We start from the raw sequence: 72089 nt of genomic DNA on the forward strand, positions 1-72089 counted from the left end.
TTTTAAAGCCTTGAAATGATATTTACCTATTTTATTATTTGATTTATATGTTTGAAGCTAAACATGTAAAAATGACTTCTTAAGGTGTATGAAGCACACATGCACCTTAAGAAATATGCAAAATTTCATAATTGTGACAGCCCAAACTAAGGAAAAATGACAGAGATGACATATGCCTTCTATAATGCATGTACAATCACTTAATTAAAAAAATTGAGAGTGTGAAAAAAATTTAATCAAAGTTTACTTTCTAGAAATCCACAGTGCTAAAAGTGCCCAAAGATGAAGAATCACCCACATACAGTATAGCCTATACATAAAATAAAGAAATGAATAATACAAAAATTGCTAAAGAAATTTCAATTATCCTTCCTTAGGTTACACATGTCTTCCAAATGAGAGTGACTACAGCACGCCTGACAACAAAAGCACTCCTCCTCCCAGGCCCCCCAAGAAACACCCCCACGATAGCGAGAACATATACAACTCTACCTCCGAGGTAAGAGGAAATTGGTGCGCTTTTGTCATCACATAATGACATGTATTTCCACGTAATGCAGATATCGAGGGTTAATCATTTATATTCTAAAAAAAAAAATAAGAGAAAAATGTGGTAAACCAAACAAAATATTTTATACTTTTCCTCCTTTATTTCACCCATAGTTCACACCTCCATTACCAATGAAAATTGAAAACACGCCTCCGCCTCCCCCACCCAAAACACGCAAGTCAATGTTTCCCACCTATGAGAGCAATCCACAATAAAGTCACTCCGGTTCTCCAACGGTCCAGAAGAAGATTCCAGTGGTTCCAATGTCTCAAATCTTTGTTTCGAGGGTTTGGTTTACTGAGAAACGGTTCTTGTTCCTCCTCCAGAGCTGAGAGTGTATTGTTCTCATCATGTATATCTGGGTTTAATGATTAAATATGATAATTTTTGTAGCAAAACTGCTTTTTCACCATGATATGACAATTTCTCTTCATAAGTGGAATTAAACCTCAAGTGTGTATTCTAACTACTGCACAGAAATGTGACCAAAATGTTTGTTTGTTGAATGTTAACATTGGCCTTACTTCCATTGGACAGCATGGGTTTATCCAAATCTGTATCTGTGCCTTATAAATAGAGATATTTAAAATAATTTTGGCTACCGAAGCAAGGACTTTAATGCTTTTACTTCCATGCACATATTCACTTTGCACACCACTCATTGTACTTTCACACATTCAAAACTTTTATAGTTGCACCCACAACATCCATCGCTTTTTAGAAAAGCCAGAAAAGGCTTTTGGTGTGAAGATTATTTACTGCTTTTATATTTGTCACTGTAGAGAGCCAAATGCAAAAACCCTAAAATGTATGACCAGCCAGTCAATGTTTGGTTCTAGAGGCTTGAAATCAAGAATTTGTTTGTAATGTTTGCAAAAAGCAGATCAAATATCTGGGAATTATTCTACCCATCATTTAACACTCAGGCACCTTAAATATTACCTTGGCACAGCATGATTGAGTTTTCTGGATGGGTACATTTCAGTTTGGAACTACACATGCTTTAAAAAAGTTCAGAGGATCTTAGTTCCAATTAGTCTTACATAAAGTTTGATTTTTTTCAATGACCTCAAGTCTAAATATCACATTTCATAGTGCGTGCACTGTATGGAAAGCATATACTGTATTTTTTTTTCTCTTTATTTGAAGTTTTTTTCTTGTGTGATTCAACATTTGTCTTTATTGTTTGTGCTAGAGCAATAACTGCACATTCAGATATCTTAACTCTTTGTATTGTTTTTTTTTAATGAAACACTTCAGTTATGAATTTGTTGGTTTCTACATATAAAAAAAACTGTATCATAACAGGGTCTTTCTTATCTACACAGCTACAGTCCACATGTTAATAACTGCTGTACATTGGGTTTGTCAGCATTAGTGTTTTTATAATAGGTTCTGATAGTAATGTCAATTTGCAAAAAGATTCCATAGTTTTGTACGGTAGGAGTGTTGAGCGTAAGAGTTGCAAATATGGTCATATTTAATAGATATGCACCTGGCACATTATCTTTCTGTATGAAAGTCTTATACATAGTTATGTGTTAAATCATGAAATTATCAGAACAAATGATATGTAGAAGGTTCACAAATTCCAGGAAAAAACAGAACAATGTCTTTTAAAAGGGATTGTAGGTGTAAATATTACATTTTTCTTTACTTATTTAAACTTGAAATTGTAATATACTATAATATTTTTTTTTTATTATTGTTTTGTTTCATTTTGAACAAAAACAGAATCTCTAGGCCTACATCAATCACTTTAATATCTGATTTTTTTTTTTTTTTTTTTTTTTTTTTTTTCCAGTAAAGCAATTAAATGTGTTTTTAAGATCATTGTCATTTATAGTTTTCCAGAGTGGGCTGTTTTAGGCAGGGATAAACCAGAGAATACCAATGAAAAAACTTGTTATTTACTTGAGAATTCTTGCACGTCAATTTGAATAAAAGTGCCCCAAAACATGGATCAAAACTGTTTAATGTTTCAACAATAGTGACTAATGATTTCATAGTTAATTTGTCAGTAGTCTAAATTAACCTTTGTTTAAAAAAAAAAAAAAAAAAAAAAAGTTACATTTAATGGAAAACTGGAAAATAAGCTGGATCTGGAAATACTTTCTATGCTAAAAATATAGTATACTAAACCAGATCTGGTGCTTAGATTTTTCTGTTAAAATTCTAGCATTTGCTGACCGAATCAATTAATCAAATTATTTGAAAATAGAAAATACAAATGTTTACATAGTTTTCAGATCATGTAATCACTTTGGTAATACCTAAATTAGTTTTCTTAACCTTAATAGAAAAAAATAATAATTAATTATTAGTAAAAACTTAGTTGCCCTAATCTGAACTATTTGGACTGTTTAAAAATACTGGGAATTTATATATTTTTAAGTGTGGCTCAAATAGTTCAAATACTTTTTTAGGGGTCATTGTGTATTTGGTTTTTCCCTGTATTTGAGAGACTGAATTGTCAGACTGATGTATTTTGTTTCACTTAGTGATAAAAATATGCTCTTATATTCCAGTTTTATATGTAGAAACATCTGTACGAAAGCCATTTGTAGATTGATTTTCCAGAAAATCAGTTTCTATATTGCACTATAAACACATTGTTCTGTTTGTCTGGATATCCCCACCAGCCTGCCGTGTCAAATTATAATTGAGTGTATTTGGGCGGGTCTGCTTGTTTGTTCAAAAAAATAGCAGACGAGTATTCGGGATACCTGTTTGAAAACAGTCATTATTTTTGCAGTTCCATTTAATGACACTAGTGGCACAAAAATTACACACTTCTCCTTTAAATTGTTATATCCTCCTTGAGTGTCTCTGGCCACTGGCTGTTAAGTAATAACTGGTCATCTTCGTGAGTTTACTGTGCCTAAGGATAACATTGTACTCTTGACATCTGTTCTCTCTTATAGGACAAAAATAGAGGTTATGTGTGTGAGTTGACACGGCAGCAGATCAAAGCTTGTTTCCGATCCCTCCGGCTAGAACCTAGAGATTAAAAAGAGAATAATCTCTACTGCGGATGCGTCTCTCTGTTTGAAATGGACGTTTCTCTGTTATGATGCGTGATATGAGCTGTACAATCAATGTCAAGGATCTTTGAGATCAGCATGTGACCATGGCTCGGAAGTGTTATAAACATGATTTCTAAATTAATTTATATGGCCTACATAGTGAGGTCCAAAAGTCTGAGACCACACTGAAAATCTGGGATTTAAAATACTGTACTATTTAAACCCTTATAAGGAGAAAGTTTTCAAATATAAAACAAATAAATGTTTAATGTAAATTGTAGAACAACAACAAAAAACTTGTTACTTGAAGCATGAAAGTCATGTAACCCTGAAAAATGATAGGCTGCTAAATAACCCTTAATATATGCCACGGATGGATATCTCCATGGTAACACCATTAAAAACTTGAAGCATAATACTTCAGAACAGATCTTGTACATAGAATATGAAAAAAAGGAGATTAATCCAATAATTCTATATTAATATGTCATTTAGCTTGATTAAACTCGAGGTCAACTACAGGAGCCTACATTCTTCAATCAAAAGAGCTTTTTATACAGAAATAGTTTGAGATAAATGAAAATTCTGTCATCATTTGCTCACTCTCACGTTGTTCCAAACGTCTTCGGAAGGCAGATGATAGATTTGCATGAGGAACAAACTGAAATTTAGCTAGTTATTCTCTGAAAATTGGCAGGCCTTAAGCAGCTTTCTCGCAATAAACATCTTTCTGGTGTCCATGTAAACATAGTCAATAATAGGGCTTTTCATACTGCGCTTAACCCTGGGTCATCTTCATTCTAAACCCTGCTTTTAACCCCGAGTAAAGCAACGTTTCATACTTGTCATTTTGAAAGGGGTTTAGAACCACTTTTTACCCTGGGTTATGAAACCCCTCTCCAGAGCAGGGTTAGCACCGCATTTGCAGTGTGAAACGATGCGGTGTTAGAATGTTTCACAAAGTTGATTAGCAACAGACAACCAATGGAATAAAGCCTCTGTACTTATCTCATTAAATATTCATGCACTTTGTACCATCACTGAAACTTTCACACGCTGTTTATGTTCTCCGTCTAAGGGAAACCGGTGTGGTGGCAAACGCGATAACTGCCGTGATGAAGAGATTGTATTCATGGCATATTTCCGAAGACGAAAGACAAACAGACTATTTGCTTGGTGACATTTCACAGAAGAGCGCAGCTCCATTGACAGGCTGTGGCGAGCTGCATTCGTCCAATCATTGTTATCCACACCGCAAATATGCAAATAAGAACGTTAACCAGGGTTTACGAATGCACAGTGTGAAACATCGGAACATGAATACCCAGGATTAATTAATAATCCAGGGTAAAGTATGAACAGTGTGAAACATGAAACTGGACAACCCAGGAGTCGATTTACCCGGGGTTTAGTATAACCCGGGGTTAATGATTTCGAGTGTGAAAAGCCCCACCCCCCACAAGACAGTAAGGATTTACAAAGGTAAGCTTTTCTGATGACCCAGAATTTTTAAACTTTACATCTATATCAGTTGAGTAACTCATTCAAAGTCATAGTGTGAATATATAACCTAATATTTGTAAATAGCAGGATTTTTTAAAAATACAGCCATGTCATAATTATTCAACCCCTATTGCATGTAGCTGTTTCTTAAATATGTAAGGCTACACAAGTAATTGTTTTAAAACAAAATAAGTCATCAATCTACAATGGCACTTACACTATATGGCCAAAAGTTTGTGGACACCATGTGCTTGATGAACATTTGATTTCAAAACCTTAGGCATCCTTTGGTGTAATAACAACTTCCAATCTTTTGGGAAGGCTTTCTACTATACTGTATGTAGTAACATGGCTGCAGGGATTTGCTCTCATTCAGACACAAGGCTATCAGTGAGGTCAGGAACTGATGTTGGTCGATGGGGCCTGACTTACAGTTGCTATTCCAGTTCACCCCAAAAGTGATCAGTGGGGTTCAGGTCTGGGCTTTGTGCAGGCCAGTCAATTTCTGACATGCCAGACACAGTAAACCATTTCTTTATGGACCTCACTTTGTTCACAGGGGCATTGTCATGCTGGAACAGAAAAGGGCTATCCCCAAACAGTTGCCACAAATTTGGAAGCACACAAAGCCCAAGCCATTACATAAAGAAACATTAAGATTTTTCTTTACTGGATTTAATGGAGTAACCAAATTCGTTAATTAGAAGGGGGTGTCCACAAACGTTTGGCCATATAGTGTATTTAAGTTTTAATATGTAAGTTTAGCGTTGTAAGCAAAAATGTATTTCTATGCAAAAAATGCAATTAAAAATAAACTGTCTCAAAAGCTAATAGAGGAGATTATTTCATTACACAAGAAATGTCATGGCTAAAAGTACATTTTCAAGGCACTTCGATTTCCAATAGACAAAGTTGGCAGCACCATTCATACATCTTTTAAATATGATACAACAGCAACCTTCTTGGGGTGTGGAAGAAAGCAAAAATTCACCAAGGGAAATGTTGACTTGAATATTCAAGAAGTAATTAGGAAAGACCTGTGGAGTCCTGGAAGAAGGTTTTATAGACGTATGACACGAAACTGAAAATGAGTTTTAGACCCATGAGTCAGCAGTACGTCTGGAGTAAGATGACAAGGTGATGACAAGAATGACACAATCCCACAGTCAAGCATGTTCTGGGGTGTTTTGTGGCTGCAGGAAACAGCTATCCAGACTATGTGACTGACACCATGGATTCTTTCAGGTATCAGGCCATTTTGGCATGAAAAATGTGATGCCTTCAGTGTGTAAATTGAAGCTCGGTGATCACTGGACTTTCCAACAAGACAATAACACCAAGGATACATCCAAGTTGTCCAAAATCTGGTTCAGGGATAGGTCGTGGAATGTCCTTAAATGGCCCTTTCAGTCCATCATTAAAATCCCATTGCAAACCTTTGTTGGGATTTCAAGGAAGCAGTGGCAGCACAGAAACCAAAGAATGTCAATGAGCTGAAAGATTTTGCTCATGAGAAATGTGTAAAAATTCAAATATAGAGGTGTCCGAAGCCTGAGAACACTTACCTGAAACATTTATTTGATGTTATTAAGGATAAAGGATGCTCCATAAATGACCGACTTTGGGGGTTGAATATTTTTGACATGACATTTGTGGAGAGAATTAGTTATTTTTTATTTTAAAATTTGGGTAAACTGAGTGTGGTAAATCACTCAAATGTGTATTACAAACTTACTTTGACTGTTTACTGAGGTTTTAGTTGATGTGTTTTAATTCACATCACCAGAATGTATTGCTGGTCAGGGGGGTTGAATAATTTCGATTGCAACTGTAAATAAGTTCCATTGACTTGTACTGGGCATGCTAACCATTGTGCCGCGTCTCGCACAGAAGCGCCGCGTTTTTTAGACGACAGTCAACATTTAAAATGCGTCAAGCTTACTCTATTATTATTTACTTGAGAATTCTTGCACGTCAATTTGAATAAATGTGCCCCAAAACATGGATCAAAGCTGTTTAATGTTTCAACAATAGTGACTAATGATTTCATAGTTAATTTGTCAGTAGTCTAAATTAACCTTTGTTTAAAAAAAAAAAAAAAAAAAAAGTTACATTTAATGGAAAACTGGAAAATAACCAAGACTCACAGCTGTACATCATTGCCCCATTAGTTAGGTAACTCCTAGCCAATCATGTGTCAGCCATCGCTTAAAAAGTATGCTCACAATCTATCACATTGCTGTTTCAGTGTTCTAACACAGCAACCTCCACCACCCCACCACCGCCAGTTGAGTCCCGTTCTGCACGGGGGCAGACTCCTCGCTCCTGCCTCCTATCTCCGGCAGGACCTGACGTTTCCGAGTACAATCTCTTCGGACCGCCGGGTGGGGCTTACGCCAAAGAGAGACATTATATTCCTGTTTTTCGTCAAATGAATGTCATCTTAAACTTTACTCAAGTCTGCAAGTCTTTCTGATAGAATTGATATGATAGGTGTGGGTGAGAAACAGATACATTTTTAAGTCATTTATTCTGTCAATCTCTACTTTCACTTTTTTTTTTCTTTTTTTTTCACATTCTTCATGCATATTGCCACCTGCTGGACAGGGAGAATTTATAGTAAAAAATTACTTAAAAATGGATCTGTGGATAACATGGAGTAAAACACTGAAGTGGTATGGATTACTTTTATGCTGCCTTTGTGCTTTTTTGAGCTTCAAAGTTTTGGTCACCATTCACTTGCATTGTATGGACCTTCAGAGCTGAAATATTATTCTAAAAATCTTTGTTTGTGTTCAGCAGATGAAAGAAAATCATACACATCTGGGATGTCATGAGGGTAAATGATGAGAGAATTTTCATTTTTGGGTGAACTATTCCTTTCACAAGTAAACTCATTCCCATTCATCCCAACATAGCAATATTTAAAATATAGCTTTAATACAAAACAAACTTTATCACCATCAAACTGCATTAGGAAAAAACCCTCAAAACTCCTCAAAAACCTGTAAGAACACCGCTTAAGCATTTACATGACAAAAATAAGCCGCGTTTTCCCAAAGAAACCTACAAGTGTTAAACCGTTTTCTCTTAATTCCTTAAACAGCATATGGAAATCAGTGTTCTTGTTTACTGAACGCTGCTTTCAACAAAAAGCCTGGAATAAACCATTTCCTTAAGTGCATGTGAACATCACTTAATTAACTCTAAATGCACCCTGTGTTGGTTGCATTTTTTGTTGTATAATGCAGTGACATTTAAACATTTTAGTTGAGTTGTGTTCAAATACTTTTTTGGGTGGGCCACTGACTACATGACAATGTTTAAAATTAGAAAAAGTATATTTTTGACAAAATACATTGTTATGGCCGAACAAATCTGAGAATTTTATTTATTTGTACTTTTATGCCTTTTGGTTCAAAAGAATCAGCAGAAACATAAGTGGATTTTTTAACTCTTGGTGGTCCTAGAGGGTTTGATTGACTCAACCCAAAATTGGCATCAAGAACATTAAACCCTCCCTAATCAGTGTGCCAAATTTCACAACGTTTTAACATATGGTTCTAGCAACACACTCTCACGGCGAAATCGTCAGGATCAGGTTGGGTTCTATGGACTGCCTTAGTCTCCCATTGGTGCGACAGACAGAATAATAGCAAGAAAACTAACAATAGGTGCCCACGCACCTTCAGTGCTTTTCAGTCCCAATAACCACTGCAGTGTTTTATGCAAACATTTTTTGAAAGGTTTTCTAACTTTAAAATGAATAAAAACATGATTGATGCACAGCATTTATACAGTTGCACTGTTAAAAGAAGTTACAGCACATGCAAACCGACAATGGATTTTCTTGACAAAAGACGAAGGAACAAACGCCTTTTACTCTTGTTTATTCATCAACTATTGACAAGTTCATATAAATACAAGTAATGTAAAAATTCAAGGACATCCAGTGACTAAAATGATGCATTTTTATAACATAACATAACATAACATAACATAACATAAAATGCTCAAAACGTTTTACATTTGATTATCTGTATGCTTGATTAAACGCACTTGTTTATAATAAGTGCAGCTGAAATACCCTAAACCTGTTAATAAAAAGGGGTTGTCCAATGTCCACATTCTTTAGGCCTTGCAGTGTATTAAAACCACTATCTTAAAATGACTACACAACTACAATTACACAAATACACCAATCAGACACAACATTAAAACCACCTAATATTGTGTAGGTCCCCCTCGTGCTGCCAAAACAGCGCCAACCTACATCACAGAATAGCATTCTGAGATGATATTCTTCTCACCACAATTGTACAGAGCGGTTATCTGAGTTACCGTAGACTTTGTCAGTTCGAACCAGTCTGGCCATTCTCTGTTGACCTCTCTCATCAACAAGGCATTTTCGTCCACAGAACTGCCGCTCACTGGATGTTTTTTGTTTTTGGCACCATTCAGAGTAAATTCTAGAGACTGCTGTGCATGAAAATCCCAGGAGATCAGCATTTACAGAAATATTTAAACCAGCCCATCTGGCACAATCTATCTAATCAGCCAATCGTGTGGCAGCAGTGCAGTGCATAAAATCAGGCAGATACGGGTCTGGAGCTTCAGTTAATGTTCACATCAACCATCAGAATGGGGAAAAAATTTGATCTCAGTGATTTGGACCGTGGCATGATTGTTGGTGCCAGATGGACTGGTTTGAGTATTTCTGTAACTGCTGATCTCCTGGGATTTTCACACACAACAGTCTCTAGAATTTACTCTGAATGGTGCCAAAAACAAAAAACTTCCAGTAGGCAGTTCTGTGGACAGAAATGCCTTGTTGATGAGAGAGGTCAACAGAGAATGGCCAGATTGGTTCAAACTGACAAAGTCTACGGTAACTCAGATAACCGCTCTGTACAATTGTAGTGAGAAGAATATCATCTCAGAATGTTATTCTGAGATGCGGGTTGGCTCTGTTTTGGCAGCACGAGACAATATTAGGTAGATGGTTTTAATGTTGTGGCTGATTGGTGTATTTCTATCAAGTACATGTAAAAACGATCTTGCTGCACTTGCAGGGTCAATGCTCTTGACTGTTTTCATGTGGTTCTGTTTTGACCTCTATAACTTTCATACCATTCAAAATGGGGTACTCATCTAGAAAGAGGTTATAGGACGCAATCAGCTCTTTCCAGTAGCTTTTCTTCCCGTAAGCCAGCACAAATGCGCTGACCATAGTGTAGATGCTAGAGAAGAGAATGGTCAAAGTGATGGTGTTCTCTCGCCTTAGCACCACCGTAAACTGCGTGAAGAGATCCACGGCCATAAAACAAAGGAACACGGCCTCCAGGGTCATAGTCATTTTGATCACCCGCATTTGAGTGCCCAGCTTAGGCCCATGGCTGCCATTGCTGCTGGCCTTCATGTCATGAAGATGTTTGGCCAGGTGGTATGATATCGAAATGCAGCATTTGAGCATCACGATGCCGGGAACGATGTCCGAGATGACAACGTAGTAGAAGATGTAGGCAAGGCCACTGTTATTGTCAGGCATGAGGGAACCACAGTCGTTTAAGTCAGAGGTGCCATTGTTGTAGGTCAAAACAGTCAGCAAAGGAACACAATTGGCAAAGCCACTTACAACAATAACTGTTGAGACGATGTGAACATGCTTGATGATGGCTTCCTGGATGCGTGTGTAGCAGTGAACGGGTTGCACCACCAGTTTAGTGCTGTAGTAGAAGGTCAGGAATGCCATGGTCCAAATTACGACGAGCTTCAAGCTGAAGACAATCACCAGCAGGACAGCCGCTACCATGTTAAGTTTGCACACAAGGTCTATCACATCCATGGACTGCCATAAGTAGCTGATGATCTGCTGGATGATGCTGGCTGTGGCGAAGGCGGTGATAATGAAGTCGGCGGGGTTCAGCTTGTGATTCTTCCTGTAAATTCTGTGGTTCACCAGCAGCAGGTACATGTTGAAAAAGATGCTGGGGATCGCCAGCAAGCCGGTAAACAGCCAGGAGATGAGTTTGTCCTCAGCCGACAGCATGATTGCTCTTACGTCTTAATGAGGTTCTTGAGTTTCTAAGAAAGAAACAGTGAGTCTATAATGCACACAATAAAACAAAATTCCTAACTAACAAAACCCATCTTCAGTCTGACCCATTATTAGATATATTAAAACTTAACTGATGTCAATGTCTGTAAATGATAAGCACAGCAATAACGATTACATCATTTTTGTGGAGACTCCACCACATTTTTACAGAGTGCAGACAGTCACAGCAATAGTTTTAATTTTATAAATATTTGGAGAAGAACAAACTTTATATCAAAGATGTTTATCAAAAAGGTGATACAAAGGCAAAGATGCCGCAATATTTATTATTTTAGAGATATAAGAGAACACGTAAAATTAAATGCAAAGACAAAAATGCAGCAATAGGGATACAATATGTTACTAATTAAACATGATGAAATTTAAATGCTCCAAGAATCTATTAATGCAAGCAATAAATAAAACACATATCTCACCTCAACAAAAGCCATCTTCAGCCATTATTGGTACTTTACCAATGACAGCTGTAAACGACTATTTACAATAGTACACCGATAACGATTTTGTGGAAACACCACCATGTTTTTTGTGTAAAGAGGCATTTTTTTACACTGCAAGTCACAGCAATAGTATTGGCAAATAAAAACACTTAGGTCCTTAAAGGTCCTTAAAGTTGTTTATGAAATAAAGTTGATACAAAGGCAAAGATTCTGCAATATATAGTAGAGATAAAAGAGAACTCTCGTAAGATTAAATGCGAAGGCAAAAAAATGCAGCAATATGGAATCAGTTATAAAGACAATGCACATAAGATCAGCTAGTTTTTAAAGGGGATGCAAGGCAGTGATGCAGCAATTTGATGCAAATAAAATACACATCCTCCCTGCTGGTTCAGTTTTTCTTCCTCGAGTTCAGTCAGCTTTTAATATCGGTGGTCAAAACAGCTTTCTGTGCTTAAGCACTACCTGTTGTGCTGGTTTTGGTAACTGCAACAGCTACTGAGAGCCTGATGACGGAAAAAATTGATACACTCGCCGATTCTTGAAATTCCTAGAACAATCTTTTATTTTTACTTGAAATTTTAGTAGTTTTAGTTGTTTTGACTGTTATATCTTTAAGATATAAAAATAAATATATATCAATAGGCTATAAAAGTATAAATATGCAATTAAACAGCAAAGTTGTATCAAGTTAGAAGGTTCCCTGTATAATTTACAGCATTAGTTGAGAGAGAATTTCTTTCATACTGTATGTTACCAAAATGGACATTATAACTGAAATATACCCAAATCAAATCTCATCAAAATCAGAATTGAATAAAACCTGAATTGAGAGCTTGTAAATCAGAATCAAATCAATTCAGGAAATCTGTGATGAAACCCAGCCATACTAAAAAAAAAATAAAAAAAAAGCAACATATAAATAATTACAATTTAAGTTGTTATTCACTTATCTTGTCCCTGTCCTTGTGTGGCAAAAATGTCCTTGCGAAAGGATTCCTCAAAATTTTCCTTTTTTGTTCCATGAAAAAATAGCAGTATATTGGTTTAGAAAGACATGAGGATGAGTAAATATCTGAGCTGTCCACTTTCATTTTATAGCTCTCTTAAAGGAATTCAAAGGAATTTTAAGAGAAATATCCAAGACAAAGTTTTTTTCTATAAACAGTATATGCAATGTGTGTGTGTGTGTGTGTGTGTGTGTGTATGTATATATATATATATATATATATATATATATATATATATATATATATATATATATATATACATACATACATACACACACACACACACACTGGATTTATTTATAGGTACACTGGCAGCCAAAGGTTTGGAATAATGTACATATTTTGCTATTATTGTTAGAAATTGGTACTTTTATTCACCAAAGTGGCATTCAGCTGATCACAATGTATAGTCAGGACATTAATAACATGTAAAATTACTATTACAATTTGAAAAAAATGTTCAGAACTTCTTAAACTTCTTCAAAGAGTTCTCATCAAAAAATCCTCCACATGCAGCAATGACAGCTTTGCAGATCTTTGGCATTCAGGCTGTCAGTTTGTCCAGATACTCAGGTGACATTTCACCCCACACTTCCTGTAGCACTTGCCATAGATGTGGCTGTCTTGTCGGGCGCTTCTCACGCACCTTACAGTCTAGCTGATCCCACAAAAGCTCAATGGGGTTAAGATCCATAACACTCTTTTCCAATTATCTGTTGTCCAATGTCTGTTTCTTTGCCCACTGTAACCTTTTCTTTTTGTTTTTCTGTTTCAAAAGTGGCTTTTTCTTTGCAATTCTTCCCATAAGGCCTGCACCCCTGAGTCTTCTCTTTACTGTTGTACATGAAACTGGTGTTGAGCGGGTAGAATTCAATGAAGCTGTCAGCTGCGGACATGTGAGGTGTCTATTTCTCAAACTAGAGACTCTGATGTACTTATCCTCTTGTTTAGTTGTACATCTGATCTTCCACATCTCTTTCTGTCCTTGTTAGAGCCAGTTGTTCTTTGTCTTTGAAGACTGTAGTGTACACCTTTGTATGAAATCTTCAGTTTTTTGGCAATTTCAAGCATTGTATAGCCTTCATTCCTCAAAACAATGATGACTGATGAGTTTCTAGAGAAAGCTTTTTTGCCATTTGTGACCTAATATTGACCTTAAGACATGCCAGTATATTGCATACTGTGGCAACTCAAAAACAAACACAAAGACAATGTTAAGCTTCATTTAACGAACCAAATAGCTTTCAACTGTGTTTGATATAATGACAAGTGATTTTCTAGTACCAAATGATCAATTTAGCATGATTACTCAAGGATAAGGTGTTGGAGTGATGGCTGCTGTCTATATTTGATCTAAAATTGACTTTTTTCAAATAGTGATGGTGCTGTTTTGTACATCAGTAATGTCCTGACTATACTATGTGATCAGCTGAATGCCACTTTGGTGAATTAAAGTAACAATTTCCTTCCGAAACAGCAAAAACTGTACATTATTCCAAACTTTTGGCCGCCAGTGTATATGTGTTTGAGTAAAATGAACATTTTTGTTTTATTCTATAAAGTACTGACAACATTTCTCCCAAATTCCAAATAAAAATATTGTTATTTAGAGCATTTATTTGCAGAAAATGACAACTGGTCAAAATAACAAAAAAGATGCAGTGTTTTCAGACCTCAAATAATGCAAAGAAAACAAGTTGATATTCATTTTTAAACAACACAATACTAATGTTTTAACTTAGGAAGAGTTCAGAAATCAATATTTGGTGGAATAACTCTGATTTACATTCACAGCTTTCATATGTGTTTGCACACTTGCCACCAACCTTTCACATTGCTGTTGGGTGATTTTATGCCACTCCTGGGTTAAAAAATATATATACAATGTTCAGATTGTAACATTTCTAAATAAAACTTTACAATAAGAGTTATAGTTCTTTCACATAAGATTGCAGTACCTTGTTTTGGAGTTATTCAGTATTTTTCCTCATGTTCACTGTGCCCCAGCTCCTCTTGCATTTAAAAGATACAAATAACAGAAAATGGTCTTCTGTTGCTATTGCTGAATATTTCTAAATATATATATATTTTTAAAAGGTGACAGGAGAGGAAATTGAAGCGGGATTGCAATGGTTAGTTCTGAATGGTGCTGACAACAAATTACTGACTTTATACATCGATTATGAAGTCAAATTTGAAGGATGATTTTCATACACTGACCGTAACCATATTTAAAGCATTTTTAGGGTATAGACGCATGGTTAGTCACTCTAACCACGATCCAGACATTGTGGTAATGAAGCATAGGTACAATTCATATGGCTTCAATATGGGTTTTGAGTTTCACATACAGATGCACACACATCCGTGCACAAATATATAAATAAAAGTGTGACTTCAAGGACTGGTGAGTTGATTGTTCTCAGAGGTGAGAAAATGTCAATGTTCCCTCAACCAGTCTCATTTTCTTTTTTTTATAAAAAGCTTGATGTGGTCAGCTGCAATGTTCCGTTTGGCAAAGTAACAAATTGTGTGTTTATTTTGAAGAAATTGAGGATTTGTACAATTCCGTTAATGTGAGATAATGAGAGTAACAACCAGGATTTACTACCAATCTAAAAGAGGAAAAAATTCAAATCTGCCTTTCTCGCATAAAAACATTAAAAGGTAACAGTGATTATGGCAAACACTTTCCACTGGGAGAATGCAGATGGACAAAGATGAGAGGAAGTTAATTGTAAGTTTTATTTCTTTATATATGGGTAGTTGACATGCCATTGACAGGCCAATCATCTTTTTTTTTTTTACTTCAGTTTTGCCTATACTGAAAGGCACTTTGACAAACCTGCCATTGTCATTATGGAATCCCATTATGGAATTCAGATGTGCCCAATGTAAATTCAAGCCAAATTTTGTGGCACTTTCCCTACCTTTGTCCTTCCTTTGTTCATGTACCCCGGATCTATAGAGGTTTTATTTGACTAGAACACACACCACACTGAGACACATAATGAGAAAATCTACTAGACCTGAGAAACACTCTTACCTCATTCACAAGACAAATATAGCTCATCTGGCATTCACATGAACCAAAGCAAAACCTTTTTTTTAATTTTATTTATTTATTTATTTTATTTGTTTATAAATATAAGGCAGTGGTGGCTCAGTGGTTAAGACTCTGGGTTACTGATCAGAATGTTGGGGGTTCAAGCCCCAGCACTGCCAAGATGCCACTGTTGGGCCCTTGACCCTATCTGCTCCAGGGGTGCCATATCACGGCTGACTGTGCACTCTGACCCCAGCTTAGCTGGGATATGTGAAAAAAAGAACTTCACTGTATATGTGTGATAAATAAATACAATTATTAAATTAATTATTATTAAAACCTTAATTGTAATATTGCTATTTAACGTGCACTTGAACATTGTCACATAACCCTGTTATTCTTGAAGAACCTTCTGTTCGATCTGTTAATTTTGCTCAAGTCATTATGTCATTCAAAGTCAAACACCTCCAGCAGTCTTTGCCTGGAGCCAAACATCTTAGTAACGCAGCAGTCGGTTTTCTCCACTTCTCATCTGATTGTGAGAATACTTGCATGACCCTGACATTTTACCCATAGATCTGACAGATTAAAGCCTTGAATAATCAACAGAATCTACAGTATTCTGTCATCAAAATGTTTCACAAAAAAAAAAAAAGAAAAAAAAAAAATATATATATATATATATATTTTTTTTATTTTTATTTTAAATAACAAATCACAATAAATTTGACCTCATAAAGAATGATATGAAGTGACTTATACTTGAGTAAACATACAACCTATAGTTTCGTTTCAAGATAAACCAATGCAAGAGTAAATTGCTCTGCACCTACTGAAATTCAAACCCCTGCCCTGGGTGGCTGTAGACATGAAATGTCCACAGGGTGGAGCCAAAAGCGAGTTGTATTATTAGTTGTACATGATATAATAGTCAACAGGAATACATATTTGATCAATCTTACTGGCCCTAACCCAAACTCTAACTTAAAACTAACCGTCAGTGGAGTAACAATTTAACTTTAGAACGAAAATGCAACCTCCAAAATCGTGCTCACTATTGTTTATGTGAATGTAGTGATTACTCGCACATTGCGCTAACTGTAGCGCCAGAAGGACAGGTGAACACATTCTAATTGATGCACAAATGTCGGATGGGGATGACGCTTAAGTAATTTCAGTCTAGAAATTGTCACAGTGACTCATTGTACAGTCATACAATAGTGTTTTTGTTCAACAAATAACATTCAAATCACCAAAGCCACCATTTTCTTTTTTTTCCTCCCCTTTTTCTCCCAAATTTGGAATGCCCAATACCCAATGTGCTCTAGGTCCTTGTGGTGGCGTAGTGACTCAATCCGGGTGATGGAGGACGAATCTCAGTTGCTTCCATGTCTGAGACCGTCAATCTGCGCATCTTATCACGTGGCTTGATGAGCGCGTTGCTACGGAGACATAGCGCGTGAGGAGGCTTCACGCTGTTCTCCGCGGCATCCACGCACAACTCACCACGCGCCCCACCGAGAGCGAACCACATTATAGCGACCATGAGGAGGTTACCCCCTGTGACACTACCCTCCCTAGCAACCGGGCCAATTTGGTTGCTTAGGAGACCTGGCTGGAGTCACTCAGCACGCCCTGGATTCCAACTCACTACTCCAGGGGTGGTAGTCAGCGTCTTTACTCGCTGAGCTACCCTGGCCCCCCAAAGCCACTTTTTCTTAGTTGACTTACACAAACAGGTTTAAAGCTTCTATGTACAACAATCTGTGATCCAGAATGATCTTTGATTTGTATCGGTTTTGATAAAAACATCAGATGCATATGCTATAAGACTAGTATATAATAAATTATATTATTAACGGTGCCCACTAAAGCAAATATCACTATTATGTTTGCTCATACCTAAGATACAGACATTAATGATACCTCAAATCTTGCAGCTTCTTTACGAGATGTGTGCTATTACTTTTACCTAGTCATTTCTAGAGACTTGGGGGTATCATTTTACATACTTAGGATAGTGGTTTTCCTGCTACAAATGACATATAAGGACAATTATGCTGATTATAAGTTTGTGAAACAGTGTAAATGGGTCCTTTTTCTCTCACGCACTCTTCTCATTTTCCTTTCATTGGTCAAGACCCATTTTCCCCATAATCAGAGGTTGTAAGGCAAAAAATTCTGAGAAAAATGGTAAAGAGAAAATTGATTGGAGACAAACAATTTTTTTCTCATTTCATTTCAAACCTGTATGCTGTTATATTTTCTGTGTGTATAATGGCAGTACTTAGTGACCAGTCTGTCAAACTTAAAAATGTCATCAAAAGCACCATAAAAGTAGTCCACACAACTCATGAGCAACTATATATTCCAAGTTTTGACATTTGGTCTTTAGACATGTCAGAACCAACTTTTATGGTGCAGTAATGTTCTTTTGTGGATCTTTACAGATTGGTCACTATAAACTGTCATAATATTTACATTTATGCATTTGGCAGACACTTTTATCCAAAGTGACTTACAGTGCCCTTATTACAGGGACAATCCCCCTGGAGCAACCTGGAGTTAAGTGCCTTGCTCAAGGACACAATGGTGGTGGTTGTGGGTATTGAACCAACAACCTTTTACTTACCAGTTCAGTGCTTTACTCCACTACACCACCACCACTCAAAATTGTTTCAATGAGGAAATAGCATATGGGTTTGGAGTGACATGAGGGTGTGAAAATAATGACAGAATTGTCATTTTTGGGTGAACTATTCAATGTAGAAGGTTGGGTCATGGGAGATTCTACTGACACTGCAGCCAGGGGGCGCTCTTGTACAGGATGCCCACAGCAGTGCAATGATTTACCTGTTAGTTGGCAGATGCAAATCAGACATGGCAAACAATTTATTTTCCCATCATCTCCAAATCAGTGCTCATTTGAAATGAATGCTTGTCAGTGCAGGTGAATTCACAGGGGCAAAGCACTTATCCAGCAACCAAAAATGATTTACAGATATTTTGTAAGGAATGCAGATTTTTTTCTTTCTTTTTAGAACTTAAAAAGAATAGTTCACCCAAAAATGAAAATGATGTCATTATTTACTCATCCTCATGACTTTCCAAGCTCTTGGCCACTATAGTCTTTCATTGAAAACAAATGAGCAGAATGAACATTGGTTTTTGTGTTCCATTTAATGAAGATTTTTAGAAGAATATTTCAGCTCTGTAGGTCCTCACAATGCAAGTGAATGGTGGTCAGAACTTTGAATCTCCAAAAAGCACATAAAGGCAGCATTAAGGTAATCCATAAAACTCCAGTGGTTTAATCATTGACTTCAGAAGCAATCCACTTGGTTTTGGGCCATCTAGAGCTCTGCATGCATCATGTGTTAGGAAGTGTAATCGAGCTTGAAATCATGATCGTGCTTAGAGACTGCAATTAGAGGTCTGCGCGGGACTGTTTTTTTCATCCCGCTCCCGCAAGATTCTATCCCACACCTGAACGCTCCAGCTGGATTTTACTTCATGTTTACCTGCTCTCTGCCCGTAGTGATTTTCTTCCCAACCGTTCCCGCAATCCTGCATCATTTTCCACATAGGGCAAAAGCCATACAAATAGACAACAAGTGTACACAAATAACGCTTTATTTTTCTGTTATTGCTATTATCAGCTGACACATGACTTGATCCCCATCTGACTTGCCTGAGGTTGGTTTCTAAACACTTAAACTGACCATTTTCCAGTCCCAGTTTCACATCCTTTGACGAAACTGGGTGTCCATGCTTAGCTCTGCCATTCTTGTAAAAATAGATATCCACATTGGATTTTTCGGGCTCTTATCTGACCGCCCACTCCATCACACTACTTATGGATTTACCATCTTTTACCGCCTTCAACTCGGAAATTTAATCCAGCGCTGCAAGTAATCTGATCGGGTCCCGCGGGTCCTGCTGGACTCAGGTGGGAATGCAGACCTCTAACTGCAATGTCAAGATATACAGTGAAAAATGAGTTATATTTTGGTCTATTCTCACCCAAAATCAATTAGATCTCTTCAGAAGACTTGGATTAAACCACTGGAGTCATATGGATTACCTTAAAGATGCCTTTAAATGCTTTTTGGAGCTTTACATTTCTTGGTCTACATTCAATTTGGGGGGTCCATAAATTCACAGTATGCCCACCTCTTCAGACACTACTACTACACCACTGATTTAAACCACATTTTATCAAAATGTCCAGCTACAGTAGCCCCAAAAGTATTGGGACATTTTTGGACACTTAAAATGTCTGAATGTCATTGCATTAGATGACAAAACATTAAACCAAGTGATATCTGCAAACAGATTATGCCAGACTTTTACTCAGAAGTAGCTGAACTTTTATGAGCATTTTTGCAATAACGTCAAATCAATTGGAGTCAAAGTTATTTTTTGTGGATGTATAAAGTCGTTTCAGTGCAAAAACTTGCATACATTAAGTGTGTTTTACATGCTTATAGTATGTGTCCAAATATTTATTTGGATTCACTGTAAATAACTATGTAACATAGCAACCACTCACATCACACTTTTAAAATCTTTTACTTTCAAACTTAAATGACTGAATTTGTTACAAAGAAGTTAAAAAGGTTTGTTAGTTAAATTCCTCTTAAAATTACCACCATAATCTGCTAACATTCTTTCATTTTAACCACATTTTACCAAAACGTCCATGCAAATGCTAATAAAATTATACAAAAATACATAAACACAACTATACACATATTAGTAGATCAATATTATGCAGTTCACAAATGAATATTCTTCTGTGCAGTTCTATGGCTGCAAATCTTGCCACCGTTTTGCAGTTTTTTTGAGTCCCACTGGCAGGTCGTCAGTTATACAGGATATCCATATTTGCTGTCATATCGTAGTGGAGGCCTGTGATCACTAGCAAGCATGCTGGCTTCCCTTTGGACTCTAATCTTTTCGGTGTAAGTGCTGCTGTGACCTGATCCAGACCGCATGACCTCTGCGTTCTGAACCGAGATGTAGTTAATGCCTGGATGGGTGTGGTAGTTCATAATAGAACGGAAGCTGGTGTTACGACTTCCTGGGCGACTCTCCGGTGCTGCCACATCCTCCCTAAGTAAATATAGGGTGTAAGAAATGGTTTTAGCCAAATTCATTGTAACTATTCACAACATAAAACATCAGAAGAAAGGACCCCGTTTTAAAAAAAATATGCTTAAACCAGTCTGCTTTGCTGGTCTTGATGGTTTAAGTTGGACTAGATGGTCTTCTAGCCTGATCAAGCTTGTGTTTAGCTGTCATATGAAGGCCACATCATTATTGTTGTTCAACAAAAAATTTAAAAATCCCTAAACTATGGCCGAAACTCCTTTTAGAGCTTTCAAGCGACGTCCACCAAAACTGCAACATGATCACATGGGAAATCCTCATGTTGTATCCAAGAACATTTTATAAAATATCCATTCCTCTTCACTGTATTACAACACTCACAACACTCTTCACAACTTGCTTCTGGCGCCCCTCCGTGGACATTTCACCTGCAAAATGACACGTGCCCATACGCCCAACGAAACACACCACTTTGGCCACTGGAGGCAGAGTTTTGTATTTCGGTAAGCCTAGACCAATTTTAGTTAAAAAAAATAAATAAGTCAACCTACCTTTTTTCCGATTTTTTTGTGAGATCAGTTTGAAACCTGGTACAGATTTTCAGACTGTTCTGCAATAGTGTGCTATGTCTTTTCTAACTGATTGGACTGACGTATTTCATACTGTGGACGATCAAAAAAAAAAAAAGAAGAAAAAAAAAAAGATCCCTTTGACTTACATCAGAGACTATTTTGCTGAGATGGGCCACTTCAATTCAAATGAATGGAAGAAATTGGAATGCCCAAAGAGCTCTAGTGCCCAATGGTCCATGGATGTGGAAAGGAAGTCCCGACTTACAGGTAAAAGATCCAATCACCTTTTACATACAGGCATTGCCTGTCGATCAACTCAAGAACGTGCACGTGCATTAGCTATACAAGCTAGGAAAATTTAGTTTTTTAACGTAATATGAGGCGAAGAAGCACAATTTATGATACCGGTTTTGTCAGATTTTACTGCTGATTTAAAATATGCTCTTTGATTGATATATTGACAAACTGTTTTTGAGATTTCGATGTTCCCCCATTCTGGTAGATGGAAGCTACACGTTCATGACAGGAAATAGCCTCCTGAGAGCATTCCAAAGATGGCAGACAGTAGACTGACTTGCTAGAAAGACTATTGCTGTGTCTGAAACAGCCCCCTATCTACTATATAGTGCACTGTGATGAGGAGGAGGGTGGGGCCGGGCCGTGAGTGCACACGCTTGGCCCCCAATCGGGCTAATCAGCCATGGAAAGGGATAAAGATGAGCCGGCTACGGCACCAATGTAACAGTTAAAGGACGGGCAAGGAGGCGGCAGGAACTGGATGAACCATCAAATTAATATTTAATGAAAACTTAAAAAGACACAAACATAAAAACACACATGGCAGCTGCATGTGGCTCTCTCTCTCCCGCATCCGGCTCATCTTTATCCCTCTCCTCGGGCTGATTAGCCCGATTAAAGGCCGGGCGTGCGCACTCACAGCCCGGTCCCACCCTCCTCCTTGACACATGCACTATTTCGGGTGTCCGCAATTTTGTTGGAGTGTCTGAATTATGAATGAGCCACTCGTTCCACTTTTGTTCACTCATTCTTACCAACAATGCACTCTAATTTCGAGTGTTAATTGCCCATAATCCACCGCGGGGAAGACGTATGAGCTGAGAGAGGGAGCGTGTGCTGGAGGAGAGAGCGCGCGCGAGAGAGAGAGAGAGACGCCAGTTTACTGCTTCCTTCACTCCTGCAATGTTTCATTTCATGCTGAATGTATTAGATTACTTTTTGACAAATCATTACTAGATTAAAATAAAATAATAAAATATAGAGAGGCAAAACCTACAGATACATTTTAAATTGTACTCTTTATTTGTATTTTATACTGAATTTTGCCATTGCTGAAGAATGAAGAATTCTTTATTTACTAAATAATTCACTGAGGTGATATTATTTTAACTCAGGAGATGACACACAAATATTCGGTTATAACATATAGGTTATGAAAACTTTGGTGCTGTTTATGATCGGATGAGGGTGCTATGTGCCCAGAAACGCTACCCAGCTTGTATTGGAGTTTAAAGATATTAAAGTATAACAAATAAATACAATAATATACATTTGATAAAATGTGTTTACTCTTTATATTAACATATATATTAAAAATGTCAAAAAGAACGAAGATTTATTGTATTAATATGTTATTTAATAAGAATAACAAGTAAGGCCCAAGTATTTTAAAAGTGCATATGTGACGTTGTTTCTGCGACAGCCCCAGAGCTCCGATGCTCGGTTTATACGTCAGCGTCCGAATTCACTCACTCATTTCGTTCACTCACTGCTGAGATATCATGCACTCACTGCCATTCACTGTATAGGAAATAGTTAATGAGTGAATGATTTCTGACACAGCTTTTGTCTGTCTCACCGTGACCTAACCAGACGCGACGCGACACCGTGAAACGCAATTAAAGGTATCTTTTCCATGTCAAACAGAATTTTTGTCCTAACCAGCCTTGACAGCAACATGCGACGAGTGACAGGGCATTCTATTTTCTAAATGGTTTCTATATCTGCAACGTCGCGCCCGGCAGCCCACTCAACAAATGGGTCCAAAATGGGTGAAGACGAAGACAAATTAAGGTAAATATAATTTGTATACAGAATGTTTTTGAATAATTCCAATCAAGATATTCCAATCGAATATCAAGTCATATCAAGACAACGAGTCTTGCATATTTTGAGATGTTGTGAAGGTGACAGACACAAGGCTACAGTTGAAGAGACACCATACAGCCTTTGGGAACTAATCCAGTTGAGATGATTCGTGTTGGTTGTGGTTGTGAGCTCTAAACAAGAAGGCATTGTTGACTAGTCAACCAGGAATTCACTAATGAGATTCACTGTGGATCAGTGGCTGTCAATTCACTTTCGTCTACTATGCACTAAAAGTAAATAGCCTTCTTTGCTGGTGATGGGAAAGAGCATGTAGTAAGACATTCCACTAATGTTGTGACATACTACCACGTCTTACAACTGCATCTTGATACCACAGACCCCATTATCATATACTGTTGGAATGTTACCATTCAAACAGTATGTGATAAAATGATAAAATTCATTCTGAATACATTTTTAGGTAAGGCTCATATTTTTTAAATATATGCATGTTAAACTTACAATGACTTCTAAATAAAATGTCACAGAAGCACCACAAAATTATGTGGTTGTTTCAGCAATTGCATCATTTACATTAAGGTTTATGGTAGAGAGGCAGGTTTTGTTAAAATTTAAAACTCAATAGAGAATTAACCTTAAAAACCTCATCTGTTTGGGAGAAAATTGAACTCTCTTTTAGCGCCACTCAGTGGACATTTTACTTCAGAACTGCCGCGATACGTGTAATGATACACGTAATATAATTTTGCAAAAATCAGAGTCATGTAATTTTCATGAGATCAAGCTGTAAATAAATACATAAATAATTATTTAAAAAAATAAGAATCAGCAGTATTTCACCTAATCTCATTGGCAACCTCTTTCTCATAGCGGCGCTTGTTGCAACAGCAAATCAGAAGCCAGATCAGCAGGAGGAGGAGCAGCAGCAACAGCAATGCACCAATCACAGCTCCCACAATCACTCCCACTTTATTAGTCGCTAGAGATAAAAGCACAGATATCTTCAGTGGATTATAGGCTCTTAACCTCAGGAACAATTCATCTGAAAGTGTTGCTCTTACAAAATCATCTGCAGAGTAAATGGGTTTATGAAACTAACATTTTTACAGAAAATGCTCTATATAGTGAGGCTGCATATTTTGTACAAGGTCACTTATAATGGTTTTTATAAACAGAAACATTGCTGTGTTTACCTTACTTTATCCTGAGCAATTAAACCAAGGATGAACCTTGGACACAAGGGTGCTAAACACACAATTAATTTCTGGAATTAATTGGCAATGATAGTTTCTATTGGTTCAATAAACATAAAAAAGACCCTTACATAAAAATGGAACAAATACAGTGGCCACAAAAACTACTTGAACACTTAAGACACATTTCATTTCTAAATGTCATTGCATTAGGCTACAAAATATCAAACCAAACAGCAGCAGCAAACAAATGTTACTAAAAGTTCTCTCAGAACTAACTTCACTTTTCTGAGCCTTTTTTGCTCAGCGACTTTTAATCAACTGGTGTCACGGTGATTTTTAGTCAATGTATAAAGTCAGTTCCCCTCAAGTTCCCACAAGTGTTCAAGCAGATTAACCACAGGTGAAGTTCAGCACATTGACTATGTACATGTTCCACTAACATTTGACGAAATAAATATCTTTGTTTCATAATCTTGAAGTTTTTGCTTGAAAAGTTTGCTTTAAATTATCTTTATTTCTTTGGAATAAATGGCACTTCCTTTGATGATTTATTATCTAATATAAGTGTAATGGGAGCCTGCTGGTACGTGATAGATGTGCAGTATGTGTAAACCTCACTCCCCTAGCCTCAAGAGGCGCTCCAGTGTCTGAAGCTAGAGGCTGTAGCCTTTAGCCTCCTTGTTATTGCACCTGTCTCCCATGCTGGCTGACACTGGTTCAAATCCCGCTTGGGAGTGGGTCGGGCAGGACCGGTTACACAAAGACAAACAGACATAAAGTGTAGCTTGCTTTGAAATGTCTTTTAAATAATCCAAATACTTTTTAATCTTCATTTTGAACAGTGTGTCATTTCATCATTTTAAACCTAGCAAACATATTTTTGTCAAACAATTTGCTTTAAAATTGTGTTTGTGTTTGCTTTGATATTTTATCTAATGCAAGGACATGTACACTTTAAGTGTGCAAATACATTTGGGGCCGCTGTAAATACTGTGGCCCACCCATACTTACGATTATATGCTTGAAGGACGTAGGTGCATCGTTCTGTGCCTACTTCATTGCTGACTTCACAAAGGTACTTCCCCATGTAGCTGTCACTGTGGTTTCTGATTAGCATCTCTCCAGTTTGGGGATCTTCAAACAAAAGACCCGTTGAGAATGTGCAGCTATTCTATAAGCCAGCAACATTTTCATCTTGTTTGGTTGCTAAGAGGCCTTAAAAATGTTTTTGTCTACAGCAGCTGATGTGATTTACAACGCACAAGCCTAAAGCTACAGGTTACTCATGCAGAACCAAATAATATTATGTTTGAAGTATTAGCAGAGTACTGTTGGACCAGACCTGTGTTCATGGGTGGGGAACTCACTCTGTGTTGCGGTCGGTGGCATGTTTCCACTCTCTTTCGTCCATGCATATTTTAGAGGAGGTGAACCCTGTGAGGATTTGCAGTGCAGCGAAACCGTTCCGCCCTTCTCCTCACTGCCTTCCACCCAGCATTTAGGGACCGAAGGTCGTACTGTGAGAAATCAGCAGAAAAAGAAAGATGACATTCAAATGATGTGCCATTGCATAGAACAAACTGACTTGTTTTGAATCTGTAATACTCAGGTAGCACTAGGCTTGGGTGATGAAAAAGGCAATATTTTTCCTTTTGGTCTTTTTGGCATATAATATAATTCATATATTGTAATAATCAGCTAGGACTAGGCTATTATAATATAATAATAATAATAATAATAATAATAATAATAATAATATAATATAAAATCAGGTAGGACTAGGCATGTGCCATTAAAAAAAAATGTTTTCTTTTTTTTTTAGTAATATAATATAATATATACATTTTACTCCGAAGCCACTTAAAAGGTTGTTTTCAGTCAGAAGAACCAACATTTCCAAACATCAATCGTCCATTGTAGCCCATTAGATTATTATTATTATTATGCATTACTATATATATTTTTATGTAGGTGCACATAACATGAAAATAATACATTACTTTTAATACTTTTATTATTTTACTTTATATTATTGGGATGAGGAGAAGGGCGGGGCCGGGCCGTGACTATGCACGCCCGGCCCCCAGCTGGGCTAATCAGCCGAGGAGAGGGATAAAGGCAACCGGATGCGGCAGTTTGGGAGAGAGAGAGCCACACGCAGCTGCCGTGTGTGCATTTGTGTTTTATCTTTATGTTTTAATTTTACATTAAATATTACTTTGACTGTTCAACCGGTTCCCGCCTCCTCCTCTCCCATTTTAACCCCCCTGTTACAATGATTTATTAATATTATTTAATTGTATTTAAAATAGTTTAAATAATTTCTTTTCCTTTTATATGCACTAATTTAACACATAGTACCTAATAGGGTTACACTTTACAATAAGGTTCCATTTGTTAACAACATTAGTTAACATGAACTAAGAATGAACAATACTTAAGCATTTATTAACCTTAGTTAATGTTAATTTCAACATGTACCAATACATTTTTTAAATCAAATTATTTAACATGAACTAACAATTGTATTTTTATTAACTAACATTAACAAAGATCAATAAATGCAGTAAAAATATATTGTTAATTGTTTGTTCATGATGCCTAATGCATTAACTAATGTTAACGAATGGAAACTGATTGTAAAGTGGTACCCATAATATTACATATATTATAGTTACCTACTTAATTTGATTTACTAAAACATTTTAATTTAAGAAAAAATGCCATGAGGAAACTTCTGTGAACATTTCTGAGGGATTTAATGATTCACTCGTGTCAAAGTTTTAAATTGATTCAGTGAAAAAAACAGTATAAACCAATGCTGATGATTTGAATGTACCAACTCTTTTATCGGCATTTTTGCAACTGAAGTCTAAATCAGAGATGCAATTAAAACATCCCTGTTCAAAAACATGCATTCAGGTCTGGAATGCTCATGTTTCACGATCCAGTCAATTCCTGATCAAATCAAAGTCCTGGCTTACATTTTTTTTTTCTTATTGAATATCCAAATTCACTCAGAAATACATGGCAATAAAATGAGTTGCGAAAACAATTTCATGTTTGCAATAAGCTATAATACTTCAATAAAAAAATGGACACATTATGATTCACCTTAGAGCTGGTTTTTTGGTTTCAAGGCTTAAAGGGAGTAACTGTTTTAAATCACTATGGAGAAAATCAATGTGGAAAACACAAGAGCGCTAAAAGTTTGCGGCCATTTGCGCTCTATTGGGGCCCTAGACAGGTGAGGTGTTGGGGTTGGGGAGAGGTTGACGGAGAACAACAGGAGAAAGGTGTTAACAATGAGTGACCACCCCACCTATCATTCCATTCATGTCATTGTGAAAGACCAGTTGAAAGGGGCGTGGTAGGATGGAGAGAACCGGTAAAACAGAAACCCGGGACTTTATCAAAGTGTCAGAACAGAAGTGACGGAAGTTATCACACCACCCCCACCCCCACCCCCCGTTTGGGTGAGAAACAACCCAAAATGCAAGTCATTTTTCAATGAAAATGTTGATGTCAATTGCCCATTCATTGACCTAAATAAAGCACGTTCTTGCACGTTGTCGCGAGAGCCACTGTGAACGAGCTTCTCTCATTGCGCTCATGAACACGTAACAGACTTTGTTACTTCAAATTAATTTACCTTTTTGTTTAAGTCTTTCTTGTGAAAGAAAGTCTTATGGGTTCAGAATGACATTAGGGTGAGTTAATGATAGAATTTGCACTTTTGGGTGAACTATTACTGATTGCACCTTTGAATCTAAGTATAACACAAAAGGTTGACAAAAATTATATTTTTATAGGGTTTTAAAAATAGACCCTCTTAAAGATAAAAACACCCCAGAAAATCAAATCCACAGGGTAAAAATTGCCCCTCAATGGGAAAAGTTCATTTCTGACACTAGTTCTCACCTAGCACCAGTAAAGTGATTTTCCTTGAATCGAAGCCTGGTGATTTCTTCACTTTACACTGGTACGTGCCCGTGTCTGGGACCTGGAGGTTAGAAATGGTGACCGTGGCGTCTCCACGGCTGGGGTCCTCAACAAACTGCAGACGACTCATGAGGGATGGGTCTCCCAGCTTGTACTCCTTCCCTCCATTGTAGGATAAGATCTAACAGATAGACAGAGACAGAGATCCGGCTCTGTGAGTTTGGGCGATGGCAGTGAGTCTTATCTAAAATAACAGGTCTAACCACCTGCTGTCATTAGGACGAAGTGTCTTAGATGCCAAGCAGAAGGATTTCGCAGAAATCACTGCACACAGGAAGCCTGATGTTAAGCAATTTGGCAAGAGAGAAATGATCAGAGACATTACAAAATCTACCTATGTGATATGACTGATCAGCTTAAAACAGTGACCTCCACAGAACTCAAACATTTATCCTTTCTTTTCTTTTTTTTCTTCCAATTTGGAATGCCCAATTCCCAATGTGCTTTTAAGTCCTCATGGTCGTGTAGTGATTCGCCTCAATCTGGGTGGCGGAGGACGAATCTCAGCTGCCTCCGCATCTGAGACCGTCAACCCGCGCATCTTATCACGTGGCTTGATGAGCGTGTTGCCACGGAGACATAGCGCGTGTGGAGGCTTCATGCCAGCCACCGCGGCATCCACGCTCAACTCACCACACGTCCCACTGAGAGCGAACCACATTATAGTGACCACGAGGAGGTTACCCCATGTGACTCTACCCTCCCTAGCAACCGGGCCAATTTGGTTGCTTAGGAGACCTGGCTGGAGTCACTCAGCACGCCCTGAATTTGAACTAGCGAACTCCAAGTGTGGTAGCCAGCGTCTTTTACCACTGAGCTACCCAGGCCTATCCATTATTTTCTTATCAAAAATGCCAGATGTTATGAAAAAAGCTGACAAGCTTTACTGAACTTTTTTTTTAATGGTCCAACCTATCGTTAAATCCCTAGAAATGTCTTGGGAGTGTATTTTAAGCATCAGTGTTGGGAAAGCTATTCTAAAACTTTTGCTTCCCAAGATAAAAGATACTCTATTTCAAAGTAGCTAAATTACAATCAAGCTACTCTTTTGAAAAATAGTTAGGCACACTACAAGTAACTAACAAAAGTTGCTAACTACCTTGAAGTTAATAGCCATTTAAGGAACTTTTTAAAGACTCCATGAAACTGTTTGACGAACAATTTTCCTTTCAGTGTTGATGCATGTCCTATTTAAATCAGACAGTAAGGTTGGACATATTGAAGGGCTTGCGCCCCCTTTTTTTCTATTCTTGTTCTAGAAAGCATTAGTTTTGACAAAAAAAAAAAAAAAAAAAAAGCTGTACTGCAACATGAGTCATGAAATCCATTTTCCTTCCCAGAAAAGAGACTGTAAATTCTAAAATGTGTATATCTGCTAAAAGGTACATTTTTGTCAACTTCAAAGTGATAGACATGTGACATGGTCGTGTCATCCCAAACGACACACTATACAATATGCACTTACAAAATATACCATGTACTCAGCCATGTAGTGTATGAATTTTCAAAGTGTAGTATCATCCCAAATAGAACACTTAACCGTTTTATACTACACAGAAGCTTTCGCCATTTAACGGCTGATGAAAGTGACGTTTCAAGTGCACCTATTGTGTTGCCGCTAGATTTAGCCCGTTAGCCAACCTCAGTTCAACACTTTATCTTAAATAATGTACATATTCACACAGCTTGGGGTGATGGTTAAGCATTCAACTTACATTTGTTAGGTACAGTATCCACCGAAGTTTTGCTAGCTGCTACATTCTTCATTATTTACAACTGTTTTGTCAGACCAGCAGCGCAGCCAGGTAACTCCGCCCCTTCCACTATGTACAGCAAGCCGCGTGCACTGAGTGCACAAAGTGTCCAACATTCCACACTCTGTTTTGATGGTTGAAAAACTGCATCATCCAGGTACTTAACGTACACTTCTATTAGCGTGCACATTTTCAGTGTAAACATACTACAAAATGGCGTAGAATAGTGCAGAAGTGTGCGGTTTGGGACACATTTATGGCCTCTTTAAATATACTATAGACCTATAACTTATCAGATAACATGCTGTACTTTATTTTTACATTAAGAACAGTGTTAATCTTGTCGACGGAATTACTGAAAAATGTTCATTGACGAAGGTTTCTTTTTATTTCTTCAACATTAGCAAAAAATGCTTAACTTGCATTGTTAATTCCTAAACGCAATATCCTAAACTGTCTAAAACACAGTCTTCAAAGCTTGAAGATATAACCAACATGAACTTTTAAAAAGTAGCTAATACTGTTGTTTGTTGTTCTTTAGTATGTTTGATGTGTGTTTAAATGTAAAAAAAAAAAAATAATAATTTTTTTTTTTTTTAACTTTGGTTAGAGTTTGATCTGTTACAGTTGGACATTTCTTTGTCATTTTTGCATTATCATCAACTAAAATTTTTTATTTTTGCTGACTAAAATTATGCACCATTTTACAGTACAATTGGCAAAAATGAATGAATACGAAACCAAATTATTAACTAAATTATAGACATTTTCATCAAATGAACATTAAGCCAATGTAGCATTTATCTAGCACAAATGCTTACACTAGTAAAATTAACTAAAAATACTGAATATGACATGACAAAATATTGACAAAATTTAAACAATATTTTCGAACAAAAGACAAAATTATAAAATCAAAAACTGAAGAAATGAACACCAAATCAAAGCAGTATTTCTCTGGCACAAACGTTTATACAAGAATCCGACAACACAAGAAACCCACACTTACATGAGATTCGAAATATCGCATTCACACATTTTTACATCAAAACGTAAACTAGCGCACACTGGATACATCGGTTAGAATGCTGTTAATGGTGTTTACATGCAATGTGTAAGCCATACTAGCCGGTATGTAATGGTAGCCAGCTGGTAGGTAGCTGTGCAGTGTGCAAACCTCAATCCCCTGGCCTCAAGAGGCACACTAGCAACTGACGCTAGAGGCTGTAGCCTTTAGCTTCCTTGTTAGGGCACCCGCCTCCCATGCCGGAGACTCCGGTTCAAATCCCGCTCGGAGCGTTTTGGCAGGATCGGTTACAGTGGTGCCGTGACCCAGATGGGAGTGAGGTTTAGGGGGGTGAGTGTAACGGTAGCCAGCTGGTAGGTAGCTGTGCAGTGTGCAAACCTCACTCCCTGGCCTCAAGAGGCACACTAGCAACTGATGCTATTGCCTTTAGCCTCCTCATTAGGGTGCCCGCCTCCCATGTCGGAGACACTGGTTTGAATCCTGCTCGGAACAGGTCGAGCAGGACTGGTTACATCTACATTGTATGCTATAGTAATGACATAAGCGCTAGCAAAGTGCCAAGAGACATTCTCACACAACAATAGAGTAGCTGTCAGTGTGGAAAGACAGGATGGTAAACTTCTCACGTCTATCATGACATCTCACCACGATACTGAACTCATGCGGTGCACGACAGGGCTCCAGCCTGCCCACCGGTGCGACTATATTTTGCTATAGGTCACACTGGTGTGACTACAGAGTTCTATTTGTTGCACTGCAACTTTTTTATTGTGCAAGAACATACAGCTTGAATGGTCCCTTTGTTAGTTACTCCCCAACAATGTTAAGCATATTAAAAAAAATTTCAAAAGAAGCTTTAACTATTTTCATTAGGCACATACTGTAGCTCTTTAAGATGCAAGTTACCAGCCTATGCATCAATCCAAGCTCAATAAAAGTTTAATAAAACATGAGTATATGCTATTCTCAGCATCCTCTCCCCCCTCTCTCACCAGCTGATCTTTCTGGGTCATGTCTTGACTGACAGCTGTCCACTCAATGTCCAGCTCTCCCACATCCGAGGGGTCTACAGTGTATTTGCAGCCCAGAGTAATGCTATCCCCCTGGGCTTTCTTGATAGTTTGTGGTCCAGTGGATGCCACCTGGATGGCCAGCGTAAGAGCTAAAAGAGAAAGATACAAAATAACGAGTCATAATCATTAATTTTATAATTCTTCTGTCTTATGTCCACATATGGATATCGTAAGGAATTTAACGATTTTGGTTCAGATTAAAATTCCACTTAACAGTTCCTTAATGATTACTTTAATGGTTCTTTTAGTACTTGGAAATAAGAAGCGCAATTCTTTTTCAGTCATTTGTTCGGGAATCGGACTACACTGGTCACGCTGTATGTTTTAGTGTCGTAGATTCAAAACAACCTGCTCATAAGAGTCATTTGAGCAGGAATTGGATTACACTGTTTGCGCTGTATGTTTTGTGCTGTAGACTGAAAAGAACTGGCTCATGATAGTCATTCGCTCAGGAATCAAACTACACTGGCCACGCTGTCCAGTATGTTTTGTGCTGTCGATTGAAAACAAGCGGCTCATAAGAGTAATTCGTTAAGGAATCAGACTACACTGGTGGTGCTGTTTGTTTCTTACCGTAGGTTCAAAAAAGCCGGCTCAAAAGAGTCATTTGTTAGGCAATTGGTCTACACTGACTGTGCTGAATGTTTCGTGCTGTGGATTCAAAAGAACCGGCTCATTCAAGTCATTTGTTTGGAAATCTAAATATGTTGGTTGCGCTGTATGTTTCATGCCGTAGATTCAAAACTACCATCTCATTAGAGTCATTTGTGCAGGAATCAAACTACAATGGTTGCACTGTATGTTTCGTGCCTTAGATTCAAAACACCCGACTCTTAAGTGTTATTCGTTTGGGAATCGGACTACACTGGTCGCGCTGTTGTGCTGTAGATTGAGGAATGATGCAGGAAACACTGTCAGAGTATTTTAACACAGTGTTGCATCCGCATTGGCAGACAAATGCATGTTCAAGAACAGTTAACGGAACCGAAAGTCGAGATTCAGAGATTTCATTTTTGGGTGAACTATCCCTTTAAGGACAAATGTTACCAAAAAACAATTGTTTACTTTCAGCTAAAATTGTCTAAATAAAAAGACACATTACCTGGAAAGCAGTAAGGTTATTTGTAGAAAATGAACTGACACTATCCTCTGACGCTAACAAAATCCCCATTTCTTTTTTAGGACAACATCTTCCTTTCTATTCCAGGAGAATAACCTGTTTTCTGCAGTTCGAGCACAGCTGAACAGTCTGGCCTTTGCCAAGGGCATCTGCTATTTTTTTTTGTAGAGAAACGCTACAGATTGTCGGGTTCACTTTGTTCTTAGCACCGCCAAAACCACAGAACATGTTTGGCGACTATGTCACTTGTATTTGCATTGCACATTGACAAAAAAAAAAAAAAAAAAGCACTGGGAGTGTCTCGGTGATTCACGGATTTTATAGATTATGGATCACCTCTCCCAGCTGGAATCAAAACAGTCCAACCATAAACATGTTGAGCAACACCACTGGGTTCAAACCTCAGTGAGACCGGGCTATCCGTGCAGAGTCAAATATCATGCATTTTCATGCTCTAGAGTTCAAATGCAGTTAATATGATGCAAATTATTCTCAATCCAATTTTTTTTTTAGACATTACATATGCTGTTTAAAAAAGTCAATGTGCAATGCACATGCAAGTGCATAGAAGGGAAGCTCAGAACCAGTAATATTCAGATTCAGGATTTGCATAAAGTGGATTGTGGGAGGCCAGTGCAACTTTTTAATATGCAGGGTTAATTTATGCATAACGCGGTCACACGTTGAAACTCGATACAGCCCACACAAAGTGAAAGAACTGACCTTTAACACAGAAAACCCTTGAAAAGAGTGCAAAGATTAAAATAAAAAACAAACAATATACTCACCTGCATGATTTAGGCATACTGCAATGCAATATAATGCAGCCACTGGTAAGGTGCAGTTGAACCACAGCTTGCTCATAGCCAAATATCAACTTCTGTCAGAAAACCTGAGTAAGAGGGGGGGAAACACAGAGTGTGACTGTTCCATGCCAACTGGACAGCTCATTTGCAAGTGTGAATCATCTGATCCTGATAAGTCTCACGTATGGATAATTCAAATGCCATTTTAGCTGTCTGTAACGAGAGCAAGTTTCCAGTTTTGCTTCAAAGATATAAAAAGGAATCATTAATCACTCTGAAGTAGTACACCATGAGTGATGTCAACAAATGTGTGTGGCTTAATGGAGTCCACATACTTTTTGGGGCCACTATAAATAATACAATTAAATGATGGCAAATAATGCTTTAACACTATAAGTGCTTTAACACTTTAATAATTCCAATGTTGAAATTATTATTATTTTTTTTTTGCACAATGTTTATTAAATTTATTATTTTTTTATTATTATTTATTTTTTATTAATCCCCTTTTCTCCCAATTTGGAATGCCCAATTCCCACTACTTAGAAGTTCCTCGTGGTGGCACGGTTACCTCAATCCGGGTGGTGGAGGACAAGTCTCAGTTGCCTCTGAGACAGTCAGTCTGCGCATCTTATCACGTGGCTCATTGTGCATGACACCGCGGAGACTCACAGCATGTGGAGGCTGATGTTACTCTCCGCATCCACACACAACTTACCATGCGCCCCGTTGAGAGCGAGAACCCCTAATCACTACCACGAGGAGGTTACCCCATGTGACTCTACCCTCCCTAGCAACTGGGCCAATTTTGGTTGCTTAGGAGACATGGCTGGAGTCACTCAGCACACCCTGGCTTACACAGTATTCAATTTGAAACATGAGTTGAAGTTATCAATTTGAAAGGAAACGGAAACTTTAGTCTGTAAAACCTCAAAACATACAGAAACTGTGATTTATATCAATGTCTATAAATCATTTGAGAGTGTGCCCTGCATGACCGCCCCATAAAGCAAACACACCAGTAACTGTAAAACTGAAGTGTAGAGGAATGCACCGTTCTGAATACTTTAACACACTCACTCACTCACTCTCTCTCTCTCTCTCTCTCTCTCTCTCTCTCACTCACACACACACACACACACACACACACACACACTGAAATCACAGAGCTATATTTTCAAAATGCCCTCTGTGAGCACTTGCTTACTAATAGCCTCCAATAATCATTTCAAGCTCATAAGAAATTAAAAAAAGCCTGAGAAACTTAATGAAGCTCAAATACAGGCAATGATTTCATTTCTCTTAGCCCTCATAAAGAGCAAAGTCCAAACTATAGCTGTAGTATCACAGACAATTTACTTCCAATTCTCTTGAATATAAAGCTTAGCAAAACCTTAATAAGAGATTTCACAAAAATAATATTACGATTACCTCTTAATGGAGCAAGCAAACTCAGAATAATCAACAACAAAAAAATCCAGCCGTTTAATCACCTGCTCTCTTTACTGTTTCCTCCACTCCCTCTTGCACTTACCTGAAACAGGTAAACAGGTGAATCCTCTCAAGCTCCACCCCTCTTTGCATTCCACCAATCACTGCGTGGGACTGGTGAACTCTGTGAAACTGCTTCCTGCAGATACTGCCCAACCCATTTCCACCTGAAATCAGTAAATTTATTGAAACAAATCAGTAAATTGCTTTGTGGTTTATTTTCTTCTATGTAGCCAGATGAGCTTTGATTCAAATGAAGTATTTGTTGAAGTATTTGGATTTGTTCCTGTGAGTAGATTAATCCACCCATTTTGGTTGAAATGCGATTTGATGCTCATAGAAAATTTTATGATTCAAATAGTGCTTTTACAAAAGTAGTGATTGTCATCATGAAAAACGATACTAAATGCTAATGATAAAATAACCATATAATCCTGTACAATATAGTTAGCATAGCATATAACTAAGACTTATCAACTTTTATTATGAAGGAGAAAACTGCTTTTCATTTGTCGTTATGTCAAAGGCTATCGATACAAAAACATATTATTTTGCATACAGAAAATGAAGAATTTAGGACCGTTATTTTCAGGACACTTATAATAATTACCATTAACATTTTACATTTACTATTCCCCTTGTTTTCAATGATGATTCTCATTACTGCTTTAAAATAAAAAATAAAAAATAAAAAAATATATATATATATATATATATATATCAGTATTACAAGAAAAAATATGCTGTTGCACAATGAATTTTTAAATGAAAATGAACAAAAATTACCAAGAGAGTACTATTATATATATATTAAACAATTTAAATATTTAAAGTTATTAAAATGTTGCATTGCGTTAATGAGGATTAGGGGGTAAAATATGCGAAACTGTCATAAAAATAATATCAAAATGTCAGTGTTTGATTTTAAGGAGATTTAACTTTTTGTTCATATATATATATATATATATATATATATATTACACATATCTTCCTATGAACAAAAAGTATATGTATCTATGTATGTATAGATACATTGTGTATTTAATTTGAAAAGTGTTCAAAGATGATTGCTTGAGAATGTAATTTCTTTTTTATGATTCTATGATTTATGCTTCTAATTTTCTCTCATGCCAAAATGTCTATATGTTGCCGTATGTGTGTTTTAGATTTAAATGAATAGCTGTTGTTTGGCTCAGAAATGCAAATACTGCACTGTTGTCCCAGATGGGAATCAGATTGTTTGCTTGCTACAGCTCAGATACTAATTATCACTACAAAACATATACAGTACCTGGTTGTGTTTGCTGTCACTGCAGGGTGTGGAATACACATGTGTATGCATACTCCAATGAAGTGTGTTGTCAGTCAAGAGGCCTTTTGATCATCGACACCTCCTCAGTCTCACACAGAGATGCATAAAACCATGGAAATGGTGATAAGATCACCCTGGCAACATCACCGAGCCACCGAGGAAGCAACAAGGTGGGTGTATGTGTGTGTTGGTGTGTATTTGAAGTGTGTAGCAGGGTTGGGCTGCATTCAGAATTAAGATTTAACTCCCTTTTTAGTTTAAATTTGAATGGAATTGAACACGCCCTACTGGATGTTGATTTGGAATTTGAAATATAATGTCAGGAAGAGGAATTTACAGAACTGTAGTTTCAAAGAGAGTCACACAACAGAATAATTAAAGAATGAAAGGTTGGGGGGCCTGGGTAGCTCAGCAAGTAAAGACACTGACTATCACCCCTGGTCTTCGCGAGTTTGAATCCAGGGCGTGCTGAGTGACACCAGCCAGGTCTCCTAAGCAACCAAATTGACCTGGTTGCTAGGGAGGGTAGAGTCACATGGGGTAACCTCCTTGTGGTCGCTATAAGGTGGTTCGCTCTCGGTGGGGTGCCTGGTAAGTTGTGCGTGGATGCCGCTTAGAATAGCATGAAGCCTCCACACGCACTACGTCTCCGCGGTAACGCGCTCAACAAGCCATGTGATAAGATGCGCGGATTGACTGTCTCAGACGTGGAGGCAACTGAGATTCGTTCTCCACCACCTGGATTGAGGCGAGTCACTACGCCACCATGAGGATTTAGAGTGCATTGGGAATTTGGCATTCCAAATTGGGGAGAAAATCCCCAATACAACATTGATTTTGACTAATTATTCCTATACAGTAGTGAAAAAAATCTGCATTGTTTATCCTTTTGATCTTTCATTCAATAAAATCATAAAAATCTAACATATATATATATATATATATATATATATATATATATATATATATATATATATATATATATATATACTGTAAATATGCAGTATATGTACTAATTTCTATAAGTAGCATTTCAAACATGAATTTTTAATAATATAGTTTTTGTTTATATCATTAATTCAAATTATTAATATTATAGTGTCTGGAAAGACCCCACATTTTGTGTTTGATAACATGATTAGGAGTAACTCACAAAAAAATAAACAAAAGATAAATGAAAGACAATATTACAAACAACCCTTATAGCTTTTGTTTACATATTTTGATTTCATTTTAATTCTACCTCATTAATGTCACGTTTTAATTAAAATTCTGTATTCTGTTTTTAGGGATTGAATTGTAATTTTAAAGGCATTCTCAATTCAATTCTGAAATGGTGCACGACCTTGTTCTGAGTCAGAGATCCCCATGAGGGAACACGAAGCTGAAAATCACAATGTTACATTGCCAAATCTGTAGCTGAGGTTCAACGTGTTTCATTGTAAACATTGCAAACTAGTAGATTTTATTTCGTCAAGCTCTGCTTCAAAGCCGACAGAAGCTACACAGCTAATCGTTGCCATAGTGACTACAGATAATTGGCACAGATTAGGAAATAAGAGGCTGTTTAATGTAGTTTTCCCTGAAGACTTTGCGATATGAGCTTTAAGAATCCTTATCTCTCCTTATCAAGTACTAATAAACCCCCTTGTTTTGGTTTTCAATGAAAGCAGTTCCTCCAGTGATCTTAATTTATTACTAGTGAGAAAACATGGACAGAAAGCAAAAGGAACGTCAAATTACTTTCTTACTTTCGTACTTTCTTCTTTGTTGTGAGAATGTCTCATGAATCACTGGAACTGACATTTAGCCATAAAGAACCAACTAGGCCAATCACTGTATTACTGTGACTTACAATACAGTCATTTCATTCTTCTGTGATTAAGTGGCTTAATAAAAGGTGACAGGAAATCTCAAAAACGATTGAGTCACCTGGAACATGCAACCTTTAATACATGCCCAGAGGCGTAATAATACATTTAATTTTCAGAACTGATTAATTTGCAGTTAATGTACAGCATATATTTTCTTAGCATATTTGTGACAAACTCTGTCGTCATTGTGTCACTCGCACCATAATATACAAAGTCTCTCTGTAAAACTGCACTTGTCACAAAAACATATTTTGTTCCTCATATTTTCATTTGATAGCCTAATGCAAGGAATTCCACAAATGTGTTGGCACATGGAACTTAGGCATCCTTGCTAAACATATGACTTTTCACTGAGATAAAAGTTGTCAGACGTGCAAATCGCAACAGATCGTTTCTTTAGTTACGGTTTGATTTGAATTGTGTGCCACTTACGCCCGTGATGGTCAGATTATCATTCTTACAAATCGATTTAAACATTGTGTTATGTTGGTTTCACCTGTTTATAAGTAATTTAAACTGAAAAAGGAAAGCAATGCAATGCGCAAATGTTTTATTTATTCAACCAAATAAAATTTTTAATAGCTTTTGCTTGGCGAGTTTTAATTTTGGACGCTGCTGACATTTTATTGTTAAGTTAGAAAACAAAATTCTCATTGCATTTACATTTACATTTATTCATTTGGCAGACGCTTTTATCCGAAGCGACTTACAAAAGAGGAAAACATAAGCGAATCATCTTAAGGAAACAGTGGTATGAAAAGTGCCATATTACAAAGTTTCACTAGCATCAGAATAGTATTCAAGACAGAATAACGTGCAACAAGAATTATTATTATTTTTTTTAATGACTGGTTAAGTGCTCATGGAAAAGATGTGTTTTTAGTCGTTATTTGAAGACAGAAAGTGAGTCAGCTACACGGATGGAGTTGGGAAGGTCGTTCCACCAACATGGTATGATGAAGCCGAAAGTCTGGGAAAGTGTTTTGGTGCCTCTTTGTGTTGGTACAACAAGGCGACATTCCTTAGCCGACCGCAGGCTTCTAGTGGGCGCGTAGCTCTGCAGAAATGATTTTAGGTATGCTGGAGCAGACCCAGTGACTGTTCTGTATGCCAGCATCAGAGCATTGAATTTGATATGTGCATCAACCGGCAGCTAGTGAAGAGAGACAAGGAGTGGTGTAACATGCTCTTTGGTTCATTAAAGACCAGATGTGCTGCTGCATTCTGGATCATTTTCAGGGGTCTAATTGCACATGCAGGGAGGCCTGCAATGAGAGCGTTACAGTAGTCCAGTCTAGTTATGACAAGTGACTGGACAAGCAGTTATGTGGCATGTTCAGAGAGGAAGGGTCTTATCTTCCTGATATTGTAGAGTGCATATCTACATGATCTTGCGGTCTTTGAGATGTGGTCTGTGAAATTTAGTCTGTTGTCGATGGTTACCCCTAGATTTCTGACCGATTTGGAAGGCGTTACTGTAGTTGCACCCAGCTGCACGGTGATGTTGTGTTCAACAGCAGGGTTGGCTGGAAAGACAAGGAGCTCAGTCTTGGCTGGGTTAAGTTGCAGGTGGTGCTCCTTCATCCAAGCCGAGATGTCTGCCAGGCAGGCAGAAATTCGAGCAGTCACTGTGGTGTCGTTGGGCCGGAAAGACAACTAGAGTTGCGTGTCATCAGCAAAGCAGTGGTAAGAGAAACCATGTGCCTGAATGATGGGTCCCAGTGATGTTGAGTATATAGAGAAGAGCAGTGGCCCAAGCACTGATCCCTGAGGTACCCCAGTAAGTAGCTGATGAGGCTTGGATACCTCACCTCTCCAGGCTACCTTGAAGGACCTACCTGAGAGACAAGGAGTTAAACCAGTCAAGCACAGTTCCTGTGATGCCCAGCGGTATTCGGTATTCATTATTACGGTATTCCAGGGGGAAAAAAATATGTATAATTTGTAATAAAGTACATACTGTCGTAAGTTTAAATCATGTTACTATTTGTTGTACTGAATTTAATAAATAAATAATAATAATAAAAAAACATCTGTGTCCTGGTGGCATGGTTTAATTTGTATTACAGTTATGAGAACGACAGATTTGTTTTTGCATTAAAGTAATGCAAATCTTTATAGAAACTGGGCGGAGTTGGGTGATTCTCATGAAACTGGTCAAGAAAATATCCTGGTCCTATTTGACTGCAAAATCAAAAGAAAAAAATAAGATATTCTATTTAAAATAAAGCCTATTTTCATTTATGATTTTTTACATTGTGACATTATTTTCAGGACGGTTGTGTGCATTTTATCCCCCAATTCTAATTACCACAGTAAAAAAAAAAAAATGTATACATTATTTAACTTTTTAATAATGTCACAATGTGAAACATTTTAATGGTCCTAAATGTGGGCTTATTTTTATTTTCTATGCAGAACAGAGTTTTGTATTTTCTTTATTAATATGACCAGGACATTTTCTTGACAGGTTTCGTAAGAATCACAAAGTTGTCATTAAAAAAACAATACAAGCTCACAATGCCAAAATGGAGTAAAATGGAGGTAAAATATGACACAGGCTGAGTTTAGAATGGCATACTACCCATACTACTCTTACTACTTCTGCCATACCCGTCTATGGTAAAAAAAAAAGTAAGAGTAGTATGGTAGAATGCCATTCCAAACTTGGCCCTGGAGGTTTCTCTTTGAAATGCAAAGATTTGCCCTGTTAATTTATTTGTGTAAAACTTTTTAATTGATTGATTGACAGCTTCATTAATCCCTGTGGGGAAAACTCATTTGCCACCACTTTCTTTCTTCTAAAATCAATAATTAACTCTTCAGTCTTCCCAACGTTCAATTTAAAAAAATTTGCATCACACCAGTTGACAAATAATTAAACCTCTCTTTTGTAGGCCAGGTCATTGCCTTGATTAAGTAGACCCACTAGGCCAGTATCATCTGAAAACTTTTGGATTTGACAAGATACCTGACTATGCCTATAATCAGCGGTGTAAAGTATAAATAAAAAAGGGGATAAAACTGTGCCATAACCAGTAATAGATTTCATGCCGTTTTGTTACAACTGGACTTGTCCTTCAACCCTTTCCTTATATTTATGCTTACCCTGTCTGGTTATTTCTTTCAGCTTCTTTTGAGCAATTTAAATTTGATCTTTATCGGCAATAAAGAATGCAGTTTCTTTTCCTATTAATAGCGGCTTTGACCTCCCTTGCCACCCACGGTTTATTATTAGGGAAAATATAAATTTGTTTACAGGGAATGACAGACTCTACACAGAAATTAATATAACAGGTGACTTTGTCAGAGATACTGTCCAGATCATTTCCATCATCTAAAAACACAGTCCAGTCTGTGCAATCAAAGCGCCCTCTTAACTTTTCACAAGCGTCCTCTGACCACACATGCGGCTGCTTCTGAGCCACAGGAAAATATCTGGATGGTAGAGATATCAAATTATTATCCGATTGCCCAAGAGGAGGAAGCAATTTGCAACAAAACTCTCCTTAATGTTTGTACAGAACAGATTGATAGTTTTATCACCCCTCGTAGGACATGATACCATTTGTTTAAATGAGGTTAGGGTAGCAGAGAGAGAGAGAGAGCACTGGTTAAAATCCCCGTTAATAATAATCAACGCGTCTGGAGAGAAGCTTTGCAAGTCGTGAGTGACTTTTGAAATTGTCTCTGTGGCCAACTTCCCATTCCCCGATGGAGGAATATAAACCACTTGTACAATCACATGAGAGAACTCTCTTGGCAAATAGTAAGGTCGGCAACTTACCGCGAGCATCTCAATGTTCGGGTCGCAAAATTCTTCATCTTCTTCACCGTGACATGACCAGGATGACACCACCGATCATTCACGTAAAGGCAGACACCTCCACTCTTCCAGTCTGCCTGATGCAAAAGGCCATAGCTGCAGGAGCTCCTCCTGACTATAGGTGATGAAAGGTGGGCCTGGTTCATTCCCAGCTTGTAGGCCTAGTGTTTGAGTGGCTCTCTAAATAATGATTACCCAAAGCCACAGAAGGCAAACCAAAGTGCGATTACTGAATGCAGCCATTATTGCATCATCAAAGTTCGATCCAAAAGTCATTAAAAAAGTATTAAAAACACGTGAATCACAAACGCACAGACGCATAGGTGGCAGACCTGCCAACAAGGGGGCGGCGCCTCATGATTTTATGGAAAAAGGATTACTTGGTGTACCTTTAAATTGATTACTGCCGCTCATCTCATGTGATTCCATCAGTGTGAAGTATTTTAACTTGAGTTAACGTGTAAGTTAAAACACATGGTGGGGATTCACTGTGCTTGTAGTCCCATGAGGCTTTCACTCAAATGCTAATGGAGTCTTTAGAAAGCGAGACAGAGGTTATGTTCCCCCTCCTGCCTACATTGTGAGATTGAATGCAAATGTTGGATTGGACTGATGCCACCTGTTGGCTCCCCTGATCGGTTTCACAGAATACCGTGCCTTTGTTTGTTTGCACCTTTGCTACTGAAGCAGAGAATGTTGCATGGTGGTTTCCCTCTGAAATTCACTTGCTGGGTGAAAGGCCGCTCTTCTGTGTAATGACATTTCGAATTGGACTTTGAAAAGAGAAACATGGAACAAAACTTTGGCATAGGCGCCGTCACCTTAATAGGTGTGCTGTGTCATAATCCACATTATTTGACCATTTCATTCGAGTTTATGCTCAATCTGATGAGGTTCTTGCTGCGTTTAAAAGGGAGATGCCATATCCAATTGCGACTGCTCTATTTTCGTTTGCAGTGTGGGTTTCTTAATAAGCAGTGTAATTTATCTTTGTCATCCATAGACACATGCAAAGATAGCATGGCATGATGCCTATTAGTAGGTTTACTGTAGCGCAGCGGCACCAGATCTGACCCGATCAAACCTTTGTGTTATTCAACTGCAGAGCAATGTGCGATGAGAGAGAGAGACGGGTTGTTTTTGTAATGGAAAACTAGCTTATTACTTACTAAATACTGTACAGTATACACTAGGGATGGGTATCGCTAACCACCACAATACATATGTCATGATTCAATATACTGTATAGTGATGCATGACAATATCAAATTGGATCGCGATTAAAACTGCGGCAAACGAGTGAAAGCAAACCTCTCTTCATACAAGCGGTTCTGAATACACTGAGAAACACAGATGTCAGAGTTTGCACTTATTTAGACAGCTTGCTTCTTCATTATTGAAATTTCCAACCTGGTCTCATAGAATCACGTTACTATACCTACATTTTTTGCTAAAGGATTTTAACATGGCTCGTTATATGTATCGTAGCAGTTTCCTGGTGAAATGAACACATTAGTGTGAGTATGCATGTTATAAGTGATGTTGATGGTACAGCTCATTTGTTGCAGTAGGCCTATTCATTTTTTTTTCAATTACATTTATAGTATTGGAATTGGAATTACTGTTTGATAATTTAGTTACTGCAAAGCAAATATTAAAGACTTTTCAAGAATACTTAGAAACCTCTAATTATAATTGAATGGTCCATGTGTGATTTCATTTAATGTGCTGCCTAGAAGCCTGGAACACACATCGTTAGAATAATGACTTCAATGAAAAATGGTCTATTTCAAGACATGTTCTACAGATGATTGCCTGCAGACAAAAGTGTCAAAAGGGGAGCTGTACTGTACCTTAATGACTTGAGTATTGAACACTGACCAGGGTCTTAATTAATGCACTCTGATCATTGCATATTATCCAGAGACTGTGTTCAGAATGGAATACCAGCTTACTACTTACTCAAAACTGTGCAGTAATGATAATTAATAATGTCAAATCAAAATAATGCATTTTGGGATTCAGTATTCCATGCAGTGTGCTAACAATTCTGCCTTACATTTCCTTTGGTGTTTCATGCAAGAAAGTAAGTCATACATGTTTGGATCAACATCATTTTTGCATGAACTATCCCTTTAATAGAGATTATCACTTTAGTTCAACTCCCACTGTACTGTATACTATACTACAATATCAGCTTGAAGATGTTGGACTGTGTGTGAGTCAGTGTTGGCAATCTTCCTTGTATGGTAATTGTCCTCGCTGGCACAGTAAGCAACAGCAGCCAAACCGGATTGAATTTGATCCGCGGCCAGGGCTCTACTGATAACCCCATCTATCTTAGTTGATTTAGCGAAAAGGGGCTTGCTAATGACACCGAAGGGGGTGGCAAACCCAACACCTTGACAGATGTCCAAATTACCAGTAAACAGCAGGATGCAGGTGAAAGCAAATAAATGACTCGAACGAGCCAGTAGGGAGGTGGAGAACGCTGGAAGACTCGCCAGTACAGGACGTTGATGTGCGATTAGAGGCAGGAACAGGGATAACAGGTGCATATTTGTCTTGTAAAAGAAGGATTTCATCTCAATGAGCCAGTGAGGATGGGCCACACGCATTCAGTCTTTTTAAAAACACTTCAGTGTCGCAGTGCACCTGCCACATACAGTATTTCTGCTACGCCACACTACACTATGCTGCAAAGGAAAAATGCAACTACAGTACATATTGAGTTATGACCGAAATCGGGTAGACTATGATCTGTCCTGTGACGGATGGATGTGTCTTAACTATGCTCAGATTAAGAGAAAATGGATTAAGACTATTTAATAATCCACATTTCTACTGGACAGTCAAAAAACTCTGAAGCCATCTTTTCTCAGATTCAGTGTTGTAGTTTTTGTGCTTTGGCTTTGTAGGTCAGTATACTATACTGCACACTATATACTGTAAAAATGTACAATATACAATAATGATTACATTTATTACTATATTTATTTAAAGCTTGGAACATAACTTAAAATCTTAGGACGTACTTTGAGTAAATAAGTTAGATCTTAGGGGTCAAATTATAAAAATGTTGGTATACAATAGTATACTATGATGTACTAAACTATACTATACTATATTAAACCACACTATACTGTGCTATATTGTTTTGTACAATACTGTGATATATTGTTCTGTACTACTATATGGTACTATACTGTGCTGTACTAGGCTGGACTATACTGTACCATATAATACTAAACTATACCATACCATGTTATACTGAACTGTAGTATACTTTACTGTACCATACCATACTATACCATACTATACTATGCTGTATTGTACTGTACTATACTGTACTATACCATACTGTAACTGTACCATGCCATGCGGTACTGTACAGTACTATACCATACTTTATTATCCTGTACTTCACTGCACTATACTATAACATACTATAGAATATTATACCTACTATATACTACAACATCTATGACAATACTATACTATACTATTCTATACTACAGTGTACTATACCATACTATATTGTCTCATACCATACCATACCATACCATGCTATATTATACCGTACTATTCACCTTATGCGGCAGAGAAACTAGTGCACAGCCATCTTGAAAATGTTGTCTCAGAACGTCCGTTCTAGTGGTTCTGTATAGATTTCTGTGGTGTTTATGTCAACGTGTAATTAGCTAGTGAAGTGGATTAACAGGTAATAAAAAGTTGTCAAAAACTATCATGAGTATTTTAAAGTGTTCAGGGAATGTCATAACAACTGGAAACAGACTGGGGAGATTTTCATAAATGCAAAAGATCCTACCTTCATGCTGTGGACGTACTGATGTGCCTTTGTGCTTGTGAAACTCCAAGAGACAACATAAAGTCTTAAAAAACCATCTTCTAATGTCATTCACCCATGGTGTTATAGTTAAGGTAAGCAGATTTTTTGAGCATTTTGTGTGGGGGAAGGGGTGCTACTATATTTACACACACACATACACACACACACACACACGTGAAAGTATATGTTTTATTTTATATTCCGTTTACAAGTCATTTTCTTTAATGTTGAACTTGCATGTGTAATAATATGAGCTGTCACTGTTGGAAATTTCATATCAACCACACAATTGGCCTGGATGAAGGAACACCACCTGCAACTCAACCCAGCCAAGACTGAACTCCTTGTCTTTCCAGCTAACCCTGCTGTTGAACACAACATCACCGTGCAGCTGGGTTCCACTACAGTAACGCCTTTCAAAACAGTCAGAAATCTAGGGGTAACCATCGATAACAAACTCAATTTCACAGACCACATCTCAAAGACCACAAGATCATGTAGATTTCTTCTCCCTTCCTCTCTGAACATGCCACACAACTTCTTGTTCAATCACTTGTCATAACTAGACTGGACTACTGTAATGCTCTCATTGCAGGCCTCCCTGCATGTGCAATTATACCCCTGCAAATGATCCAGAATGCAGCAGCACATCTGGTCTTTAATCAACCAAAGAGAGCACATGTTACACCACTCCTTGTCTCTCTTCACTGGCTGCCGGTTGATGCACGTATCAAATTCAAGGCTCTGATGCTGGCATACAGAACAGTCACTGGGTCTGCTCCAGCATACCTAAAATCATTTATGCAGAGCTACGCGCCCACTAGAAGCCTGCGATCAGCTAAGGAATGTCGCCTTGTTGTACCAACTCAAAGAGGCACCAGAACACTTTCCCAGACTTTCGGCTTCATCATACCACGTTGGTGGAACGACCTTCCCAACTCCATCCGTGAAACTGACTCACTTTCTCTCTTCAAAAAACAGCTAAAAACACATCTTTTCCATGAGCACTTAACCAGTCACCAATTAAAAATAAATAAAAAAATTCTCGTTGCACTTTAATCTGTTTTGAGTACTATTCTGATACTAGTGAAACTTTGTAATATGGCACTTTTTCGTACCACTGTCTCCTTAAGATGATTCGCTTATGTTTTCCTCTTTTGTAAGTCGCTTTGGATAAAAGCGTCTGCCAAATGAATAAATGTAAATGTAAACACAAATTATTAACAAGTTGAAACCTAAAAATTAAGCAGAATTACACGTATAACACGCTTGTGTTATGAAACAGTGATCTTTTATGAAATATTGTGCTGTACTATACTATTCCATTTTATACTATAATATGCCATACTATACTATGCTATACTATACCATGCTCTACTGTTATGTTCTACACTATATTGTCTCCTACCGTACCATGCTATATTATACCATACTATACAATACTATACAATACCATACTATAATATACTATACTGTATTATACTGAACTATACTGTACTAAACTATACTATATTATACTGTACTGCGCTATACTATACCATACTGTAAGGTACTAGTATAACGTACTATACCGTATTATACTGTACTATACTATGCCATATTATAGTATACCATACTGTTCTGTACTATATACTACACTACACTATACTTTGTTGTACTTTACTATACTATACTATCCTATCCTAACCTATACTATACTATACTATACTATACTATACTATACTATACTATTATTTTTAGCCATATTTTGACAATTTGACTTTACCATATTGATTTCTGTAATTTAACTCTAGTCGATAGCACAAAAGCACCACCCCACAAAATATTGTGGCATGTTCACTGCCCGCCAGGCCACATCTCAATACAATACACATTCACTCTTTTTCAAAAGGCACTTGGCTATTTATGTAGACTGCACGACTAGAACAATGAGCCATATCAGCAAATATTTACATTTTCAAAAATGGATGAACATTCTGAAATGCTGTAACAAGGGCCCATTGTAAACCTTAATTGCTACTAACAGGTGCGTAGGATGCAAACAAATGTGTAGGCAAAGGATACAATAAGTCCCTAAAAAGTGCAGAAATTCCATCTTAACACGTGACACTTTAAAAGTTTTTGACTTTTTGCCAGTTTCTATACACAAGTGCAATTCAAGTGAGTAAGATTATGTAGGAGTCAGTCTACACAGATCTACATCTTGGGTGGTGGTGACATTATAATTTGCAGTTGCAAATGCCAATTCCCAAGGATGTTATTCAAAGAACAGTAAGAATAGGACAAGTACAGAACCAGGCATATTTTTATAACCCTCTCCAGAGAAGAATCATTAGTCATATCCTGCGATTTTTATTGTCAGAAACCAGCCACTTGTGCTCTCCCTTGAAATGCAAGGCTTTAATCCCTGTGGTGCGGTTCAGCCAGTGTATGTGGTCAGTGCAGCCGTTATCGTGTTTGTCCAGAACAGGCGCCTGTTTCATAAAGAAGATTTACAGGCGTTGGACAGGCTCCAAGGAGTGAGGCTTCTGGAGAGTGGCTCTTACTACCTTCAGCTGTTTGTGATTGCACTCATTTATGACACTTTATGACACTCCTTTATACCAAATTGCTCATTACAATTTGGGATATCACTTTTTCAAGAGTCTTCTTTGAAAATGAATCATTATAATGAGGAATGTATTGTAATATACTGTATGTAAAGACATCATTTTCTTCTGGCGCAAAAGGATAATGTATTGAAGAAGACCAACCTTGTTATCCGATACACAGCTCATGGTATGTTTCATTACAAATCAAAATTCATGAGCACTACCAATCCCCCACCTACTTTCAAATATCCCATTTCCTTTCTAACACAACCTCCCTCTTCTGCATTTCCGTGGTGACAAGCACTTTCGTCTGTTGTGCTTGGCTGTCTAGATTGATGAGCACAACTTTACTGTTTGACAGTCTGTTAGAAAACATTTCAAGGGAACGCTTGACTGACGCTCCAATACGCAAGCCGTGACAGCTTGCCGGTGACCTGCTGCTGAGATTTTTGAATACTGAAAACCTTCCTGATCTGCATAATCAGACAGTGTTGACCTGTGTTTTTCTCTCCATATTGTGTTTCACAATAGATGTAATTATTAGAAAAGTCGACTATTGCCATTTGAAAACACATGATGACATTTAAAGGGATAGTTTACCCCAATATTACAATTCTGTTATCATTTACGTACCTTTAAGTTCCACTTTAATTGAATTTTGTTTTCCTCCATGTAATGAAAGTGAATGGTGACTGAGGCTGATATTCTGCCTAACATCATTGCCATTGCAGAGTTAAGGAATCAGTCCTCTTGGAATCTATCAAGGAAAAACAGCCCTGTTTGTGGTTTGTGAGGTGTAATTATAAGCCACTGATCTAATGAGTTAGAGTGAGAGCTTCTGTCAGAGTTGAAATTGAGCCAGCTATTGATCAAGAATAGACTGAGGCTAAACACAGAGGCTACGTTCACACAGTCAGTGTTTGTGATTGACAACCGTATTTACTAACAGCTGTTACAGGGCATTCTTGTCCTGTTCATACAAGAGCTTACAGCAGTGGCTTGAATACTGACTGTATGAATAAAGAACCAATGCCATAACGCCTATACTATTAAAGGTCGACTGATAGTGGATTTTGGCGATACCGATAACTGAGGTTGTGGGAAAAGGTAGATAACCGAATAACCAGCCAATACTTTTTAAAAGCGATTTATACTGTAGAATGTTAAAAAAGGTTCTTAATTTTTAAATTATGACATAGAGGCTACAAGAGTCCAAAATGATTAAAATCCCAGATTACTGTGCATCCAAAATCCCAATTAAAACCAGAAAAGTTCTGCGTTATGCACCAAATCATTTTTTAAACCTGAAACAGGCCTCAAAATACATTTACTTATTTCAGGACTCTTATTTTGAAATGATGGAGACTTGGCTTTGTTAACAGAATATGCATTGAAGTGAGGGTAAAAATATTGATAAATATTGCTAATTATGAAAGATTTAGATACAGCAAATCCCCACTAGGCATCAGTGATTTTTTTATTATGCGACCTCTAGAGGACGCTATTATACTGTAGAACTAAGCCAATCCACCAGTAGAACTGTCTGGAGAAACAGGAAAGAATATAAAAATAAACTATCAGCATAGATTGTTGCCAATAACCAGTGTTTCCAAAAAGCAACTATCTACACCGATTAATCGGTAAAACCAATTTATTGGTCTACCTCTAATAACCATAGTAACAGCGTGTGTGCCAAGCAGATTGACTGTCGAGCTATATGACATGAAAAACAACTAGTTGTCCAGTTTGGTTCAATTTACTGACCACAAGTTTACCGAACTTGCACTAAAAATTCCAGCCTTCCAAGACTTTTATTAACTTTCACACAAATCACGAGTAAAATGACATTTTAGTCAGTTCATTAACACTTTTCACCCTGTTCCTCACACAATGCTATCTTATGACATCTAAACACTTTTATTTTTTCATGACTTGTAAGGTGATACATTTGATCATTTGCATTGCATAACCAAATATATTTACAAGCTTGTTCAACTGCAATCAAATTGCACTGTAGCTCAACTGACAGAGCGTTGCACATTTGCTGCAAAGGACTGGGGTACGAGTCCTGAAGAGCATGCGAGTTGACACATGAGCCGAAAGTGTCATAGAAGCACCACAAAAGGACATTGTTGCTTCAGTAATAACTTTAACTTTATGCGAATGACAAGTGACATTCGTGAGCGACTACCAATGAGAGTGAAGACAGAGGAGCTCGCATCAGGCCGGGTGAGTGTAAGATACTGAAGTTGACTCGAGTGCAGGCAAGACGAAGGATAAGTTAAAAGTTTCTGTGACTGATTTCACTGTTCTATATCATTTGTCTGTATCCACATGGATATGGGCTAATAAAATGATGCGTGGAAAACCGTGTCAGCATTCTGAGTGAGTTTGATTCATATATTTATATAACGTTCATCTTGTTTAATGATATGATTCATTAAGCACTGCTGCAGGTTATATAAAATGATCTCCCCATCAGAATATGCATTTTTAGAGGCAAAAGAACTGATTCCTTGTCAAATTAGGATGATATCTTAGTTTTATCAGCAGTATCATCTGTAATCAGCATTTCAAATGCTACTATGGCCAGCTGTGCAGTCCGCCAATAACGTTAGAGCAGCAGTAGGAACACCCACCAGTGACGCAGATCGCAACGTCTAGCGACACCAACCGACAATGCCACCCGCGGTGTGAACGGCTTTTGGGAGTCACTTTGGTAATAGAATGCAGTTATCACAATGGTTGCCAACTTTTCAGTATACAAGGCGTTTGTACTTTAATATGGGATGGGCCACTTTAATAGGGGATCAAGCGTTTCGCCCTCTGACCACAAGGTCAGCATTGAGCATTTTTCCGCTTCAATATGGGATGTTTCGCTGACTGGTTTAAAAACCTGGACAATAGGTGTGCCGTACAGAATGCCCTGCCTAATATACCCAAGTTGTCACTCTTGTTAATAACTGAACTGTGTGAACTTTACTGTTTTTGGCTCTCTAAAACAGGACTGACAACCATATTCTACTACTATTCTACATAGCCAAAGATTGTTGAATAAATCAAGAAGTATACAGCTCTTACATTTAATGCAGTAGATAAGCACTGCACCTACAAGTGCTTCCTTCTATTTCAATTATATTGAGTAGATCTGCTTATGAGTTGGCATCTCAAAAATGTTCTTGCATTACATCAGCAGTACATCTGTTGCTCTGGGCAATCCTTGATTTTAAAAACTGATTTGTGCAGACAAACAATCAAGGGTTCTTTTTTGACAGAATTTTTTTTTTGTTGCCAAATTTATATTTTCAACAGAACGTGCACAGCTATTGTTTTCCTGGAGAACGTTTCAAATCACATAAAGCAGATTGCTTTTCAGCCCAAGTGTACAGAAACTTGTGATGAGATTAGTGACTTGAATAACAAGCAAAGTCACATGGCTCACATGAATATAGAATGGTGAATGGTTTTGTGTTCTTTGAAGGCCACCCATGAAAGTCTTCTTATGTTCCTGTCCTTGGGTCACTAGACAAAACTGATGCATTAACAAAGTACCTCTGCTGAGGTCGTGACTGGCAATGGGATGACTCAGCGAAGACTGCAACCAAGACTAATAAACAGTCACATTGGTAATAACCACAACCAACTGCTGGTCACAACCTCAGCAGGAGTACGTTTGTTAATGCATCGACAATGACCAATATGCAAAGTTATAACCAATTTTACAACTTCATTACTATGACGATGTAGTCAACAAACCCTAAACCCCAAAAATGACTGTAAAAATGACAATTTAAACAACTTTACAGCTCAATTAATATATGCATTTTAACAGAAGATTTAATGTAAGTGCTTTTATAAAATTATAAGCTTCACATTTCTGTCTTTAAACCCTCCAAAAATTGGCCACATTCACTTCCATTGTGAGTACCTCACTGTAACCTCTATTTTTGCTTTTTTTTAAAAAAAAAAGAAAAGGACCCTGAAAAGTTAATGTACCCTGAAAAGTTCATGTACCCTGAAAATAACAGAGTCTAAATAAATTTTTGTGGTAATCAACATCATGCCACGAATGCTGTCGATTGAGATTAACTTGTATTGCACACGGAATATTCCTTTAAAAGGAATATTCTGGGTTCAATACAAGTTAAGCTCAATTAACATCATTTGTGGCATTATGTTAATTTTACCAAAAATTTTTTAGACTCTGTTAGTTTCAGGGTACATGAACTCTCTCTGTAATTGGCACATAACATTAGTTGTGTAAAGTGAAACATGATAAAACACAACAAAAAATAAGAAACTGTGAGTCTTTAAAAGTGAATGGGCGACAAGCTTTAATCTTGTTGTGCGTTTGGCTCTAATATGTGCTGCTGGGGCCTCATGTATAAAACTTGGCATAGATTTCATCCTAAAAATAGGCATACGGACAAAAGTCAGATTTTGTAGGGGGCCTGGGTAGCTCAGTGGTGAAGACGCTGGCTACCACCCCTGGAGCTCGCTAGTTTGAATCCCAGGGCGTGCTGAGTGACTTCAGCCAGGTCTCCTAAGCAACCAAACTAGCCCAGTTGCTAGGGAGGGTAGAGTCACATGGGGTAACCTCCTTGTGATCACAATAATGTGGTTCATTCTCGGTGGGGTGCGTGGTGAGTTGAGCGCGGATGCCGCGGTGGGTGGCGTGAAGCCTCCACATGCGCTATGTCTCCGTGGCTCAACAAGCCACGTGATAAGATGCGCGGGTTGATGATCTCAGACGCGGAGGCAACTGGGATTCGTCCTCCGCCACCCGGACTGAGGCGAATCATTACGTGACCACGAGGATGACGTTCGACTCCCAGGGTCGAGTGACTCAACCAAATTGGCCTGGTTGCTAGGGAGGGTAGAGTCACATGGGTTAACCTCCTCCTGGTTGCTATAATGTGGTTCTCGCACTCGGTGGGGCGCATGGTGAGTTGTGCGTGGATGCCGCGGTGGATGGCGTGAAGCCTCCACACGCGCTATGTCTCCTCTGTAATCCGCTCAACAAGCCACGTGATAAGATGCATGGGTCTCGGATGCAACTGAGATTTTTCCTCTGCCACCCAGATTGAGGACTTGGGAATTTGGCATTCCAAATTGGGGAGAAAAAACAAAAAAACTAACAAAAAAAACCTGTACAAACTCCAGAACCAGCTCAAAGTTCACTTTATAAATCTCAGTTAATGGAAGATTCCTCCCCAAAATAACCATAAATGGAGCGTACAATGCCTGTTTTTACTATGCATAACCCTATCTGCATGTAATTCACATCTGCCTGTTGCCATCCAGACACGTGATACTACCGCATTTAACTGCATGAGAAACTAGGAGAATAGACGATAAAACAGACTGTAAATGTCACATGCGCCTTGAAGATAGATGCTGCTGCTAAAAACAATTTCTTAACCTTTGTCATGTTTTAGAGTAAAAATATCTAAACATCCTTTAAACGATCAATTTACTTGAGAAAGATTATTTTATAAGATGTTAAGACATGTTTTCAGAGAATACATCTTGAATAGGCTTTTGGCGAAGTGTATTATTCTCACACTACTGGCAAATTATTTTAAAGCATATCTAATCTAACCTAAGGCAATTTTGATTCTCAGGTGATTTTTAAAATCGTGCAGGTTTTTATAGATCCTTAAAAGTAAGGATATTTTAACTGGACACACACACACACACACACACACACACACACACATATATAAATATATATATATTTCTGCAGTTAACAGACTATTATCATACACTCAAAAATAAAATGTGTAAGCTTACTTCTATATTCGACTTATTAAACTAAAACTCTGCTGGATTGCAATGGTATTCAAGGGCGTAGATTTGGCTTGAACTTTGGGGGGGTTGCAACGTGAAGCATTTACATGTTTCCATTGATCATGGTATAAATATTGGGGGGGGGGGTGGTACTTGCTTGTTTTGATTATTGGGGGGGTTACCTCTCCCCCATCCCCCCTGGAATCTACGCCCCTGATGGTATTTTTAAACTGTTTTTCAAGCATTTGGGTTCAGGTGTGACAGGCAACATATTTTTGCATAAAGCTGTGTGCGGCTGTACAGTACCGTGTTTCTGACCTATCCAGACCAGACACCTGACTGAATGTGTCCGGCAGTGTTTCACCAGGCTTTTCCACGTCAGTCAGCTGACTCAGCTTCATACATTTTTATTCTAAATGTTTTGTATTAAATGAAAAGCAGAATTTAGAATCAGTCTGCTCCAATCATTACTTGTCCATTTGCAGTCACCAATTCACACAAACCAGTAAAAGAGTGTGTTCGCACAGTCAGGAGTGTGTGGACGGTGCGCACAAATTTGCGGTTTAAGTTTATTTTTTAGAAATCCCAATGTGTGCGTGGGCAATGCGAACGCACATTTCAATGCCCATTTTATACATTTATACATCAGGCCCATGGCGTTGTAGAGGCGAAGTGCCCTTGAGATGATGATGCAAATCAAGTCAATTAATTAGTTTACCTCGTAATATCTTCAAGGAGTTTCGGCATGGACGTTTTTTTTATTTTTTTTATCTAATCAGTAGAGATTACAGCAAGCTTAACCCAGAAGAATGTGTTTCAATCCTAATCCTGTTTTTAAGCAAGCTGCATGAAAACACCATTTATAAGGTCGAAGAGGCACTTGGATATGTTGGTTATACGATTTGAAATTACAAGGAAAAACGTTGCAATTTTAAGGGGCATACCACACACACCCACACGCTTTTTCCTTCAAATGGATTACTTTTCATTTCAATGGCCTGGTTTAGTTTCAGGCCAAAAGACGAGTAATATTAAAATCCGGCAAGCCTCGGTGTAGAGGATTTATGATGATTATATTTCTGCATATTTATGGCTTTTGCTGCTTTGCTGATTTTGCCCATGTGTTTGTGACTTACCTACTAAGATAGTTTTGAAGTACTGGTATGTTTAAAGGTACACTACGGACTTTTAGAAAGTAAAGTTTCAATACTAATGTTTAAAAAACAATTTTATTACTATTTATTATTATTATTATTATTATTATTATTATTATTTTTTTTTACAATGCCCAACAGGATATGCACATGCATCACAGGAGATTTGTCATTTTGAAAATGTCCACCTTGTCATTTCCACCAAATCTCAATTTCTGCATTTTGTTCACAGAATTCATTGATGGAAATGACAAGTTTTTGAAATAAAATGGCCGACTTCTTTGTCCTGCTAAGGCTAATTTCATAGCTAACATTTTATGTATCCTAAATACACACAAGGCAAGGCAAGTTTATACAGCACATTTCATACACCGTAATAATTCAAAGTGCTTTACATGGAAATGACAAAGAAAATAAAACCATTACATAACCAGTGGACCATTTCAAATGGTCCAAATCACTTAAGAACAAGAAAAATAGGGGGCCTGCATAGCTCAGCAAATATTGACGCTGACTACCACCCCTGGAGTCGCGAGTTCGAATCCAGGGTGTGCTGAGTGACTCCAGCCAGGTCTCTTAAGCAACTAAATTGGCCCGGTTGTTAGGGAGGGTAGAGTCACGTGGGGTAACCTCCTCGTGGTCACGATTAGTGGTTCTCACTCTCAATGGGGCGTGTGGTAAGTTGTGCGTGGATCGCGGAGAGTAGCATGAGCCTCCACATGCTGGGAGTCTCCGGGGTGTCATGCACAATGAGCCACGTGATAAGATGCGGAGTGACGGTCTCAGAAGCGGAGGCAACTGAGACTTGTCCTCCGCCACCCGGATTGAGGTGAGTAACCGCACCACCACGAGGACCTACTAAGTAGTGGGAATTGGGCATTCCAAATTGGGAGAAAAGGGGATAAAAATAAAAAAAAATAAAAAGAACAAGAAAAATAAAAAAATATTCAAATTGAACACTGAGTTCAATTAAGTAATATTTTTTAAATATTACAGTTAAGTAATATTTTCACACTTTTTGCATAATTTGGCAAAATGACAAAAATTACATAGCCAATAAATAATTCTGCTCACAGGTGATATTTACCTCGATTTATCTTTGTTTTCTTCAAACATCATTTGTCTCGTATTTCATCTCAAGCATGATGCTCACTGACACTTTTGTTCACTTGGTTAACAAGTACACTAACTTTTGGAACTTTATTAGGGGAAAAATTGTTTGGTGTGGTGATAAAGACAGCACAGCTGTGGGACAGTTGAAATATTTGAAAAATTAATAGAAATAATTTTCACACAATAAATATTAAAATGGTTTGTTTATTTTACTCTTTATTTAGATGATAATAGTAATAAACATGTAATAATTTGTATTTTATATAGTGGATAGTTCAATAATACTGGGTCAGAGACAAGGCTAAAATCTATACATAAAAGGCATTTGAAAAGTGACAATGACAGAAGCCTGAATGATGCTCCAGTTGAAGACTCTGAGGTACTGGCTCAATAATGTTCTTATAAGGGGGCCTGGGTAGCTCAGTGGTAAAGATGCTGGCTACCACCCCTGGAGTTCGCTAGTTCACTGACTCCAGCCAGGTCTCCTAAGCCCGGTTGCTAGGGTAGAGTCACACGGGGTAACCTCCTCGTGGTCGCTATAATGTGGTTCGTTCGGTGGGGCGCGTGGATGCCGCTGTGGATGGCGTGAAGCCTCCATGTTAATTCTATGTCTCCGTGGCAACGCGCTCAACAAGCCAAGTGATAAGATGCGCAAGTTGATGGTCTCAGATGCGGAGGCAACTGGGATTCATCCTCTGCCACCCGGATTGAGGCGAATCACTACACGACCACGAGGACTTAAAAGCGCACTGGGAATTGGGCATTCCAAATTGGGTGAAAAAAATAAAAAATAATAACATTCTTTTATAACAAAAAATAACTCCAGAGTGTTCCTTTAATTCTGAAATGGTGTGAAAATACACAAGGTTGTCTATATAACTGTCCTAATTTTTTGGCATTAAGCCTTCCACTAAAGTTGATCTAGGATGGACAGCCTTTGTAGCATCATTAAAAGCAGCTGATTTGTATAAATGATGCTGCAGTGCTTGCAAAGTCTTTGAATCATGTCATAAAGTATATTGTGCCCCATACACGAATGTGCAGCTACCCGTGATTTCTGTGCCAACCACACACTGCTCAAATAATGATGTGCAGACCTTGTTATTTGGACTGTGAGCAAAAAAACCTGTTCCTTATGTGTCAGCAGCTCCCATTACTTCAAATCCAATACTGCAGTCTGTAAACTTGTGGCTTTAGTTTCAGTCTAGAGTTGAACTTCATCTTGACAAACATCTTCAAAGGTGTTCTGTAGCTTTAAGCCACGACCCACAAAGAACACAGCTCAAGTGTGAAATGAGACTGTTAGTAAACAGTCTGGGAAAATAAAAGTGCCTTGTTCCAGTACTAAATTTCAAAGTTGTTACCTCTGATTCTTGAATGAAAGCAGAGATTAGGTAAAGGAGGAGATGGACCACTTGTAGAAAATACAAAATAATAAAATTGGAGGTTAAAAGAGTCAGTTTTTTTTTGTGATTTCAGCTGAAGAAGCAAAATTTATAATACCATTAATCTGTGATTTTATTGCAGATTGAATGCTAGTGAAAGTTAATCTAGATTAACAGTTTAGGAGATTTAAGCCTTCCCTTATTTAATATACAAACACAATGCAAAAAATCTTATCGAGTAGTTCTGTCTTGTCTTGTAAACATTCTTAAAATAAGATAAATTTCCTTGAGAAGCAAAATTATATAAGAAATTTTGTCTTGTTTTCAAAGAAATCTACTTTATAGCAAGAAAAGAAATATTTCCCAATTTTGCCAAACATTTTTTTCTTGTTTTATGCTTAAAACACTCTATATTTTGTTGGATTTCTCTAAAAACAAGACATAATATATTCTTCATACTGGTTGATATCTTAACAAATCTTACGTCATTCTGCTTTTCAAGAATTGTTTTCTGATTTTAAGGATGTTTCGATATTTTTCACTGGAAAATAAAACAAAAAATTATTATTATTATTATTATTATAATTATTATTTTGCAGTGTAGAGCAGTGTTTGTATACCTCTGGAGTGTTTTTTTTATTTTATTTAGCATTTTTATTTAGTTAGATTTTTTAATATAACTTTTTATATGAATTAGTTCTTTATATTAATTTAGTTGTAACATTTTAGTTCACTGAGTCATCTTGCAGCCCACTTGAAAGGTTGCTCAGGCCCTCTGGTTTAGAACCACAGTTTTAAGAGTTATTTTAAATTTCAGTAAAAAATTATATTTTATTTTATTTTAGAGGTACTTAATGTTTTTTGTGTGCTGTGCATTAGCATGCTAACAATAACCATTACACTATGTCTGCAAAAAAAAAAAAAAAAAAAAAAATATATTTTTGCATGGTTTACAGTAAAAATATACATAAAAATACTTAAAACACAATACACTTATCTGTTAAGAAAAAAAAGACATCGAGTCTTTAGAGAAATGTAAGTTTTCTAAGTTTTTAGAGAAATGTACCAAAATTTTGTAGTGGTGATGCTTAACCATTGTGCACCCTTTGCACCCTTTGTTGATTATGATACAAATGATGATTGGGGGTGTCAAAGGTGTCATGCATTAGAGGCAGATTGCTGCCATCTGCTGGAGACTTTTTTTTTTTTTTTTTACATTAATATGACATGAAATTACAACTATAACCAGTAGATGGCTGCAGAGGTCCACTCATTTGCCTGGCTGTAGCAAACAGATTTATTTTAGATCTTATCAAAAGTTCTGCATTTGGATATATATTAAGACATTATCAAAGACAGTAAAAAAAAATCAACATTTTTGTCAAAGTTTAGCATTTTTTTTCTTTTTATTTAAGGTGTTTTGAAGTGTCAGTTTTTGCAATGATGCCACATTTTGATTACAAACCATGGTGTTACAAAGAGAAGTCAGAGTGTAAGTTATTTATTTGAAACATCCCAATTCAATAAATCAATAAGATAAGTAATACAATATTTATAATATATAAAAAATATATTTTTCACATTAATAAAAAATGTTAATAAAACCAACACCAATAAACTGTAATGAAAGCGTAAACTTTCTCACAGTGGAAAAAAATAAACTGTCTCAAACTTAGCCTTTGATAAGTGTGTGTGCATGTTGGTGTGTGTGCAATGTGTGTGAGCATGCTTAATGTTTGCTAAGTATTACTGTCTCACCCTTTCATTTATGCGTGTGTGTGTGTGTTCTCCATTCTGGATGTGTCATGGTTTCACCCCTTCATTTCTGTGTGTGTTCTGCATTGTGGCTGTTTGACAATTTCTATAAAAAAAATGCTCTCCGTTACAGTGTCACCTATTCATTCCTGTGTGTGATTGTGTGTATGTGTGTGTGTGAGCACGTGCTTTCCACATTGTGGATGTGTTATAGTATCACCCCTTCATTTCTGTGCATCTGTTCTACTTTGTGGCTATTTTATTGATTTTATTTGTCAAATAAAAAATAAAAAAATGCTCGGTTTTATCATCTCACCCATACATTTCCTATGTGGGGTAAAATTTGACCCTGAACACAACAAGAGTGAGTGTTTTTTTTTTTTGTCACACCACCACACCACCAGAATCATTTGTGTGTGTGTGTGTGTATATATACTATAGATAGCAAATGTAGGAAATGTCACCAAACCTCATGCCACTGAGATGAAGGAAACCATGTTTTTTAAAGAAGCAGAATTCAAAAGGGTTAAACAACAAAGAATAAACTTGCTTTCCCTTTGAATAAGTTACATTGTTTTCCCCATTGACAAATTAACACAAGTGTTCACAGGAAACACATTTGAGATGCATGGTAATACCAGGTGGAAACAGGAATGAGTCTTGGCTGACCACATGTGATCGGATCACCGAAAATGCATCTTAATACCAGGTGGAAACAGGGCATCTGTCTGTTACACCTCTATTGCATCTTTCTCTCTTCTTTGAGTTCCACCAGCTCTCCACTTTCCCAAAAACTCCATCACAAGCCTTCCTTTCCGCTCTTGTGAATTTGCAGTGCCTGCCCTGTAATTCTTGAATTTTCTTGGACTTCACATCTCTGTACTGTGTCGGAGCTCATCAGCCACGGCCACGGTGCCTGTTCTGCCAGAAAAGGTGAATCTGGCTCAGGGAGAATACACTGTGAGAGCTGCCTCAAGGACACCGTGGCTCAAAGCAGTTTGTATTCACTTTAAGGCATTCACATCAAATATATGCAATCAGAGCCCTTTCCAAATGAGTGTATCTGCATATTTTGAGGTATAGATTACCAGGGAACAGAGTAAGCGAGATCCATCATAGATCTGGAAAATTTCTTCAGAATTACAGTCATCTCTTCTGACTTCCCAACAATGTTGGCAAAAGGCTGGAGTCTATATACAAATCAAGTGATCCATGTGGTTTAGATTTGAGTATTCTCTATGAAATGATTAACAGCATCAGATAAATGTCAATAAAACCAACAGCAATAAACGGAAATGAAAGCATAAACTAAGCGTAAACTTTCTCACAGTGGAAAAAAATAAACTGTCTCAAACTCAGTCTTTGATAAGTGTGTGTGCGTGTTGGTGTGTGTGCAGTGTGTGTGAGCATGCTTAGTGTGTGCTAAGTATTACTGTCTCACCCTTTCATTTATGTGTGTGTGTGTGTGTGTGTGTGTGTGTGTGTTCTCCATTCTGGATGTGTTATGGTTTCACCCCTTCATTTCTGTGTGTGTTCTGCATTGTGGCTGATTTTGTTAGACAAATTCTATAAAAAATGCTCTCTGTTACAGTGTCACCTATTCATTCCTTTGTGTGATTGTGTGTGTGTGTGTGTGTGATCACAAGCATGTGCGTTCCACATTGTGGATGTGATATAGTATCACCCCTTCATTTCTGTGTGACTGTTCTACATTGTGGCTAATTTTTTTTGACAAATAAAAAGAAATTCTCGGTTTTATCATCTCACCCATTCATTTCCTATTTGGGGTCAAATTTGACCCCAAACACAACTAGTGTGAGTTTTATGTCACACCACCAGAATTATTTGTTTGTGTATACTGTAGATAGCAAATGTAGGAAATGTCACCAAACCGCATGCCACTGAGATGAAGGAAACCATGTTTTTTTAAAGAAGCAAAGTTCAAAAGGGGTCATTATTGACCACAAAGCTACATAAAGGTTAAACAGCAAAGAATAAGAATACACTTGCTTTCCCATTGAATAAGTTATATTATTTTCCCCATTGGCAAATGCTGTTTTTTTTTTTTTTTTTTTTTTTTTTTTAAGTTAAACCTCTTTTTTTAAATTTTGTTAGATTTCTCTGAAAACAAGACTAAATATATTATTAATACATTTTGCTTGTCAAGTCAATATATTTTTTTTCAGGGATGTTTAGATATTTTTACTTGAAAACCATACAAAAATACTTAGCAAGGATTTCTTCGTTTTTATTTGTATTTAATTTTATTTTATTATTTTGTTTGTAGTGTAACTGTCTTCAAATTTATTGAATTTATAGATTTGTTTCAAAATCCCTGATCACTGTTGTGGCAATGTTTGAAATGCTATTTACAGACACAACTTCTCTAGTCTCACTGAAGTGTCTACACTGCAAGTGTAGTAGCATCACGGTGTAGACAGCATCATTGATTAAAATGGAAAAGGTCTAGTTTTGCACATCTATATTTATTTATCTGGACTAGAAATGCACATTCAATAAGTTTCCATATCTACTAAAAATATAATCTCAAGTTCAACTCCAATAAATTGTGAAAAAAATAAAAGTGGCGGAGTAGTTATCTCTCCCTCATTGGCTGTATTTCTCTTATATAATGAGATCAGGCACTCATAGTCCCCACTGTGTGGAGGAATAGCTTGAAGAAACAACGCTTAATGGCAAAATTATCTCAGGAAAAACTCTTGCAACACATTCACCCTCCTGCTGTCTGTCACTTCCTGTCTTTCTGTTTCTGTTCTCTTTTTATATACAGGCCATTCCTTCTATGCAGTACATTTAATTGTCCCCATTATATATGTCCAACCCCATCTCATGATAAGATAAGAATAGTACGAGATGGAGAAATCGTAAGAGTTGGCTCAAAATGTACGTAGATTTTTGGCGAATTATTGTATGTTTACCCCTAACCCAAACCTAAACCTAACCATAACCAAATTCTAAACCATGATTTTGAGAAGAAAGTTATTGTTGTGTACCAAGAAGGATCACTTGCCTTTTTCTAGGAGTCAAGAAAAGATTATTTAAGGTTATTCACATGCATCTGTGTTTTTATTGCACACTGAGTAACAAAATTTGTAAGAAAAGCATTCCTTTATTAAAACAAAATGTTTGGATAGGAGGTTAATGGATTTGTTGTTGTACGATATCATACGAATTCGGCATGTCATACGAATTGTCATGTGACTGTTTTTATTTATTAGATAAAATATTAACTCACCGTTTTTAAAGATGTTAATTATATTAGTTTTCATTTAACACTATGACAATATTGAGATATGGGATTTCTAAATAATTTTAACTTCTAAAATGAAGAGCTGACCATTTATTGAGGTATTTCAGATGTTTTCTTAACTTTATGACATCATCCTCCAAGAATTGACATTATTTTGGTGGGGAAACCACAGCACAAACAGAAATAAATATTATCAATTAATTTGATGAATTCTGCTATGTTTTGTGGTATTAGTTGGTTGGTTTGTTGTACCCTAAAACATTCCATCCTGTCTGATAAAATTACAGAAATCTGTATAAATCCGGTATGATGATATAAAATTGTCAAAATATGGTTAATTTGTATTTTATTTTTAAATTTCTGTAAGATAACACTAAAGGTGCTTTCACGCTATGTCTGAATTACCATCATTATGAGATTCCGACTTTTGAAGAGCTTTCTGCTTTCTTTGTCCTTTAGGACTTTTTTGCAGCTTATTATCATGCGGAAACACAAAAAATTAAAGACCCTCCCCACGAAACTCAAACAAAAGTGTTCACAGGAGACGCATGGTAATACCAGGTGGAAACAGGAATGAGTCTTGGCTGACCACATGTGATCGGATCACCGAAAATGCATCTTAATACCAGGGGGAAACAGGGCATCTGTCTGTTACACCTCTATTGCATCTTTCTCTCTTCTTTGAGTTCCACCAGCTCTCCACTTTCCCAAAAACTCCATCACAAGCCTTCCTTTCCGCTCTTTTGAATTTGCAGTGCCTGCCCTGTAATTCTTGAATATTCTTGGACTTCACATCTCTGTACTGTGTCGGACCTCATCAGCCACGGCCACGGTGCCTGTTCTGCCAGAAAAGGTGAATCCGGCTCAGAGAGAATATACGGTGAGAGCTGCCTCAAGGACACCGCGGCTCAAAGCTGTTTGTATTCACTTTAAGGCATTCACATCAAATATATGCAATCAGAGCCCTTTCCAAATGAGTGTATCTGCATATTTTGAGGTATAGATTACCAGGGAATAGAGTAAGTGAGATCCATCATAGATCTGGAAAATTTCTTCAAAATTACAGTCATCTCTTCTGACTTCCCAACAACGTTGGCAAAAGGCTGGAATCTATATACAAATCAAGTGATCCATGTGGTTTAGATTTGAGTATTCTCAATTAAATGAAAAGCTGAAGATTGTATTGCTCAATAAATAGGGATTTTGCAAAACTACACATTTTTAAAATGGACTAGTTGTTGGGTTGTCTGAATAACTAGTTGACTAATCTGTTTTGAGAAAGCCCTCTATAGAGTATAACAGTCTGTTTCCGGAAGAACAGATCCCAATAAGTTTCTCTATAGGCGGACTGATTTTTAACGTTAACTTATAAACCTTTAAATTTAGACCTACCGTGAGCTATGATGTTGTTATATACGATGGTATGCGATTTTGTTGAAGCCACCAGACCATGTTATTTCAACCTTATTTTTTTTAAAGCATGTTTAATGGCAAAATTCCTGGTTAATGACAACACTACTCATCATTCTAAAGAGAGAAGAGATCCACCAATCAGAAAATAGCGGCTAACAAACCACGGCAAAAGAGCTCTGCAGCGACTGCCCATTCCAGTGATGTGAATGAGTCCACATTTTTGTATATATCTCAATTTTTTGGCAATAAAATTAAAATATATTGTTTCTATATTTATAATAATCATTTTTAACTCAATTACACCATTCACAGTGCTTCATAGATTGTAATTCATTCCCTTATGAGAGATGATCAGTACACAGTCTTGTATCTTTGTCTTTTTGTCAGATTTTCAAATACTTTTTTGCTTCAAATCAAAGTTTGTAATGTTGTGATTCACATTGGAACTCTTTTATGAAGGATTTTATGTAATCCCTATGGAAAAAATAAATGGTAAAAAATACTTCCAGAACCAAGACTGCTGACAATTTTTGAAGGTAACTCTATTGGCCCCTTATGTACTGAAATTTGTTACCACAGTAACGCAAGAATACGCATTTAGTATGTTTAACTGGACCACATGCTGGCAATACCTGTGTCTCGTTTTGAAGGCTGGTGCAAGGTAGAACGCATAATTTTCGAATTGGCTTCATTAAACGAGATGTTCTTCGTAAGACAAACGGAAACAGAACGCATCATGGTTGCTATGACAGCACGCATCGCTCTTAACCTGTACGAGTGCTCTGAGTGTGATGGGAATCTCTTGGGTAAATTTTAGGAGAGTTATAACGATGTAGGGAGAAAAGAACATTGATTTTGCGGCTGTACTTTTAGATTTACTTTATAATACTTTATTTTACATCAAATCTTATTATAATTTTACATATTATTTCACTCCCGTCTACTGAGGTTCTTCAACTTGGGAATTAACATTACTTGCATTTGAACATTATATTTTAAGTTAAATCATCATAATTTTTTCAGAGGAAGTATGTAAGTTTCTGTTGAAGCAAAGAATTGTGGGTTGTGAGTGCCAACATAGTGATACACCTCTTGAATCCTCCAAATTTCTGTGAAAGAAGCTTGCATTCGAAGGCTGGATTCGGAGTGTCGTACTTGCTTTTCTGAAACGAGACAGCCTCTGTGACGTTTGCGGTCAACAAATGTGACCTCTGGAGTATGCAGCCTTCGAAATGAAACACAGCCAATGCCTTGCCCAAGCACTCGCATCTGCGTACGCATAATTGTGTAAAGTATGTTTCTGGCCTTAGAAGCCTGATTGGAGACTGAAACTAACTGATGTATTATCTATATTCCACGTATGTACAATCTTTTTGAAAGGGCAATTCCCCCCCTACAGGGAACTAAAAGCTTAGAGCCAGCTAATGACTCAAATATATTTTATTTCTGCTAATGAGTATTATATTGATATTTGAATGTAGCCTTAGGCCACTCCACTCTATCTGAGACTATCAGCATGCAAACTTTCAGTTTTTGTTGAAGGCATGCAAGTTAAAGAAAAGCATCACTATTTCTATGGCTCATCCTTGGGGTTTGGGATTTGAACAAACTTTGAGTATTTAATGTTGGTGTGTAACTCATCCTGCTGTGAGATGGATTTTAATGTTAGATTGGACACATAAAATTCATATTCACAAAACACAAAAAAAAAGGAGCAATACCAATGCCTTTGTTTGGAGTTATGCATATTAGAAAAAGAGATTGAGGGACAGAGAAAGAAAATTGTGCATTTGCGAGTGAGAGAAAGCTGTGACGGATTATGGAAATATGAATGAAAAAAATTTGTTCCCTATCTGTCACTCACTCGACGTTGCGTCGATGTAGTGACACTAGGGGTCACTCTTGGGAGCCCCAAACACCTCTGCTTTTTGAAAAAAGGCCAATGGAAATTGGCGAGTGGAATTTGCATGCCACTCCCCCAGACATACGGGTATAGAAAGGAGCTGGTATGCGACCACTCATTCAGATTTTCTCTTCGGAGCCGAGTGTTTGCATTGTGGTTACGACGGACGCCTCCAAGACGGGCTGGGGCATATGCAACGGGCACACAGCCGCCGTCTCCTGGACTGGCCCGCGGCTGCGTTGGCACATAAACTGCCTCAAGTTGTTGGCAGTACTGCTCGCCCTGCGGATGTTCTGGCCGTTGATCCAGGGCAAGCACGTGTTGGTCCGGACGGACAACATGGCGACGGTAGCATACATCAACCGTCAAGGTGGTCTACGCTCCCGTTGCATGTAACAACTCACCCGCCGTCTCCTCCTCTGGAGTCAGCAGCGCCTCAAGTTGCTGCGAGCCACTCACATCCCGGGCGACCTCAACACCGCGGTGGACATGCTGTCACGACAGGCTACACTCAGGGGAGAGTGGAGACTCCACCCCCAGGTGGTCCAGTTGATTTGGAGTCGATTCGGTCGAAAACAGGTTCGTTTCCTGGGAATCCTCCCACTGCCCGCTTTGGTACGCCCTGACCGAGGCACTCCTCGGTATAGATGCGCTGGCACATAGCTGACCCCCGGGATTACGCAAATATGTGCTTCCCCCAGTGAGCCTACTTGCACAGACCCTGTGCAAGGGTAGGTGCTCCACATGTGCTGGTTCCCCATAGGTGACCCCATGTGATATCTTCCGCTAAATCGTTTCCCTGTCGGTAAACTGCGTCTTCCTTGGGTAGGACCTACCATGCGACTTCTCCACATGACATACATCCGACAAGACTTGGTAAGACCATGTGACATATTTCCACTCAAAATACCCCCCCCCCCTTCTCTGGGTGGGTTGTGTTCTCCGTGGTGTCTTCCCCTTGGGAGTGACACCCCCCCGAACTTGACATTTATGGCCCCCAGTCGATTAACAAATTCCACTCTTTTTGGGGAGAAAAAAGAGGAAAAGAGGCCACGGCTGGGCTAGCCTGTCCCTATTTGTTGAGCAGTCGACTTGTTCCTGAAGGACCGTTCAACGCTAATAAGAGCGTTAGGGGAGGTTACGTGATGGCCTGGTGCGCTGGCTACGAGGCACACAGCGGTCTGCCCATCTCGCACCGCCGGTCCACGTAACACAGTTCAGCTAGTTGTGGCGTTTTGTATAGGGACCCCTAGTGTCACTACATCGACACAATGTCGAGTGAGTGACAGATAGGGAACGTCCTGTTCCTCTGTTCCCTGATGGAGGGAACGAGACATTGTGTCCCTCTTGCCACAACACTGAACTACCCGCCGAAATGGCCGGGACATTGTCTCAGCTCCTCAGCACAAAATCTGAATGAGTGGTTGCATACCAGCTCCTTTTATACATGTATGTCCGGGGGAGTGGCATGCAAATTCCACCCGCCAATTCCCATTGGCCTTTTTTCAAAAAGCAGAGGTGTTGTGGGCTCCCAAGAGTGACCTCTAGTGTCACTACATTGACACAACGTCTCGTTCTCTCCATCAGGGAACGGAGGTTACGAAAGTAACCAGGACGTTTCTGACACCCAGGAAACCTGTAATTCACAACACTGCAATTACAATCATCTTTCTCACAGGAAAAAAATAAAATAAATGCAGACTAATAAAACATCTGTATTAAGGGATAAAAAGTTAATCCATAAATACTCTTTCAATTTGCCTGCAGATACAAACAGTGCATTCACACAATGGCTTTAATTAGACATATTAATCAAAAACCTGGAAAACAACATCTTTGTTTTCTCTTTGCAATCAATGAAAACTATTCAAGGTTGTTCTAGCAAGAAGACAAATTGATTGAATGTATATGGAAAGTTTGTTGATTTTTACTATGTTTTCCATGAACTTGTTGTTTTGCTTAGCAATGTAATCTAAATGATATTTCCACTTTCACTTCCACATATACAGTTGAAATCAGAAGTTTAATACACTTAGGGTGAAATCATTAAAACTCATTTTTCAACCACTCCACAGATTTAATATTAGCAAACTATAGTTTTAGCAAGCCGTTTAGGACATCTACTAAGTACTTTTTCCAACAATTGTTTACAGACAGATTGTTTCACTTTTAATTGACTATATCACAATTCCAGTGGGTCAGAAGTTTACACACACTATGTTAACTGTGCCTTTAAGCAGGTTGATAAATTCCAGAAAATGATGTCAAGCATTTAGACAATTAGCAAATTAGCTTCTGATAGGAGGTGTACCTGTGGATGTATTTTAAGGCCTACCTTCAAACTCAGTTCCTCTTTACTTGACATCATGGGAAACTCAAAAGAAATCAGCCAAGACCTCAGACATTTTTTTTGGACCTCCACAAGTCTGTTCCTTATTGGGAGCAATTTACAAATGCCTGAAGGTACCACGTTCGTCTGTACAAACAATAGTTCAGAAGTATAAACTCCATGGGACCACGCAGCCATTATACCGCTCAGGAAGGAGACGCATTCTGTCTCCTAGAGATGAATGTAGTTTGGTGCGAAAAGTGCAAATCAATCCCAGAACAACAGCAAAGGACCTTGTGAAGATGCTGAAGGAAACAGGTAGACAAGTATCTATATCCACAGTAAAACGAGTCCTATATCGACATAACCTGAAAGGCTGCTCAGCAAGGAAGAAGCCACTGCTCCAAAACCACCATAAAAAAGCCAGACTACAATTTGCAAGTGCACGTGGGGACAAAGATCTTACTTTTTGGAGAAATGTCCTCTGCTCTGATTAAATAAAAATTGAACTGTTTGGCCATAATGACCATCGTTATGTTTGGAGGAAAAAGGGTGAGGCTTGCAAGCCGAAGAACACCATCCCAACCGTAAAGCATGGAGGTGGCAGCATCATGTTGTGGGGGTGCTTTGCTGCAGGAGGGACTGGTGCACTTCACAAAATAGACGGCATCATGAGGAAGGAAAATTATACGGATATATTGAAGCAACATCTCAAAACATTAGCCAGGAAAGCTCAGTCGCAAATGGGTCTTTCAAAGGACAATGACCCCAAGCATACCTCCAGAGTTGTGGCAAAATGTCTTAAGGACAACAAAGTCAAGTTATTGGAGTGGCCATCACAAAGCTCTGACCTCAATCCAATAGAAAATTTGTGGGCAGAACTGAAAAAGCGTGTACGAGCAAGGAGGCCTACAAACCTGACTCAGTTACACCAGTTCTGTCTGGAAGAATGGGGCAAAATTCCAGCAACTTATTGTGAGAAGCTTGTGGAAGGCTACACAAAAAGTTTGACCCAAGTTAAACAATTTATAGGCAATGCTACCAAATACTAACATAGTGTATGTAAACTTCTGACCCATTGGGAATGTGATGAAAGAAATAAAAGCTGAAATATATCATTCTCTATACAATTATTCTGACATTTCTCATTCTTAAAATAAAGTAGTGATCCTAACTGACCTAAGACAGAGAATGTTTTCTACGATTAAATGACAGGAATTGTGAAAAAACTGAGTTGAAATGTATTTGGCTAAGGTGTATGTAAACGTCTGACTTCAACTGTATATATAACTTATTCTCTCTATTTATTTATTTTTTGCTTTGTTTAGAGAATAAGCTAAAAGCACCAATTCCAGCGACTGTAGTGATTCAAGTATAGCAAATTAACTGCACAGTTGTGCAAAAAAAAAAGAGGGTATTTTGGTGTGGCTTGCTTCTGTGTCACAAATTTGTTACATTTTATTAACTGATTAGTTCGGTGACCACTTCTGGAAATGCCACTAGGTGGCGACAAATGAGTGTCTTATGTGAGTGAGTCATTGAATCATTCTGAGTCGTTCACGACCGAAATCTGCCGAGAGACTTTATAGTGTTTAAGCATTAAACGAACAAAGCAGATCTCAGTGGTTGGGAAACACTGGATTAAACCACTGGAGTCCTATGGATTACTTTTATGCTGCCTTTCTGTCCTTTTTTGGAGCTTCAAAGTTTTGGTCACCATTCACTTGTATTGTATGGACCAACAGAACTGAAATATTCTTCTAAAAATCTCCGTTTGTGTTCTGCTGAAGAAAGTAAGTCATACACATCTGGGATGGCATGATGGTGAGTAAATGATGGGAGAATTTTCATTTTTGGATGAACTACTCATTTAATTGTAATGAACTGGTTACTTTGAAGGATTTAGCCTGAAAGGATGACACATAGTATATTTTTATTTAGTTAGAAAAAAATTTCCCTCATAAAGGTAAAAAATGCCACTGAGAATCAAATGCATGGGGCAAAAATTGCCCCTTAATAGTGAAGTTAATTTCTGACACTGGTTTCAGTGTCTCTCCAATCATTAAAAATGTACGATTATATATGTCACTTACAAATAGCTACTTATGATAATGAGTTTAGGCTGTTTACTCACCCTTGTGTTTTTTCAAACCAGTTTGAATTTCTCTCTTCAGTGGAACACAAAAGGAGATGTTAGGCAAAATGGTATAGCCTCAGTCACCATTCACTTTCACTGTATGAAATAAAAGATGCAATGAAAATGAATGGTCTCTTAGTCTAACATTCTCATGTTTGGGTGAACTATCCCTTTAAGGGAGTAGTAGGGAAATTTTGTACCACAACACTCATTACTCATGTTGTGTTGTGGCATTCAAGCAGCATATTGTTGATCACACATGACATTCACCTTGATAAATGGATGTTTGTTTGAGTTCCAGAGCATTTCATCGGGGTCCATTGCACTGCTTTTGTGAAATATGTCCATATCAACAGCTGACTATTTACACTTGTGAAAACAGTGCAAGCTGAGGCAGCTTCTAATGCTGAAAC

General features: G+C 37.7%; 3 protein-coding genes across 6 annotated transcripts in view; 1 reads left to right on the forward strand and 2 right to left on the reverse strand.

Annotated features, from left to right (window-relative positions):
• LOC127423717 (dedicator of cytokinesis protein 5-like) overlaps nucleotides 1–3240 on the forward strand; it is an 82422-nt gene extending 79182 nt beyond the window's left edge. The window contains exons 50-51 of one of the 2 annotated variants that reach the window (XM_051668236.1): nucleotides 378–499; nucleotides 664–3240. In XM_051668236.1, the coding sequence (XP_051524196.1) occupies nucleotides 378–499; nucleotides 664–765 (224 nt within the window). In that variant the 3' untranslated portion in view covers nucleotides 766–3240. The remainder of the gene's footprint in view (nucleotides 1–377; nucleotides 500–663) is intronic. The other variant, XM_051668237.1, reaches the window with a different exon arrangement.
• Nucleotides 3241–10153: 6913 nt separating this feature from the next.
• Nucleotides 10154–11131, reverse strand: LOC127423767 (uncharacterized). The gene has a single exon (XM_051668325.1). The coding sequence runs from the start codon at nucleotides 11126–11128 to the stop codon at nucleotides 10154–10156; it is 975 nt and encodes a 324-aa protein (XP_051524285.1). The 5' UTR covers nucleotides 11129–11131.
• A 7723-nt stretch (nucleotides 11132–18854) lies between these two features.
• Nucleotides 18855–36023, reverse strand: LOC127423742 (coxsackievirus and adenovirus receptor homolog). Of its 3 annotated transcripts, none has more exons than XM_051668290.1 (8): nucleotides 35054–35840; nucleotides 34465–34568; nucleotides 32476–32645; nucleotides 28622–28823; nucleotides 26068–26217; nucleotides 25712–25834; nucleotides 24345–24483; nucleotides 18855–20808 (listed from the first exon to the last, which is right to left on the reverse strand). In XM_051668290.1, exons 2-8 carry the CDS (start codon nucleotides 34538–34540, stop codon nucleotides 20562–20564), a joined length of 1107 nt encoding a protein of 368 aa, XP_051524250.1. In that variant the 5' UTR covers nucleotides 34541–34568; nucleotides 35054–35840; the 3' UTR covers nucleotides 18855–20561. The 3 variants fall into 3 exon arrangements, with proteins under 3 accessions (XP_051524250.1, XP_051524248.1, XP_051524249.1); XM_051668288.1 differs by lacking the exon at nucleotides 35054–35840 and adding an exon at nucleotides 35976–36023 and having other exon boundaries at nucleotides 18856–20808; XM_051668289.1 differs by lacking the exon at nucleotides 35054–35840 and adding an exon at nucleotides 35914–36002 and having other exon boundaries at nucleotides 18856–20808.
• Nucleotides 36024–72089: the final 36066 nt, after the last annotated feature.

The sequence above is a fragment of the Myxocyprinus asiaticus genome, chromosome 33 (genome assembly GCF_019703515.2).
Source record: "Myxocyprinus asiaticus isolate MX2 ecotype Aquarium Trade chromosome 33, UBuf_Myxa_2, whole genome shotgun sequence".
Classification (NCBI taxonomy): domain Eukaryota; kingdom Metazoa; phylum Chordata; class Actinopteri; order Cypriniformes; family Catostomidae; genus Myxocyprinus; species Myxocyprinus asiaticus.

What these genes read in the sequence shown, in the direction of transcription:
- LOC127423767 (XM_051668325.1), bottom strand. Translation starts at nt 11,128, where the DNA reads ATGCTGTCGGCTGAGGACAAACTCATCTCCTGGCTGTTTACCGGCTTG.
- LOC127423742 (XM_051668290.1), bottom strand. Translation starts at nt 34,540, where the DNA reads ATGAGCAAGCTGTGGTTCAACTGCACCTTACCAGTGGCTGCATTATAT. An exon ending in AATCACTTTACTGGTGCTAG is followed by an intron (nt 26,218 to 28,621) that starts GTGAGAACTAGT and finishes GATTTCTCACAG; the next exon opens with TACGACCTTCGGTCCCTAAA. An exon ending in GAGGTTGCCAATGAGATTAG is followed by an intron (nt 20,809 to 24,344) that starts GTGAAATACTGC and finishes ATATTTACTTAG; the next exon opens with GGAGGATGTGGCAGCACCGG.